We start from the raw sequence: 60,948 nt of genomic DNA on the forward strand, positions 1-60,948 counted from the left end.
GCTGCTCTTCAGTGGGGAATAAAGTGCAAACCCTTCTGTGTGTAAAGATCACATGCAGGCAATCACGTTACTCCTGTCCCAGAGTCCTTGCACTGGCTCCCTATCAGTTTTTGAGTTAACTTCAAAATCCTCATGCTCACCTATTTGGCTCCGCATGGCTTGGCACCTCAGTATCTCTCTGACATCCTAACTGTCTACTCCTCACCTCTCAGCCTTCATTCGTCTGACTCTGGTCTCCTGTCTGTCCCCCAAGGTCATTTACATTTTATGGGCGACAGGGCCTTCTGCACTGCTGGCAAAGCTATGGAATTCTATCCCCATGGATATCAGTCATCTACCCTAAATGCATTTAAATCTCATCTCCAAACTTTTCAGAAAGGCTTTTACTTAATCATTGCCTGTGTCTGCTTCATTTTCTAATGATCATGTCTCTTCTGCTCCACCTCTTTCTGCTTTTGTTTCTCATATGCTTATTCTGTAATTCGCTATTATTACAGCTGTTTCTTTTTTACAATAGCAAAGTATAGTTTTGTTTTTTTAAATAAAGTTTCTTCTTCTTACTACAACCCCCCTTGGGATCCTATTAATAGGAGCACCACATTAACACAAGGAATTCTTTTTATTTCTGCCATCACTGTCTTCGTGTTGAGCTTTAAGCAGTATCGGTTCGCTAACACCTCGACCAGTGAGGGCTCTGTCAGGAGAGCAGGCAGAGTCTGGTGCCCTCCCTGGCAGAGTGCCCCCGAGTCCCGAAGTGTGGACAGCATGCCCCCGAGACCTCATCTCCTCGACTGTGGACGTGCTGGGGGAGAAAGACTGCAAGGACAACAGAAAAAGGTACTGGTTCCAAATTCATAATCAATAAGCACCATGTTTTAAGCAGAGAGGGTGGGGAAGCAGCTGCTGCTGGAATTCAGTTTTTTTTTTTAAATCTGTACAGGCTAACGGGCCTAGACTACTAGACATTTCCATGCATATCTGTACTTCATTTTTCACAGCAATGATGCCAAGAAGCATTAGAAATAAATTAGGAGTAGAATAAATGTGACTCCTCATCTTATTAGCTGTCCGTCCTTGTGGTCTAAAAACTAAGAACTATCGCAATTGAATAAAAATATGTTTTGTCTATATAATTCCAGAGCAATTCATCAAAAATTCTGGCACCTTCTGTAATCTTTTGGCAGGGGTGTTTTGTGTTTTTTTCCTGGTAGAGATGTAACCAGTTCAAGAATATGCAAGGGGAACTGTTTTAAATGTTCTGCTGTGAATCACTACAGACTGTATCCCAGGGTCAATCACTAACCAGTCCTCTCTGATTGCCCCAGCGCATGGGTACGTTACGGGAGCTGAGAAAGATTGTGTTGTACTGGTGAGGAGGTTCAGAAGATCCTTCATTCTACCATGACTTTCATTCCATGAAAATGGAATGCAAAATGTGCACTTTGTTTCCATACTGTATTTGCTTTCATATGTGGAATTGAATTAAATTACAATGTGATTAATGCAGGTGTCAACAAAGTTATCTTTCTTTAGTCAGGTAGTTGGAAGAAAAAGAAATCGTTTGTTTTAAGCGAGTTGAATGAGACTATTAAATAAACAATCCCAAAAAATATTGAACCACTGGGATGGTTGGGGATGCATCTGGCAAGAAAGGAATTCTTCTCTCATTCCCCCTTGTTTTAGGTTCATCATCTCGCCTCCCTGCTGGTTAGACTTTCCTCCCCACAGCACTGGCCCTCCCTTCTTGCTGTGCTCCCAGCTCACTGCCAGTTTTGTCTCCTCTCTCCTGCAGTACTGTCCCACGCCGGAGCTCCCAGCACACGGCCCAACGCTCCGGACTTGTCTGTGAGTCACTGGTGCACGTGCTGCCCTGGTTTCACATCCAAAAGTCCTGAAATTCTGAAAGATCCAAGTTAAATATTAACCTCCGGAGCATGGCCGGGCAATTTATTGCTCTCATTAATGTACTGTACATGTGTACATTACTTTTTTAAGAATAAAAAAGCAAATGGGCAGCACTGTGGCATTGAAACAGCACTGGTGTCTCACAGTTATTGTCAGTTCTGGAGCCAGGGTCTGAACAGGTAAACCTAAAAATTCTCACCTGAACACGCTCCCCAGCAATCATTCTTAACTGCTCTGAATAAAATCTGCTCTTGTAATATATTTGTCTCAGGCATCTCTGCCACAGATGTTTCTGTGCTTATCAACGCTATTTTACAAAGTCCAGGCAGAGCTCAGATTTGGCTTCCTTGCAGACTTTCAGCAAAGAACTACCACTATTGTTGTAATCGAAGCAGGACACCCTTGTAAAGCGTCAACACACCCAACAAAAAGTTGACTCTTATTAATTATTTCAACCAGAACGTGGGTCTCACCCTACAGTTATTACTCACACGAGCGATGTCAACCATTATCAGTTTATTTTCAAGGCAACATTTTTACCTTGCAGTCTGAGCCTGAAAAGTATTGCACAATCAGTACTGTATGGAAAATTGCACATAAAACTTGCTATCTAAAGGTCAAGGATGATTTTTTACCAGTTACCTGATGATATCAAAGAAAAGTTCTTCTGTTCAACCTGCAGCCTGCTGTAACTTGCGACCATCATTCATTCATTCTCTTTTCTTATATCATCACTCAGCAACACTTAGCTTGATCACAGATCTGCTCTAGACAGCTCTCTAGAAGAAAGGCTCTTGAATCCTCAGGGCATCTTAGCAGCTAGGCTTGGATGAGGTGAGGGAGTTAAAACGCTGGGTGTCCTGATCAGAATTCAGAGCAAATAGGCTTTCTGAGTGGACAGCGTGCTTAACTGTGGTTCTCCATCAGTCAAATTCAATTTCAAAGAGCGTTATTGGCTTGACCCATAAGGTCTGGTGTTTGCGAAGCAAGAACAGCTAGTAAAACATTTACAGATGCAGTAATTCATCGGTCACGCCAGTAAAGCTCTTAGAAGCTGAATCAATTACGGACATTTACAGCAAACGTTTTTATTGTTATTATTAGACATTTGCAGATATTGACAGCAAACATTATCATTATTTGAGAGGCTCACTCCCTGCTCCTTTTCTGTGAGAGGAGAAGAGACCACTTCCAGGGCTGCCATGTCTAGGAACAGCCTGTCTTTCTCCATACTCTTCTTCTCTACTTGTCTCATCGGCCCAGTGTCTCCACCCCTCTTCTACATCAAAGCCACCCCCCAGCACGGCCCTATCAGCCCCTGACTGGTCTGGCCAGCTGAGGGTAAAAGGACATCTTGGTGCTTATCTCCCAAAGGGAGACAAACATTCCCATTTGTTTTCGTTTGTAACAGGGAGAGAAGAAGGGAGAAATGTTGGAGAAATGCGTGATGCTCTGGCTTACGAGCGCGCACAAAGAAGGACTGGAGGTGCATAAAAATCAGCTGTAGGCTGTGTCTATGATGACAACAAGGGATGCAGAAAACCTGAAGCAGCTTTGAGTGACACAACTGCTTCCAGCGGCTGCTTTTTTCTGAATGTTTGTAGGAAATGATGGTTTGGGGTGCTACATGCTGTGCAGGCAAGGAGAGGCAAGCAGTTTTGGAAGAAGGTGGCTTGTCTCCTACATCTGTATCAGCACAGATGTAAGAATGGAGTAGTGACCCAGTTGGGTCAGAGACAGAGTGAGGCCTCCACTGGCTCCAGACCCTCAGCAGCTCCCATGGCATGATAAGACTTGTTTACATCAAGGAGCAAACTCAGTGGGGAGCCGAGACATAAAACAGACCAGCATTCACAGGATTCACCAAAAAGGATTCACCAAAAAGTGCAAGAGCAGGCGATGGTTTGCATTCACAATTTTCTGTTGCCCTCTGAAATCAACCAGGAATGGAGATCCATTAGATTCAGTCTTCCACCCAGCTATACAGACCCAGATGGCTAGTACAGTATATTAGGAGATTCACAGTGAAGGAAGAAAAGACTAATTATTTCCTCTTCCTGGTCCTCGCTCAAAAAGAAACATGGGGGACATGCAAACTCCACACACACAGCGCTCAAGGCTGGAATCTTTCTCAAGCGTGACCTCTCATCTTTCAAAAGCACTGCTCCTGCTTCCACAAACATATTGTAACGCAACGGGGGCTCAGGCAGGCGCCCTTGCCGCATCAGGTCGGCCCCACACTGTCCGGGGCTCGAACCCGGGACTCCCGCGTCTCTCTGCAGCGACCTAGCCCTGTGAGCTAAAGAGAGATCTCTTTACAGCCCAGTAGCTGTAGTCCTGCTATCACAGGGAAGGGCGGTGACGTCACCTGCTCTGGTACGCCGGCTCTTACACAGTACCTGTCGGCCGTAAGCGTTACAATATTTATTCTCTTGAAAGAGGCCTTTGTATGATAATGCCGGTCTCAGCAGATCAGATGCTCCCAGTGGCCTTTTGTTGTGTGTCAGCCTTCGCGCACAGTGAAATATCGGAGAGGTTTTTGTCAAGGGATGGGCAGACAAAGATGCCTGAGTGTAATTTACGACCCTCGCCATAAATTCTCCCTCCCCCCCCCCCTTTCCAGCACCCACCCCCTCCCCTCCCCTTGGCTTCCAGCTCTGCACCAACTTCTTACAAACTTAATCACAACCAAAACGTCCCGCCACCATCCTGCTGCGAAGACAGGATCACTGTCTCCGGTCTTAAAGGCCCACAGGCACTATTTGCAAGTAATGTTATACAGCCATAAAAAAAAACAAATAGCTTCCTGTTTATCACTGATGCATATAGATCTGAGGGCCATAGTCACCTGCAAGCACACCCTGATTTCAAATGTGCCAAGAGCCGTGTTAGAGACAGCGCCCCACCCATGCTAACATGCTAAATTGCTAAATTTGAACCTTCTTTAGTATTAAAGCAGCCCACAACCTTCTAAGCAGCATTAGAAACATATGTTAGGACACAGACCTTTTGCCTTAAACTGAGAAAAGTCCTCTAAAAGAACGTTTTAGGAAAACGTCCCACTAAATAGCATTTATCCTTAGCTCCTGTCTGCCTTGAATGAGCAAGTTCTTCAGTTTTTCACATCTGCCTGCAGCTGGCAGTCTTCAAAGCCACTCTGTCTCCGTTATCAAATCACCTCATGTGTAAGTGGACTGGTTAGTGTCATGTTGTCTGGAGTGACTGGGCACGTGTTCTAATCAGTTGCTGATTATGGAAGACAGTGATAGTCAAACTGCCTATCTCAGCTGTACAAGATGTTAACAGGATGGCCTGCAGAGCTCTTCGCTCCCCTGCCCCCTGTTTGTTTTTAGCTTAAAATAAAAGACATGAGAAATTCTAACACTCGAGCAGTGTGAAGAAACGTGAGCTTGCGGAGGGTAACGCTTTAGTCTCGTGGTTCTTGGCTCCTGGGTTCGACTTCAGACTGTGGATCCTTCTGTGTGGACCCTGCATGTTCAAGGCGTGAACACGTGTCTAAAGTGTCCCAGTGTAAGCGTGTGCCCCGCAGCAGAGAGGCATCTCATCCAGGGTGCAGTCTCATTCAATGTGCTCTCAGAATAGTCTCCTGCTTCCTCACCAGTGGAACGGATGAATTAATCTGTGCAACAACTGCAACGACTCTTGCAAAGTTTTCACTTTCTTTGAGACCGTTCTTTAGACAAAGAGGTGAAATGTCATGACTGAACCATGTATATGAACAGGGTTTTCAAATCTTGTTTGCTTACATCTGGCTTAGTCTCTCAAACAAAACTAAATTTAATTACTTGTTTTATGGTAACTACTCTTAACCATGTACAGAGTCCATATGTCATTTAACTTCTGTGGAGAACAATCCTGGAAGAAGAATTTAAAAACAAGCCAATTTATTTCCTTTTAAGTAATTAGTAGGCAATTATTAGGTACTATTCTGTTCAAAGAACCCACCCCCCCCCCAACAGAGTGGTCATAACAGACATCATTCATCATTTTAAGTCTAAAATCTGGGCTGCATTTAAAAAACAAACAAAAAAATAGCCACTGGCTCCCATGACAATTCAAAATCGTCCTATAATTAAGAAATTCCAAGATTTTATAAAGCGGTCCTTGATCTTTTACTGCTTTATCTTCCCAGCTGTGGGATACAGCACTCCATCATCCCACTCCCTGACAAGAGCACAGAAGCAAAAAAACCCAAAACCAACATGCTGAGCAAATGTTATTGCATCTCCTGATCGACCGATAAAAGAAGAAATCTGAAAGCAGTTTTCAGCCCCAGCCCACATCCTCTCTCTCGCTCTGCCTTCACCCCCCTGCACTGACACCACCAATTTTGTTAATTTTAAACTCATTGCCAAACTGGAGCTCTTTGCTCGCCATCCAACAGGGTCTGGGTTTTCCAAACCATCTCCGAGAAAGAGGACCAGCCACAAAGGCAGCTTAAAGGAAACCTTCATTTCCTGACTTATGGAAAACTGAGTAATAGTGTTATAGCGCCGTTATAAAAAAGCACCAGTGAAATGCTGTAGGAGTCCTGTACATCGCCATACAGCGGCAGATAAAAGTATTGGTGCCCTTTACCTCAATCTACTTCATTCACTACATTAGGGTCAAGGAACGAATTGTACACAAAATGGAAGCAGCACAGGAATGCTGGAATTCTCCAGGAATGCATCCTTGTTTGTATACAGCGGCAGCACAAAGAACTGGAAGATCTGCAATGCGTTGTCTGAGTACTGCCGATCCGTCTGCTAATCCATGTGCTCACCACCACGGTCACAGGGGAGCTGGGACCTCTCTCTGCAGGCAACGAGCACAAGGCAGGATCCACAGGGCACACGCAGACACTCACACGCTCTCGTACCGGGGCCAAGCTGACATTCCCAGTTAACCTACCAGTATGTTTTTGTTGTTGCTGTTGTTGTTGTTGTTGTTGTTGTTGTTTTGGACTGTGGGAGGGAACCAGAGCATGAGGAGGAAATCCACACACACACACGAGGGGAAAATACGAACGGCACACCGACAGCACCCCGGCTCAGGAAAAGCGGCAGCCCAGCTCTTACAGGCAGTGGCCCCCGCTCACGCGTCTCCGCCGGCGCTCATGCAAACCATCGGATGTATCTGGCGCTGCCGCCCGCGGCTTCACCGTCCCGTCCTGCTCGGGACCGCTCACCGAGCACTGAGCAACAGGCGGAGAGCAAGGGGCTCCCGCTGCTGGGGGCGGGGGGACGCTGCCGCATGTGGCCAACATTTTTCCGAAGAGCCGAGGTTTAATGGCTCGAGACAGTCAAATCTGGTCACTGCACACATGCTGCCCCCCCCCCCTCACCCCACCGCGGGGGAGGCGCACGGCAGGCCGGCGGTCTCGGCGGTAACCGAGGGAGACAGCCTGACTGCGACCCGTCACATGTGGCTTTTAAAGAGAGATTCTGGGAGACCACGAATTCGCGCTGCAGCGCCCGCCAAAAACTCCTCTGGATAATGAATGTCTCTCTCTTATTTTTCAGCTGTTCCTGGCAACAAGAATCAGTCAGTCAGGCAGTTAAGAGGGTCCACCAGGACAGACAGAGACGCGCACACGAGTAAGTGAAGGCCAGCTACCAGAACTCAGAGTCCTTCTCTCAAAGGCCAATGGCTCCGTCAGCTGCTGCGATCACTTTGTTTGCATTTCTTCTCTTGTCATTTCTGGCTGTATCAGCAAATTTTGCTGTATCAGCAAATTGTGATTTGTTGTTTTGTGAAAGCGCTGTTTGTGATCCTCCTGGGAGCTTGTCACCTGTGAAGCTACCTTCTTACATGCAAGAAACGTTTGTCTTCTTATCCTAAATTTAGAATCGGCGCCTCTTTGGACCTGCTGGCTGCTGATCAGCTCAGCTCGCTGCTGCAGGCTTCCGTTCTGCACAGGAGAGACAGATCCTACAAGCAGTGAAACTTCCTTCCTACCTCCATCACTTTGCATTAATCGATACACTACAACCGCATAACAGTTGGGCAGAGCGCAGGAGTCTCTGTCGCAGGGCAGGCTGCAGCCACCAGGCCAGTTTTGAGAGCTCTCACTTGCATCATTGTCTGACAAGGTGCAGTGCTCTTTCAGAAGAACTGATCTCATAGCATAGAGACAGGGCAGTGACCTCTGGACAGCCGGACCTCACCCACAGTCCAAGCAGGGACTCTGGAGCATTTTATAGCATCAAGTTGTGCCATGTCACTGACTCTGTGTACAGCACCAATTCAAACTGTTAACCTAACCCATGTCTTCTATATAATCTCTTATGTATACACCCAGGGTACTTTTCCATAAATATATTCTGAGGGTAAATTATGATAGTATCTTCGCTGGCCCACTTGACTTCTGCTTAGCTGATAAGGTTTTTTTAAAATAAGGTCTTTGTGAAAGGTGTATAGAGCCATGACTGAGTCCAAAAATGTATGAATTCCACATGGGAGATCTGTTTAAAGTCACCCAATAATAATAATAATAATAATAATAATAATAATAATAAACCTGACAACATGACAACAACAAAAATAGACAATATAGATCATACATAATATATTCTCGACATAAAATGAATTTTGTGGTCTAAACTTAAATACAGAGAAGATACTCCAGCAAGATGAAGCAAATCAAAACGTTGAAATTCCAAAATGCAGAGGACACATTACTTGGCAAGGCCAGGTCTCCGGTGGGTAGGATCATTTTTGGTGTGTTGGCTGACTTTACTAAAGTCTTGCGTAGTGTCCTCCCTGTCTTGGAAACTGTAGTCAGTTGTACTTGTTTCTAACTCTTTAACCAGCACTGCTAAAAATTCCTTCCCTCAACTCCCCTACAGCCTCCTGTCTCGACCAGGAAGAAAGAATTTTACACCACACAGTGAAAAATAACATACACAAGGAAATATTCTTTATTCCTCACATGCCTTCTCCTTGCTTAAGAAGGTTTCAAATTTTCAAACCTATACCTCTCTTCCTTGGATTAGTGATTTTCTGTCCAGTAACATGCCAATAATCAGTCAGGATTAAGGACAAAGTCCTTGTTACAGAAGAGAAGTTGTGCTAACACATTAACATCATATCAGCTCTGCACACTGTGTGTGTTTACAGCCCAAATACACATCCTGTTTGTGACAATTTATCACTGCACTTGGAAAAAACTTGGAGCTGTCACTGCTGCACAGTCAAAGCAATAATCCAAAGTCCAGCTTCAGAGGACAATTACATTTGCTGCACCACAGTCTTTAAAACAATAGCTGTGACATCATAAAAACACTAAAAAGGAAAAAGAAACTATAGCTTTTGCCTTTTTCAGCTGTGGAAATAGGAATGTTAACCTGGTCTCTATGTAGCGATAATAATCAAGATCTGGAAGGGGACTGTGTGTTTACACGTCCCCATCAGGCAGACAGCGCGAACCCCAGTGCCTCTCCTGTCTGAGCGCCTTTCTAACGATCGTAACCCTCAGGCACCCACGGCACACTCCAGCTCGTGTGCTCTCATCTCCACACAGGAAGGGCCGAAAACACGAAATGTTGCTCAAGAGGGCACAGCAGAGTGACACAAGTGTAGCTCCTCCGCCTGATGCCTCGGAGCAAAGTGGGAGAATCCGAGAGCGCCTTTTCTCCTGTCGGAGAATCAGCCACTTCATCACGCTTTTCTGTCAGGCTGCTTTGTTGGGACACTTTGTAGCGCTGCTGGATTAGCGAGCAGAAATCCCCTCCGGCCTCCCCTCGTCCTGCCTTCCAGCCTGTCTGTCCCTTGTCTCCTTTACTGCTCTGGCCCCTCCAGGCTCTCGTATCCTGACAGCTCATCCAGCACAAGCTGTCCACCTTCCCGGCTTTCCAGGCTGCCGGCCGCAATCCTGGGGGCAACGCGGAGCCTGGACTCTACTTGCTCACCGTCTGGAAGTTTGAAGTGAGTTTTATTACACGGGTCTCTGCTTTTCGTGCTCTGAGACGTGTGACATGAAAGTCTCCATATAAAACAAAGGCTGCTGTCAGCCTGGAGAATGTAGTACACTATGTGTCTACTACTACTGTTTCTGCTACAGCTACTTCTATGAATAATAATAACACCTCATTTATCAATTGAAATAAGAGTGCAAGTTCACAGCTGAATTGAATTTATTTTACTTTGCTAAATGAAGCCCCTCTGTTACTGCACAGCTCATTGAAGATCTTAAAACATCCAGTCTCAAGGCCCAACTGCACAAATGTACAAACAAATAACAAAGAGGCTTTGACAGCCTTTTCCACAAAATGAAATCTGTACAGCTTTTTGGAGATCCTGCAGTTCAACGGCTAAGACAAAATCCATATTCATTTACCTTGCATTTTAGACAGAAATGTAAAAGAGAGGAATTAATAGCTTCTTGTTCTTTTTACTCAGATTCTCAGTACCTACCTACATTGTGTCTAGATAGACTTGCAGTTTTAAGCATTTTTCCAGTGAGTTTTTAAAGAACAAGGAGCAAATTTGTCTCTTTGGAAAATTTCCCAACTTTTAATGTTTTAATGACAGAAGTACTGTAAATGGTCTTATTTAGAAAAGAACTTTCAGAGCCCTGTTCCCTCTGAGGTGTTTCTTTTGCTCCAGAAGACTTTGTTTTTGTGAGATAGCCGAGAGTAAGCAGGAGCTTTTCCTTTCAGAAATTCCCCAGAAGTAATATTAGTGGAATAATCCTCCTTCTCTTTCTGTGGAGGCCTAAGAAAAACAGAACGAAGTAAAAAAGACGCTGACAGAAACGCCAGCGAGGTGGTGGTCCTTGCTCTGGTGTAGGAAGCACGGAAAGGAAGCTGGAATTCAATGGTCTGACTTCAAGGTCGGTTGGATGTGAAAGGAGCTCCACCTGGCTCACTCGTCGAGGCAAATTTCCCTCTGCGTGTCTTGGAGTCAGGTCACGCTGGGATCCGAACGGTCTGTTAGCTCCTTTATCACAGAGGCCCAGCACCTCAGCCGCTGAGCCGTTCCAAAACAACACCTTTACTGTGCCGAGCTCCACACACTCTTTCAGGGATCTACTAGAAGAGCCCCCGGCCCAGTGGGGGGGCCACACCTATTTATTACAGTCAACCACTGCTGCAGAGCCGTTCATTAAAGAAGGAGAAGAACTTCGTCTGTCCCTTGGTCACTCTGACCATGATCCCATTTCCTGGAGTTCACATGCCCGCATCTGGGTTTTTTTAAACCCTGGACAAGTATGAATGTCTCATGGTACAAGCTGCCCTTTAAACCGCCATTTGGAGTCATTTCACAGATCATTAATTCAGATAATGACTCATAACTTCAGGAGAAAAACATACACTTTGTATAACTCGCTAGGCGCATTTCTAAAACCCGCTTCCTGTAGCGTGCACTCTGGTGACAGGCTGTAGCTCGTCCTGCTCCCTGGGGCTCGTGTTGCTGTGTCACATCGGACCCCTGCCTCACGTAGGGTGGGCGAATCGCACTATGTGAATTTCCACATCGTGCAAATGACATCTGCTTAAACTGTGTCCACCTACAGGCACCAGATCCTCCTGAGGAGAAACAGGCCAGCATTTCCACATCCAACACAGTGTGAGGAAATGGACACAGGAAAGAGAATAAATTCTGAGTTAGCACACTGTCTGGAAGATTTATCTCATTATTCCCAGTGTAGATAAAGAAGCGTGGTGAGGAGCCTCGAAAAACAGTTACGTTTATGTGACTCTTCCTGCACCATAGTTGGGTTTCCTACTAAATCTGTGCACAAAGGCAAATTTGCTGCCCTTCTGTACCCCACTGCTTTCCTTTTGAGGCACATTCACCAAAGAATTGATATTAATACGCATGAACTATACGCACCCTGCTGTTATTTTAGATACTTGATGGAGTAACGACGCATGCTTTTCAAGGCCACATTTTACATTTTGTAAAATGTACTTTGCAATATTTAAAAAAAATACAAGATACCAATGAAAACAGCCCCAGCGGATCAAACAGACAGGCAGATTACAAAACATCTCATGCTCCAGTTGGCCTTCAGGGGCTCAGAAGTAACCATATCCCATCAACAGAGGATAAGAACCACTCTCACCTCCTCTCAGTCAGGGCACATACCACTGGGCCGTAAAACAGATAGTAATTAAGTCCTGAGGAATGCCCAGGAATGCCCTTCTCACCTGGAGCACCAGATGGACAGGAGAGCAAACAGGGCCCTTGCTTGATAGCAAATCCCTGTTTAATTATTACCACTTGTGCTTACTTGAAAGTTGTTTAATTTATTCAGTAGTTTTGTGGTTTTTCCACACTTATACCTTGCACTCATTTACCTTGGTCACAGTTTCCTGCAGGCCGACCGTATCTCTACATGGTTTACCATCATTGTCCGCTCTGCCTCACAGCACATATCACAGCACGCCTCAGTAAGCAACTGCACATCAGCCAACTATGCAACATCTTTCATATGGCTATACACTATCACACTATCTTACAGACGGGTGTCAGAATGATTCCATTATTATTATCATCTCAATTATGCAGAGCAAACAAATGGGGCAGTGAATACCCGAAACTCCAAAAGAATTGTTTTCAGAATCGTGCGGGCTCTTTATGTTCCAGTGGTCATGAAAGTCAGCACTTTGCTGTCATGAATAAATTCACAATTTAAGTATGTATATCAGCCGTCATATCTCATTTTTTGCTCTGCAGCGCGATAGCGGTTGAAAGTGAGAAGATTTCCTCGACAAGTACTCTTTACTGAATACGAACGGCATCATGAGACAGTGAACCCGAGCAAAGGATGGGTCTCACGGGACAATGCGATTCACCTGAAAGGAGCTGTAACAATCAGGTGAGCTAATGCTCACGTGTGCAGGACTGCAGTGAAGAGCTTTTTTTCGGAGCATGTTTAAAGCCTGAAATAGGAAATGAAAGTAAACAAGCCAGAATGTGGAAAGACAAGGGAACTCAGGGAACATAGCAGAGCCTAATTGTTGAGTTACAAGCCTGAGTGTCATTATAACAGCTCATAAAGTGCAACGTTACCCCTCACAGACCACACAGCAAGGCCTTGCACAGCAACTTCACACACATTTTATTGTTTTCATTTTACAAGTTGCACAAAAAATAATCAAGACACCATGAGGCCTGTGAAAAGCCCCTGGGGGACTGTGTAAACGGGCATACATCAATTAAAACCTCATCTTGAACAATTTTACACATTAAGTTGCCCTTAAAACATTTTTCTGGGTTCAGTAACTTTACCACAGTCACAACCGGGCTCTGGGCTTTCACCTTTCTGAAGATTAAAAATGCTTAATTCAGGTCCACTTGTAGTTTTCACTGTTCATGATTACAAATATTCTGTCTAGAAGATATTCAAAATAAATATGTCAGTCTTTTTGTAATTAGCCTCTTTCATATTGGGGTTTTCCATGTTATTTTAAATATTTATGCATTTCTGCTGAGGAATAAAACAGTCTGCACTACACTGAGTGTCATCTGTCAGGCTTGTCCAGTCTTGAATTTTATCTTAATCTTTCTGAATTTCCTGTATTTGCTATTTCTGCAGTGTTCGGTAATCCCCCTAATTTGGTATCATTTGCAAACTTGCCAAGTTTTCTAGCTATACCAGATCTACACTAACAATATATATTAGTCCAGTTAACTGTGGTACTCCCCAAACTGAGTATTCACTCAGAGTAACGTACAAATAGCTACTTCTCAGTCCTAACACTTGCATTACCTTGAATGTCTACCACCTACAATCTGAGAATTATTTTTCAGGAGAAAGAAACTTCATCAAAAGCATTTGGGAAATTTAATAAACTGTGCTGTGTCTGTATCTTTTACCGCTGTTGCATTTAATCCAAACCTATCTTGTTTGAATCCTGGCTGACTATAAAATCAGTTATGTCTCCTGATTTATAGATGGATGCTACAAGGTTCATCAAGGTTTAGAGAAGAACACAGATTCACTGCTCTGCTTACGTTGGGTTCGTGTTGCTTAGCTGGTCAAGGGTTTTAAGGCTTGTTTCTTAAAGGGTTGAACCCTTAGAGGGTCTGACCTGTGAGATGAGAGCTATTCCTCTCTTATTGTGAAATCAACACAGACAGTAACAGGACCATAAATAGTGCAAAAATAGCTAAAAGACCTTCAATTTGAACTGAGTTCAGGAGATCAAACACAGAGGATCAGAGGATGTGATGCAAGTACTGTAAGTTAACACTTGATACAGATTTTATCTGGCCAGTAAAGAGAAAACACTATTCATCCAAGATCGGTCAACACAGTCACTTGTGTATTCACTGACACTGCTCCAAGGACTTTGTTATCTTAAGGGCTCATACCAATAGACATCATTGTTTCTTGATGTAACAGCTGTAATTACACAGCAGCCTAAATACATATTTAAACCCAACTGGGGTTATACAGTTTCCCATATGAGGCTGGGCAGTTTACGTAGTCTCACTAGGAGAATAATACAAGGGAATATACAGTAGGTGCTGCACGGCAGCCGGGAGGAGAGACAGAGTGGAATCGTGTTGCAAAGAGAACCACAGAAATCGGAAGCCCAGTACTGTGAGGTGGAGGCTTTTTAAACGTAACAGGCCCTTAGGTAAAGAATGCAGATATATTCATTGAGCACAAACTGCACTGCTCTTTCTAGGCACTGATATGCAAATGGATGCATTAGAAATGGGAGCCCCAGCTATCTTGCATCAGTAGGCCGTTCTGCACTTGGCTCTACAAGACTGTGTGGCTGCTCTGGTGAGGTCTGCATTGATTCAGAGCCAGGGGGTCTGATTGTTGTGCTGAGCAGCTCCAGATGGGCCTGTCTGTGGAGCTCCTCTGCACATCAAGGGGGAGCCTTCGGGACAAAGGGACACACAGGACCTCGGCGCTCACCTGGAGCAGCAGCTATTATGACATTTCTTCAAATGCACAGTGCCAGAAGGAAGTCCCTGCCAACAGCCCTGGGATCTTTCCATGAAAACAATCCTGTGTTTGGAGTAAATAAGGGCATGGCATTTGACAAATACAAAAAGATTAGTCTGGGATCTATAGCAGCGCAGATTTCGGTTGCAAAGCTTGCACATTATTTAGCTTAAAAATATACCCCATATTGTCAAATTGCCGTTGAGCCAGCTTCTACACATGAAATAATGCCAGCAAAGGAAACTGCTTTCACAGTCCAACAGCAAGGAGCCACTAATAACAGATCTGACCTCTAATTGCACTGTCCTTGCAGCATGTTGACTTTGGTGGTTTACTGACTTCTCCCTGGATTCGCTGGTTAAGTGGTGCTTTGAGCAAAGGCAGCCCCAAGAATGCCAGACCGCAGCAGAGGAAAAACAAAAGAAGAAGCAGATCTGAAATGCAGTCTAGGATTAAAAGACCTTGAGGTGGAGATGGAGCCACAGATCATTCCCCTGCAGAAGGACAGAAGCATCTGCATGAAACATTGATGAGCCTGTTAGCATCTTTTGAGAAGTGGACCCTGAAGCTCATCCTGTGCTCTGCAATAACAAGCCTCTCACACACAGCAGCTTATTGCAAAGACTGCAGTTCTGAACTCTTGAATTCTGGAACAAGGGAGTAACAGACAATCTACAGCAATCTGAGCATTATTGTCGCTAGTAATAATACTTCTTTGCATTCGAATCCCAAAGGATTCGCTATCTAGAGTCCCATTTGTTACCTCACTGAAGTGCGGCCCCACCTGGGAGACACCCACAGCCCCACTGCACAGTAAGTCAGGTATAGATGTGAGAAATTGTTTCAGCAGTTGAAATAAGGATGTTAGGAAGCCCAGTCTGTGCCAGCCCAAAGCAGCAGCACTAGCAATCGCAATGATCAGATCACTGCCGTCTGCCAATGTTAAGTGCAACTGAGAAAACACACAAAAAAGAAATAAAAACAGCTTCCATTGCTACCCTAAGTGTTTTAAAGTTTGACGATACTATATTTGGGTGCCACGTCATTTTTATTCTTCAAGAGAAGAAAACAGAAACCAGAAAACTGGTTTGGAAAGCTGCAAAGGGGAAACCACTGACCCCAGAAAACTGGGTTTTTGTGTTATTTCATTTCAAACTGAGGCGATTCTTCTGGTGCTGTCTCAGGCTTTGGGCATCGATGTCTGTCAGAGAGCACAGCGATGTGTCCTGTTGAAAAACTGCCAGGGTTTTCAAAGCAATCCTTAAGTGCTGCATCATGGCTTACACACACCTGTAAAAACCTCCACAGCTAAAACACTGTTTGTTCTTCTATCTTTTTACTTTTTGGAGTGGAATCGCCACCTGCCTGCTCCTCTGCAGCCTGCACGCTGACACAGCTCTCCTCTCTAATCACTGCTTATGTCACACACTCCCCAGTTAATTATATAAACCCCTTTCGCTGTGCTCCCATTGTCTAATGCTCGACAGATATGCGGACAGCTCTCTCTGCTCGCCTTTCGGAAGATGCCTTGGAAGTTAAGAGAGATGTGCCACTGTCCTCACTAAATTCCAGTTCAGGCCTGCTCAGACTAACCCTGTTTATTTTTCAAGACAGCTTAACCGGAGAAGTAAACTTCCCTCCTGTCCACCTATCTGCAGTCTAATGAGCTGCAGAAGTTTTACTAGGTTATCAATGGGGCTCGAAATCATTGGACATTCAGAAGAGTTTCCTAGCCGTTCCGTGGCTGCTTCGGAAAGTGGAAAAGCAGTGAGGAAAGGAAAGTGGAGAGGTTTCTTATCACAGCATCTTACTACATCATGCCTCTGCCCCCCAGTTCCCAGATCACTGGGAGCAGAAACAAAGCCGAAAAGAAATTTGTTTGGCACTCTCTCTCTCACCTGCAGGAACAGGTCGCCGAATGTAATGGATACCCCGGTGGCTTGTGAAACCGAGCAGGAAAGACAGATTAAGGACTAGAGTCTGAAAAAAAAAGGGTTCGTTTCCGACCGACGGACCCTTTATGTATCTCACCCCTGTGTTGTCTCGCTATCCATGAATGAAATTCAAAATAAAAATCTACTCCCCGTATTCAAAGATCTATCCAGAACGCAGGGCACCTCCAGGGTCCCTCTCCCTCCCTGCTGTGTTTTGTGGGACGTCACGGTTATGAAACGCAGGTATGGAGCTGTGAACAGCGAGGAGTCACTGCTGTCAGCACCTCGTTGCCCGGGACGTTTTTATCTCTCCGCACTCTGGGCCAGGTGTGGATGTTTTGTTTTAGACAATAAAGTATTGAAGCAGATATGTATATACGGCTGTATATTTTTATTTCTCGGACGCAGACAGCAGACACACACACACCTGTGTGAGATAATAAGAAATAATGGACCCTGGAAAGTTGTAGAAAACACTCCAAGAGACCAGGAAACGAACAAGGACTTTACATTTTTAGGTGCAGGAAGAGTTTGTGCTCGAAGCCGGACGTCGCGGCTTCCCTGGAGAACAAGTCTGAACAAGGGGATCCCTCTCAGGTGTGCAGACCATCACAGGTGCTTTGAGTGAAGATCAGTAAAAAATATCTTTCCCTCCATTTTCTAACCACTTTACCCAATTCAGGGTCACAGGGGAGCTGGAGACTGTCCCAGCTAGCAAAGGGGAGCAGGCAGGACACAGACACAAACACACACTCACTCTCACCAGGCCCAATTTTCCCAGAAGCCAATTAACCAGCTGTTGGAGGAAACGGGAGCACCTGGAGGAAACCCACACGAACACGGGGAGAACATCCCAACCACATGCAGGAAACACTCCAGGTCTGGAATTGAACACAGAGCCCCAGCGTTAGCATTGTGATACACCAATGCCAACCACTGTGCCACCATGCCACCATGTTCATACGGATAAGATTGGAAATCTTCTCCCATTAAATGGACAATTAAGTGGAATTAAGGGTTTTATTATGAATAATGTCTATGTAAAAAGAGCTTGTTTATAAAAAGCACTCCATTCCCCAAAACAGCCACATTACCTCAGTTTTCTCCATGTGAGTCTTATGTTGGGCTTCGCTGTGGAATGGCCATTCTGAGCCATCGTCAGACGCTGGTGAAAGAGGAACAGGTACTTCAGGCATCTTTTAGTGATGAACACGGAGCCACGGCCTTCTTCTGATGCCAAACGTCAGTCTCCCTGTGCATTAAATGAATGATGAATTCATACACTGTCACCAAATGTAAAAGAAAACTGCTAATGTAAACACATTGTATAGGATCTCACTTCAAGTATATGAACGCGGAAACACAACATGGAGGGCACGAGTGGAGCCGGTGTGGAATTTCATTTAAAACCGGGAACAGGAGGCTGTACTTTACCCAGAGGGCTGTGGGAGTCTGGAACAAGGTGCCCAGCCACGGAGCTGAAGGCGGTACCCTGGATTCTGTCAAGAACCACTGGGATGAGATCCTCAGGTGAATTTGCTACTCACACTGCCAAATGAGCTAGATGAGTTGAAAGGCCCCCTCTTCTTTGTAACCTTTCGTAAGTTCTTATGTTTCACATATTCCCACTTCAGCACTCCACCCAAATGTCTAGGAAGATCCCAAAAAAACTACAATAATGTGTCTTTGTAAAGGGAGAAGCTCCTTTGGTTTTTTCGAAAGCTGGTCTGTTTTTAGTCCCTCTTAATCAGCCTTTGATCCCTTTCTTGGCAATACAGTTAATTCTTTCTGCAGGTACATACACAGCAGGGGAACCTGAGCAGAGACAAAAAGTGTGATTAACTCAGGGATTGCAATAATGTTAAGGTGGCTCTTAGGCTCTGAGCCTAGACACATGATCTCTGCGAGGTGCAGCTATTTAATTTGGCTGTCTTTTGTTTGGAGAGACTGGATAGGAGTTTTAAATTGTTGTAGCGTGGTTTGGAAAAATCTGGCATTATGGGGCCCTTGAGTGTTTAGCGAAAGAAGGCACTTGCTCAGAGCATCCGTTGTGCTAGAGTTCACTGATTCAAGCCTGGGCCGTGTCACTGCTTAGCTGGGACTGGGATCTCCCAAGCGGTGAGGCATATGTGGCACAGCATCACCAAGGGGTAAGGCGGACATTAGTTAGCCTGGGCTACTGAGCTTTCAGTAGCGCCTACAACCGCTGGGTGCCACAAACAACCAAGAGAGACGTGCTGCTCCTCCAATCAATGGCAATTCTGCTTTAAGGCATTTTTAAAAAACTTAAAAATTATACTTTATTTGAACATTTGCAAGTGTACTTTTAAGCAGGGCTGGCGCTTGTCTGGAATCACCAGTACTCTATCACCTCTGCAGAGCACTGCAATCCACAGAGGGCTGAGAGAAGCTCCTATTGCAGCATTTTGCCAATTTTCCCCATGCACAGCAGGTCAAGGAAATCCTGGACACCTCATCCCCGTCCAGTCAGGGTGGCACAGTACATGCTCAGAGCAGCTCGAAGTGTCGTACATGCCAAAATCGTTTAGTTTAAAAATGTATCATTGCTTTAATTACAGAATGTGGAACTGGAAATAGATTAGAACAAGACAAGTCATACATATGAGTTAGAAATGGAAATACTAAGAGACTATGCATGACAATAAGATTGTGATAAAGATGTCTATGTCATAAAAGAAAGACTTTAGACTTGAAAAAGTACAAGTGAAGGGGGTTGACTATTAAAAAAGGAGGCAGAATTTGGAAACCTTGTGACAAATCATGGCAACATCTGCGATTGCTCTTTATTTTATTGTTCTAGGAATAGAAAGAGTCTTACACAATGCCCCTACTGCACACTAAGCATGCAAAACTTAAATTGCATCAAGCCGAAAACTCAGAAACCATTCCGTATGTATATAGAGTAACATATAATCATCGACAAACCCTCACATGTAAAGTGTTACCAGACTTCCTTTGAGAAATCCAGCAGTCTTCTCATATTCAGCCCACTTGGTTCAGAGCATTGGACTGTCCAAGCCTTTAGAGTCAGAGATGCATACTTTTTTTCTAAAGCTGATCATAGTATCCTTGTACTTTTACTGGGGTTTTATATTTATTATATTATATTTATATTTGCACTGGTCCCCCAAGGTGCTTTACTGTACTGAACTATTTGTATATGGAAAGCCTGGAAACACTACAGTGACCATTCCTTGCTGACATCTATGATGGGACATCATGGTATCCCTGTGGTCTAGTATAGAGAGCATGGCTAAGCCGTATTAAAGACATGGGAAACTTCAGCAGAACTGAAATGAAACCATAGCAAAAAGACAACAATAAATTAACAAAAAAAAATAAAGAATGGTCTATTCCCATATGACTTTAACTGTGGAATCTATACTTGTTGACAAGAGCTTGCAAACCTGTGTTTCTGGGGCATCTCATCGTCAGACACCACTTTGTTTTTATTCATTTACTGATTCACACGGGATGAAAATGTGACCCTAACCAAATAGTTTGAGTATATTTAGATGTAAAAGAAGAGGCCATTTGGTCATTTACATTACAGGGACATGCTCACATTGTGTGTTTTTCATCTTTGTGGGGAGTGTTGTCTTGAAACTTGACCCCACGTTGATAGTAATCCATGCCCTCACACAAAGCATGCGATGGCAGTCTTTAATGTGATTGTGCTGTCACATGCTTGTCATTACAGCAGGAGAAAATTCTCAGCTCATTACTGCCACAATAATACTAGGACAATAGGGTGTTGTCTTAATGAGCTATTGCCTTCACCTAATTCCCCTCCCCCCCAGCAGCTAGAGCTCCTCAGGGGGGTGTCCCCATAATCATTAACTGCTCAGTCACTGGAAAGATTCCATAATGTTGGGGGCCTGCCATATGGAAATCCTACCCATAACTCTAATGAGATACTGTACCCTTGCATCATGGGTCTATTTGGGAAAGTAAGAGCACTCAAATCAAAACGTCAGGCCAGTGGTCAAACATCAATCAATCACGGTATTCAATGGCAGGAATCGATTGAGTAGAAGGAAGAAAACGCCAAACTAAAATCTGCCCATCATATCCTGAGTTTGTAATTAGCAGCTGGAGGGTGGAGCTGAGGTTTTGACTTAATGAAGGGAATATGAATGTATATCCACAGCTGGCTCTGTGGTTCTGGCAGGAGTCACGACGCACACCTTGTGTTCTGATCTGCGTGGAAGGATTTCTCTTGCTGTAACACGACCACACGTCAAGCACTGAAGAGGAGAACCTGGAAGAGAAGTATTTCTGCTTCACGCCAAGGCTCTGAGACACAGCAGCTATACAGCCGAGGAGACGGATATGCCAAGAAACTCAAAACATCTTCCAATGGGAACAATTGGGAATTCATTCACATAGGCTTCTGTGCCTCCCATGGGAATTTCACCCCATGATAGTGATTAAAAAAATGAAAGATTTTCATTGTTCAGATGTTTAATGGCAACAACATATTAATGTTATTTTATTTAAAATGCATTTACAGTCATTTCACAGTGAAGTCCAATAGCTCTGGGGGTCGGGGCTCAGTGAAGGCAGGGAGAAGCACTGGAGGAAAAGGCTCTCCGGGAGCTTCTCGTCACTTTGAACCAACAGACTCCTGCTGGACAAAAAAAAAATCTAACCCAGAAAAAGAACAACTCACACCAGCAGCTGCAAGTATCCATCTATATGAAAACAGCTCCTCTGAAAGACAAAAAGCCTCTTTTCTTGCCACTGTTTTTGCAGCAGCAACCTCATCTTACACTACAAAGCAAATCTCCTAGACAAAGCACCCCCTTGTCAAAGCAGCTCTAGTAATAATTAACAGCAACTGGGAACAATAGCTCTGAACCAACAAGTCGCAGGGTTAATGAGTCAGCCTTCCCCACCTCACCCTCACCGCCCCATTTTAAGGGTAATTATTCACTAGGGGCTCACCGGCACAGCTCAGATACTTACTACTCTGCAAGATTTCTTTGCAAGATTTAGGAAGAGGGTATTGTGGTGCAAAAGAATAATTTATTTTGAAGTCATGAAATCATGGCAGAAACATTCCCCACAGTGAACAAGCCGATAGATACAGTACGTGCTCTTTTAGAAGTGTGATCAGCAATGTGGATGGGAACTATATCGATGCTGTAGCCAAAGTTCTTCTTTCAGTGCTTGTGAAATGCAAGAGCAATGAGACCTATTAGGAATCGTGTCAAGCCTTCCTTAGCCAGGGTCTTCTGCTGCTGTCCCACCGTCCTGGGTAAGATCATGTCACCCTTGTGTTTACTCCCTGCTCATTGCACATCAGCGGGCAGAAGAATTGGGAACGATAGAGGTATGAAGGGAAGCACTGAGCTGGAAGAAGCTGTCTAAATAAAAGACAGAAATCTCTCTGCAATCAGACACATTCCACACAGACTCAAAGCAGTGAGAAACTGAAAGATTCGAGCCCTGAACAGAGGGGATTACAAGGTGGCCTGAGAAAAGGATTCAAAATCCTCAAAGTCACCGACAAGCCTATGGATGACTTCGGAACCAATGCTGAAATTAAACCAGGGGACACAAGTGGAAACTTGCATCGCAGTGTATTTGACAACAGAACAGGAGATGTTTCTTTTCCAAAAGGGTTGTGGGAGTGTGGAACAAGCTACCCACAGCCATGTTATTGACTCTGATACTCTGGCTTCTTTCAAGAAATGGCTGGATTGAATAGCTTCTTCTCATTTCTGCACATTCGTGTCAATGTGCTTCCCATACTGCATTTTTTGTTGTTGTGCAGTTTACAAGGTTCTGAAACTACACACAATGCATTGTATTTCGATAAAGGTGTCCCTAGCTAGTCCCTTTGCTTACAATAACTAGAATCAAAGGGAATCATTGAAAACTTATGAGGATTCTTAAATATGCCTGAACGGACAAGCAACTTGTCTTTCCAAAAATCTGAAAGTAGAAATGAGCAAAGAAAAGAGATAAAAAGTCTGATTATGTGTGAGAACTTTATCTTCCTCTCCACTAGGATTCCAACATTCTGGAATAAAGAGACAAAAGGTGAGAAAATGATGCATAGTGAAAGATAAGAGCTTTATCTAGTTTGGTAAAGTCAAAGGGAATATTAGGAGAACCTGGCTACATTTTAACACATCACCTTCTCAGACTGTCCTGCTGTTGGCTTCCTGCAGTGATATCTCACATTTCATCTGTTTCCAATAGCCTAGTTAAAATGTTCTCAAATTGAGTTAAAAAGCTTTCTGTCCTTAAGGTGTCAGGGTCACTTTGAGCATTAAATGTAATGATATTAAAGTAGCATTTTATTTCTGCTTTAGCCTTCCTCTGCTGATGAGAAGTCAAACAAATTTGCTGATTACCTCGTTAGACTCAGACACCTCTGTGAAGTAGATCTTAGCCTCTCTGAATAGAGAGTGATGTTTGCTGGGGTTTCTATGAGTAATCTCTTCTATGACCCCTGTTACCCTTAGTGGAAAGGGTCTAACTATGAAAGTCACAGTGGGAAAAACTCTGGTGACTTAAAGTATCTGAAAAGGTAACAAAATATAATTTAGGTGGGTATCTGTGTCAGCATAGTAGGCTGGAAAGGAACAAGTAATACGTTTATCCCATGTTGAAAAAAATAAAAAAAAGACAACAATTCGTCCGTGGAGCCTTCTTCGGGTGTGAATATAATTTATGTTTAAAGATGATGTGAAAGAGGAGGCCCATGGTCCCTTGGACACTGGGCTAACCCTGAAACCCTCTGTGATGGGTGCACCTTTGTAACGTCCTGTCAAAGACAGAAAGCAAGACAGTGCTTCTGAAAATCCTGTAGTTCTGTAGTCACTGTGATTACTGGTGTTTCTTGGAAAAAAATGGGGAACTTCGAGACTGAGGGTGTAAAACCTTGATACAGAGTCCTCACCGAGCAAATACTGCCAGCGTAGAAAAGGATGCTGGACTGCAGGGTGTTCTGCCACTCAGCCATCTGAACCCCCAGTGGGTCTGCATGAACCCCAAGGCCCTCAGACTGATTCCAGTCTTCCATTAAAGAGCACCGTTTCACTGTTATTCAACTCTGAGAGTGTGCGCAGGAATTGCACTGCCCTGATCTGACAACGGATGATCCAGAATCACTGTTGCCCCTGCGTGCCTGTGAATGCCACCTCACTGCTGCTGGCCTCCTGTGTCTCAGGCAGGAAACTCCCAGGTCTCAGATGTTGCCAAGCTACTGGATATTTGCTCAATTTTAGAATCCAGATTATTTCTCGTGAGATACAACTTGAAAGCCACTGGCTGCCATTGGGCTCCAGTCCAGACAGTGTTCTTCAAGTCTTTCACAACAAACGAGTAGTTAAAAGACAATGTGAATAATACACCCAGTTGTCCTATGGCTCTTCTGCTGTACATACCTCACCCTGGACCAGATTCCCGACATTTCTCAAGCCTACTGTTTGCTCCCAAAACAGCCCCCCTGCCCACACTCCCCCCCCAAATGCGGACAAGACAAAAGGGAAAAACAAAACTTCTAAAACTTTCAAGTGGTTATTCAGGCAACATTGGGTTATTACAAAAGAAGACAGTCAACACAAAAGTTCTGGTTTGGGGAGAGGAGGAACAATGGGATGAGTGAGACATGTTTTAAAAGGCTTTGAATCCCCACAGTTCTTAAGTCCCCTCTGTATCTGTTTACAGATCTGTATCACAAGTGCTAAAAAACATACAGGACGTGCAGGAGGTCTAAAAAGAATTTGTGTGCTGTATAGTAGCGCATTGTACACAAAAACACAAGCAAACTTATGAATGAGAGGAGGCCATTCAGCACAATAGCAACACAATCCGGAGATTTCATTCTTGAAAGAAGGGATGGTATCAGTTTTGACATCATGGCTGGGAAGCTTATTCCATACTCCCACAACCCTTTGTGTAAAGAATAGCTGTCTTTTCTCACCTCCAAGTGCACTTTTCCTTAATTCCTGTACATTTTGATCTTGTTTTCAAATTGCTCTTAAACATTCCTAAATAATTACCTTGTGCTTGCTTTGCTTCATAAATTGTAAGAGATTTCTCTTCTTCTATTCATAAAACAAAGAAATCCTAAGTCTCAAGTCCAGTTTGAATTTTAAGGAAATACTGGATGTTGTGTCCCCAGCAAACACACACTTCTGTTTTCCACTCAAACCTCTCTCTCACTATGCATTCTAGTATCTCTACATTTTGAAAGATGGCCCATCTGCAGCTAGTTAACACAACAATTAGGAACAATAACATTGTATCAACACAGCCATCACATAATAGAATGGCAGACTACAATGGCCCAGATGGTAACGAGATACCATGTGCCCCTGATTGCTCTAATTACAAGAAACCTGATCCATGACATACAGCCCAGTTACATTAATATGTTTATTCGGCTGAAATTCCTGACATATTCAGCAGCAACAGCCTGCTTGATTTATCAGGGCACACAATCGTTTGTGTTAAAATGTCACTCCTTTATTGGTTACAGATCTTCTGATTAAGTGCTTAGATTGGAGCACAGGTTTAAAAATATATATTACTAAAGCAGCAAATTTAGTATCCTGCATCCTGCAGGGATTATTTCTGCATTAGTGACTATGTTATAGTGTATATATCATATATAAAGAGACACAACAGCAATTGGGCAAGCAAAATAGATTTTATTGAGAAGTTTGCAGCAGCTTCACTCTGGATACAGTGAAAAAGATCATAACATATCTAGTTGCTTTTTTTTTATTTATTCAATTTACTAACTTTGACTTATACACATGTACCTACTGTATATACTACAGTACTTTACTTTCTACATACATTACAATTCTGGATCTTCATATATAGAGGTGATCTGAAATGATAACGCGAAAATATCATGTTGGGGGACTTCAAAAGAGAATAGACACTCGTGTCCAGATTCTGTGAAACAGATAATGTGAAAAGCTAAGAATTTGATCTGTAAGGCCAGTGACAAAGGATAGGATTGGCGATTCAACTATCATCACTACTGTGGCATCACACATCAGCCTCAGAAAAGCACTCAACTTCAACTCAATCTGTTTTTTAATTTTTAAGGCCGAGTACGTCAGGTTAACCTTGGGTGTGAATCAGAAAACCTGTGAAAGGAAACAAAGGGCAGGCAACACATGCAAAATAAAATTGATTGCATCGCCCGAGTCATTATCAGAACAGCCTGCGCTGATGCCATTCATTTTCAAGCTCAAAGAAAACGGTGGAATAACCACCTAGCCCAGCAATTAAGGTGGCAAAGTGAAGCTTTAAGGAAAGTTCGTCTTTTGAGCCGGGTGAATGCTGGAAGGGTATACACTGGAAAACAGAAGAGCTACAGATAATAGGCTTTAATGAGGCATTCGGACTCAGGCAGCCAGAACAAAGGGCTGGCTTTGGGATTGTGGAGTGTGCAGAATCCGAAGAGCCGGGAGGAGGGGGTTGTTGTGGCTCTGATTGTGTGATTTAATACGAACCGCGTGAACCGAGCCAAAGGGATTTTGTTTTGGGGGATTGTGTGTGTGTTTGGCGGGGGGCAGGTAAAACCTAAATGTCCTCCGCCAAGGGACCCGAGAGTCCTGGCCGAACTCTGGTCAGACTCGGAGCTGCACTCCCACCAGGAGGAGGACAAGGCGAAGATGAGGACGATGAGGAGGAGGATGATGGAGGTTCCAACATTCGCTTTTCCAGGTCTCTTCAGAAGACTCTCCAGTAACGGGGATGCCGTGAGGCAGGGCTGTGCGGATGTGGGTGTGAGTGAAGTGAGTTTGCCGGTGTGTGCTCAGCTGGGAAGGATTTAGCCAGCAGAAAGGAGGCTCAGGGAGGAATACCTGGATTATCCAGAGGGATTTACTGCTCCACTTCAGAGCAGCACTAATCAATTTCAGGCAATCGGCATTATGCATTCCCCCCCCCAGCCCACACGAGCCAGCACAGCCTTCCCAGTATGGCTCCTCCCACACAGTGGTTTGCCCAACACCCCTCATGTGAAACACATCTCTTTCTTAAGGAAAATGCAAGCACTTTCATCATGATGATGTAGTAAATCTGCTTTAGAATCTGACACAATTACTCAAACCAAGATTAAAAAGAAAGCTCCTATCGCTGTAAAACCCTCTACAAGAACAATACCAATTACTCTGCAGCTTGCTGTGTAAAATCACACTACCAAACGGATATCCAACTTGTCGTGAAATGAACACGGTGCGCATTTGCTCTCAATGTTGTGGCGACTGTAGCAACACTTTCATGCGCACTGCTCAGTTATATGTGGTGATCATATTCCTTCCACGAAAAAATGTTGCCTTACACCACTTTCAAGTCTTAAAACAGATCTCTAAGCTTATAAAAAGCATTCCAAATAAAATATCCATTGTATTCGACTACAGTTTTGCGATGTAACGGAAGTCTCAGGAAATTTAAGGGTGGTGTTTATAACTGATGTTTGGCTTCATCTGTGGTATTTCATATGGGTTTGGCAGTACATTGCATTCTACTCTTTGAAATGTAAGAAATAAGGTTATCTTTTCAACACTTTCTCTGCTGTAAAAACATAGGACATATCAATCAAGCAGTTGCGAAAGTCGTTCTCTGCCTTTTCCAAAATCCTCAACTTTTAACTTGTGCATCAAAAGTAAAAGCAGATATGTTATTACAATGATACCAGTTTGCTGTTTGATCTTGGTTTGGGTAACTGTGTCAGATTCTCAACAAGGACATGTTCAGAATATGATAAAAATGCGTCCTGGGCACGATGCAATTGTATTTTAGAGGTGATATGGTACAGAGAGGAATCTGCATATCCTTTTCAGAGCGTTGTTCAAAGCAAGTAGGTACAGCGCAAGCTGGAGAGAGACTGGCAGTCAGCCACACCATGACACCATTGTTTCTGATGAGTGAAAGATAGTCTCCTCTCATGCAGAAAATGATTGGCAAAGGCCTCAGACCGGCTCACCGCATCCAGCTTGCGGAAACTCTGGTGGGTGCTGCTGGTTAGAAGCTTGTATCGCTGCTACCTCTGAGAGACAGTGTGGGCTTCCAGCCCCACACCACCTCGGCTTCGGAAGTCTCAAGCTAGATCGCCCCCCCCCGAGGCTCGGGAAAGGTAGGACCTCATTCTCACTTCACGCCAGTTCAATTATAACCCTGCCTCCACTGATCTAATTAAAGAAATCCTCACCGTTTTCCTTCATTCGTGCGATTTTGAGAGCTGTCTGGGCAGTGCTTTTATACTTTTGCTGTGTTTCTCGCATGAAGTCGCTCTAGCTCTGCTGAGAATTGCTTGGGTTCTGTCTTTACTGCAGTCTATGACTCTGGACCAGGGGAATGGTGTGATGTTCTGAGCCAATGATGACCGTGAATAATGTTTACTACAGTAGCCTACAGCTCCTAAGGCCTCGCCAGCACAGCGAAGGCCTACTATAAATTCAAGACATCCACCGCAATCACAGCACAACTAAGATAATGTCATGGCAAAAGAATGAAAATACTATAATAAATTTACCGAGTTGATTTATTACAGATTGTCTTTGGCATACTGCTGTTAGATAAAATCGTCCATATTCAGCTAAGATCGTTTGAAGAAACTTGCCAAGGAGAAACTCTGAAATCATATTTTTGGTAAGGGGGTGAGCCTTTAAAAGTTCTTTAAAAAGTATGTCTGCTTCCTTCTTCACTAGGTCCTTCTAGCAATCAGCACGCAAAAAAAATCTCGAGACCCCGGAACAACGCTGAAAATAAGCGTGTATGAAAACAAGGTGTGAAAACTTGAAAACTTGTGTGTATGAAAACAAGGACAGCTTGGCTTTCACGTTCAAATCAGCCAACAATAACAAAACCTAACGATTAACAATAACCGTTTTCCGAACAGATTCCACTCACCAACCCCACATCAAAGTGTTTTTGGAGCGATTCACGTCAACGCAAAGGATGTGCCAGCGCTGTTTCAATACCAGTCAGTTTGTTTCCCATAATGTGTGCTTTTCTGCTTTTCTGCTTTTCTGTGTGCTGCTGGCTTCTTCATATTACCGACTTTGAGCAGAGCAAACTTTCAGGACAGAATGGGCTTTTGTGGTAGAAATCAAATCACTTCTTCACTCACTCAGATGTTTAAAAGATTTGATTTCCTATCATTACTTGTGAACTAGGTTTACCAGGCAGTCAAGCAGGACAGCAAGAGAGTCGTTGTGAGTTTGTGTGTGAATGTCTGACAGGATCAAACAGTCGTGTGTATTTGCTCAAGGTAAAGGTTGTGTATTCATTGGTCTGTTAATCTAAAAACAAAGTGACTGAGGGAGAGGTGACAGTCAAAAATAAAGAGTAAAAATGCTCAAGTCTTCTCATAGGCTAACCCTGGAGATCCTAAGAATTTCTTACTTTTATTTTGTATTTCATTTCACTGTCAGTCACATCTTGCTGTGTGCTGTGTATCACATAGGACAGTTCTAGTGTATTTTTGGCTAAAGCAAAAAGTGGATGAGTCCTGCTGTAAGTAAAGTAGTCTTTCAGTATAGCACAGACAACAGGACCTCTCCCTGAATCTGACTTAGAAACAGTTTAATTCCCAAGACAACGTGCAGTATACTGTACTTCCTTAGAGAGCCTGGAAGAATTGCAAGGTTATTGATGTTGTGTACTGCCCAACTGGTTGGAAACTTAATCTGTTATCTAGGGTTTTTGTAATAGGAATGACTTCTACGAGACTGGCAATACAAATATAAATAAATATAAAAAAAATAAACCTATAGTGTTTTTTGTTTCAAATGAAATAAAAAATTGAAATCCATCAGATACAACGATAAAGATACGACATTGAAATAAATTAAACACCACCCATCTAGAATTTGATTTTCTAAAAGAATGGATTGCTCGGAAATGAGCACGAAAGAGATTATCCGTGTAGAATAACATTTTCGACGGTCAATAATGACGTCAGTGCGGCACTTTGTACTGCTGTATGTTGCTTACGAATTTAACTTAAAAGTTAAACAGTGACGAAATACCGAAAACGACGAGCTCTGTGTGTGTGGAATACCGGTAACGGCCTGTAGGCGTGACGCATACACGAAACTTCAGATTCAGCACTTCATCGCTTTATAAGTCTGAAGTTACCGATAAAAGAAGCTTCCGATCGGTTTGACGGACTTCGCTTTGACCTACTCCGGGTTCTGCAAAAATCTGCTAATGGGGATTTTTTTTTGTAAACCCATTCTCCACAATAACGGAGAAATTAACCGATAATATAACGTTTTAAAATAAATACTACATACACTGCATAAAATGCAGGGATGTCCACAATAGTGACGTTTAGGGGTAGGACAATTGCCTATGATGGGTGCTATAAGTGTCAAGCATGCTTTAGTGAATTGTATACAGTATACATACAACACATGAACTGCTTGTACAGGTATGAGAAAAAAAAGGCACAGAACTATTTTAAGACTACAAACGCACACTTAAATGTTTGAAAAAAAACGAATATTAACCATTGTGGTCTCGGGTGCTACCGTCATTTTATAGAATATCCGACACAACGCTGTTTCTCTCCCTTTCAGTTAGAAAATAAATGCATTTTTGCCAACATTTGTGTTTTCTAAATTGCAGCCGGGCTGTTGTTCCGTTCGGCCTTCATTTCCAAAGTTACCGTCGCTCAGAAAAAAAAAAGCAACTATTGTATTCTGGCTTTCATTACAAAAAAAGGGGTAATACATTTCTCAACTACATTCCGAAGATCCGCTTTAAAAACGGACGAGTGAATGGGAGTCGTTGTGCACACAGCACATCTTAGTTTGGATTTGGCGCTTGGATGCTGCGAGGGGGGGTCTGTGAGGGAATTATTTCGGGGGGAGGGTAACAGAGTCATCCCCCCCTCCTCTTTCTCATTCTCCTTTAAGTCTATTGTTGCGAGCCTTGTGCTTACACTGCCCGGAGCTGCTATCAGTAGTAAAATGCTCGGAGCGGCTTTGCGCTGTAACCGGAGAGTCGCTAATTGAGAACCCTGAACCTTCTGGCTTCCTCCCGGACGAGCCATTAGTGAAGAGATACCGAGCAGAGCGGTGCACAGACCCCGCATCTGCTGCGTCGCTGCAGTCGATGTCGTTTTTTTAAATTATTTACGTCCCAAGTCTTGCAGCAGGGGTGAAAAACAGAAAGCCTACACGTTCAACACCTTTCAGCGAAGCCGCGGAAGACAAGCGACGAGACAGCTCGGCGATCAGAATCCCGGAGAAGGGCAGGAGGAAATGTTGTTTGGGGATTTGTTGTTTGTAATGGATTTTGCTATGTTTTTTTGCTGGGGCTTTTGACTCCTGAATTTGCGTGTTTTGTAAGTTGTTGTTCTTTTTTTTTTTGCTTCAACCTACAAGGAGTCAGTTTTTTAAAAATTATTTCGGTCTGGAGAAAACACAGCCAGGACGCTGGACTTGTTTCGGACTTTGCACTCAGTACCAGGGTGTCAGTGCCTCCGAGGACTTGCAATTTCAGAAGCTAAACCGTAGAGTTTGGGGATAAATCTGTGCAGCTATTTGCTCCCGGAGGAGGAACACGGAGTACCCGAAGCTCGGGTGAGGCCGCAGAACTCGGGACCCAAGTCCTAAATGGGGATCCATCTCCCCGATGTCTTGGAATTGTGATTTATCGAATTATTGACTCATCGATTCGCGGATACGCCAACAACCCAAGATACCGAGGCAAGGTAATTACAAATCTTAAACCATCCCCACCTTTCCGTGAAACATGAGCTCTGAAACAAAATTAGGACTTTATTTCGTGATGAGGGATGTTTATTACACGGCTTTGAGCGAGATGCCTCTTCGCTGTGTTTTTAATTCTCGTTTTTGAGAATGACGACTGGGTTTGCGTTCGCAAGTAAGCGTCTCCCCGACCGGTTACGCGGCCCGTGGGGGCTCTAGTTGTGTTGCAGAAGGGCTGGTGTTTAATTATAGGTTTCCTCGGCAGTTTGGAGCGAAGTTTCAAGTGCTCCGGCTAATTTTGGAGTTTCAACCAAATTCCACAGACCGGTGACACCGCAGCTGTAGCCTCTCTAGACTCCGGTGCTTACAGACCTCTCTGGACATCTCTGCCTCTCTGTCTCGTCAGTTGTTTCTAAAAACAGAAGTGAGGTGGGGGGAAAAAAAAGTCATTTTCCTTAGACGGGTGCGTGTCCCGTAGTTGGATGAATCAAGTACTCGAGCTATAGGAAACAAACGTTGCGCCTGTCCCCTTTATGTCCAAGAGTAATTCGCTGTAAAAATGAAAACGAATACCTGAGTTGATTTGAAAAAAATAAATAAATAGGACGAGTTAAATTGAAATAAACACCCAACAGGGTAGTCGGTACGAGGCCAGTTCTAAAATCGCCAGCCGGCGTGACTTAAAAAGGCAGTGGACTCGGTATCCAGTGTTTGCGCGGTAGTTAAAATTTAACCAAAGATACAAGTTGGAAAGGAACACAGCTAAAAGGACCCCTGCCTTTGATTTACGGTGGATGCAGAGTCACCGAGGGGGGGCTGCTAAATTTAGCCTGGGCTATTGGTACAAAACTGTGTGTTACCTTGACCATCGAGTCACGTACTGTAGAGTTGGGCTCCGGTCGCTTGCGTTTTTCTCTCTTGTAGATCCGAGACACGTGAAGTGTGGAATCACCATTTTTTAAATTGGTTTACTTCAGCTGCCTTGGCACGCCTAAAAATTATTTTTTTTAAAAAAAAAAAGAATAAACCTTTGTTGAGGTTATGGTGTTTTTTATTACTGCGAGCTACATGTAGGTCTCGGCTAGTGTAAGGGTGAATGTGAGCGTAAAGCGATGGGTTGAAGTGTTGAAATACAATATCCCGATATCAGGGCCATAGACGATGAGACACCCTTAAAGGCATTGAATGAAATGAGGCGAAAATGACACGAATTCTGATTTTAAACCATTGTTTTTCCCTCCCCAAAAGTCGCATAATTTTATCGAAACACGCGATGGCCAAGTAGCTGGAACAAGTCACACCGCCCGCTTCTGCGCTAATCGCCGGGTCTGCCCCCGCACTTTTAACGCTGTTTACTTGGTACTCCTTGGATTAAAGAAAAAATCCCATCCCCATCTTTCCAAGCCCGGGTCGCCGTGGCAACGGCTCTCGGGCTCCCCTCCGAGCCCTCGGCTGGTGAAAGGGAGCGACAGTCAACTGTACTGGTGGAAACAGCCCCTTTCTGCGCGCTGTGATGGCAGGGCGGGGTGGGACAGACGTGAGACAGATGGCAGTTGCGACAAGTGAACCGAGCCTGGTCGTGTTCCCTTGATAAGATCGGAAAGGCGCTGGCCGTGGCCTTCTCTGGGCTGTCCCGAAGGGTCTGTACGCTGTGAACTGTACAAAGCACACTTGAGGCGAAAGTGTTCTTCGGCGGTGTTTAAGGGCATTTATTTTCCACGCAACACGCGACACGACTTGCAGTTAGCAAAATGCGAGAGAAAGCATAGATTTCGGAATAAATGGGCGTTAATCTGTGTTTTTTCCCCCCCTGTGAATCGTGATTTTAGAGGTGTGTGGTTACATTATTTATATAGTACATAAGTCGTAAGTGCACAGTAACGAGAATATGCTGCCAATGATGATCGGCCGTACGCCACAATGCACGGACTGTCTCTCACAGTGTTTTCTTTCATTAAACATCAACAGTGTGCAGTCTGTTTGGTGTTGGGGTGTGTTTTAGGTGAGAAACTTAGTTTAGAAACTTACAGTTTCTCTGGAGAAATGGCCATTAGGAGCAGCTCTTTCCTGGAGCATGTTTGGAGTGAATTTCTTACACAGGAAAATACTCCAGAAAAGACGTGTTTTCTCCATAGTGGCTGATCGTAAGTGAAACTAAATGTCGGAGAACGTCAGTCAGCTGTCCTGTCTCTGGCTGCCTGCATATAACAGGGCAGTTTTATTCATGAGAACTTTTCAAGAAGCCAAAGCTCTGCTCTGCCACAAGCTCAATTCGGGGGGCTGCCGTAAGCGGAGGCAGAGAGGAGACCAGAAGGGTGCTGGTATCTTTCTCGCGGAAAGGCAGTGATCTCAACCATCACAACTGCGAGACCTACTTCTGTGCTTTCAGAAATACTGCTTGAAAGGAGCCATTGTCTGCTGTTTGCAGGTATGGCCTCATGGTCAGGGAATCACAAGGACAAATTCAGCACAATCAGAAGTGTTTAAGCTGAAGCATTATCCTTGAAGAGCCTGGCATTGCTTAGACTATTCCAGCACATCTTTCCTTACTCATAAACAGCACATTGCAGTTGTTACATCTTGAGTAATTTATGACCTCCTGCAATACAGAAAAATGTGTAATCGTGACCTGGGAGAGTCGGGGTATTTGTGGTCAAATACAACTGTGCGTGAAGTCTTTGTTTATAAATGTCTGCTTTTTTAAAAACAAAATAATAAATCTGTTTTGTGTTAAAGCATGCCTAAAATGTTTCCCTTGCACTCTTGCCAAGACAAACTTGGAAATCGGATGTTCGGATTTTCAAGCCCGTTTATAATTAACGTGATTATTGTTTTTGCTTCAGGTTTCAGGCCGTGGGGGTGCGAACTGAGCCTGCCGATGTCAGGAAACAGCGTCTAAAGCCGGTTGAGGGCTGCAAGACTAACCCCCCCCCCCACCCCGACTTCCTCCCGCCACCTTTATATAGAAGACATTCTGACAACAGCTCAGCAAGATGAGCCCCTTCTCCCGGCTGTGCTTTGTCCTCTTCGGGATGTGTGAAGCCGTGTTGGCTAAGCCGCTGGCTCTGGAAGACAGTCGGATGAACGGTAGGCTGCCCTCGACTGCCGCGGTATCGCGAGGCCGGTGGAGGTGGGCTGTGGTCCGGCGGGGTCTGTCCTCCTGGTCAAGGGCCGGACTGGCTGGATGCTGTACAATTCTGGTCATCACTCTCAGTCAGAGTCGGAGCTGAGCTCTCTGATGACCTAACTGCATCGGTTATTAACTGGATTAGCTGTCTTACTGTTTCCACAGAACTGTTCAGCTTCATAGCTACTGTTGAGTTTTTAGTAAAGGAACAAGTAAAGGTTTATTCCCTGCTGGAAAAGCATAGAAAAGAAACACGAAGGTTCAGCTGTGGAACCTTCTCTGGGTGTGTGAGTCTCTAGTAGCCTGTAGACTGAGGTGTGGGCTGTCTGTCTAACCCAGGAGTAAGGATCACGGCTCTGGGAGATCACTAACAAGATTTTGTGAATAACCATGTCACCAAGATGCCTTGCCAGTCAGTTCTGAAGGGATGAGGGATATATAGTCTGTGCTGGCTGTGAGCATAGGCAGTTCTCTCAGCAGCTGGAGGGACCTGTTCTGGCAGGGTCACCTGTCGAGTATTGCCCCTGCTACACTCTTAATTCCCTCTGACACTTGGGCGGAGCGGTGGCTCTGTGGCTCAGGATCTGTGCCTGTGGCTGGAAGGTTACCGGTTCAAATCCTGTGGCCGGCTGAGGAATCCTACACCATTGGGCCCCTCAGCAAGGCCCTTAACCCCAGCTGCTCCAGGGGCGCTGTACAATGGCTGACCCTGCGCTCTGACCCTCAGCTTCTCTCCCCGTCTGTGTCTCATGGAGAGCAAGCTGGGGTATGTGAAAAGATGAATTCCTAATGCAAGAAATTGTATAGGGCTAATAAAGTGATCTGATCTGATGTAGCTCTCATCCAAAGCGGCGACTGATAGCTCTTTAAAGTACTGTTCACCGAGCTCAGGAAAAAGCACAACAGGAAAAGTAAGGTGTCTTTCTTGCTTTTAGAGAACCAAGTTATGCTAAGTTACAGAACAGATACTGAAGTGAAAAACTACAGCCTGAACACCGCGTGGCGATTTCTCATGTGTGTTCCGTTGTAAAGCGACAGGCTCAGTTAATGGGATTCGAGGTCTCGGGGCCGTTGGCAAACGAAACAGGCTTTTGTTGTCTCGATTCTGGAAGCGGTCCGTGCTGTCTTTCCCTTTCTGAAACAGCGTTTACAGCACATGGTAGTGGGGTGGGCTCTAAACAAAGTAGTGGTGTACGCTTTTTGGAATTAAAAAAAATCTGCCTGTGTTTAGCACTGTTAACGGAGTTTCTCAATCCCCGCCAAAGAGCCCCAGGCACGGAAGTATAAATTTGTCTGGCCTGTTGCCAGTGCTGGATGGGATGAGTGCTGATACTGTACGAGCTGCCTGTTTGAGTATTTCAGCTGTGGCTGGAAGCGAGCGGTCCAGTCTGCAGGATTGTTTCAGTGACACGGAAAGCGCACGTTATCTCTCAGAATGTAAGAAAGTTGACAAAAGACAAGAAGCCCTTTCTAGCCCGTTTGGTAGTTAGTAGCTAATCCGAGGATCTTCGGCCATTTCTTGAAAGAAGTCACCAATCATGACTGCTTGTTCTATGCCTTTGAGCAAAGAAGTGTCTCCTGTTCTTGGTTTTAAGTGCAATTCCACATAGTTTCAACTTTTAACCAAAACACTTGTGCTTAACTCTCCGAGCTTTAGACAGCTGGGCTATCTTTACATTTATTATTTTCTCAATCCGACCTGATGCTCAACTAAGGTGTTCCTCTACTGCGACAATGTAGCTTCAGTTGAAGCATGCACTCAATAGAAGGTGCATTCTTTTTTTTGCTAAAAACACTGTACCTGAGAATGGTGATGTCAAACCGTGAAGGCTCAGCTTCGTGACTTGCATGACCGACATTGAAGCAGAGACTCCACACGGGAGTCGACAGATGCAGCCCAGCGTGGGTCCTGAAACGATCTGTTCCTCCTGAATTTCTGGTCTGGATTCTTCTTCCACCTGAGCCTGCAAGTTGACTCCAGGAACGGGAGCTGAAAGGGAGAACAATGCTCTATTGAGCACCTGCCAGGAGAAATTAAAGCAATTTAATAACGGTCATATTTCTCCAGCAAAGCTACCATGAAAGTTCTGTTCCAGAGGGAGAGGGAGGAGTGTTGGTGCAGTTATGAGAAGAATTGTTTTCCCCTGGGATGACATCCAGGAAACTTACATTTTACATGATTTTCCTTGCCGCACACTTTGAAACATTGCCCAGCAGGGGGGGAAACCCTGTTTTCAATCAATTGAGGAATGGTTAAATTAATGAATAATCTTCAGCTCTTGCTTAACACTCACCAAAAAGTTCAATTATTTTTAGTCTTCCTCTAGGGCTCCCTTTTCTCGCTTCATTAATTACAGTGATGTCTTCAAAAAGTAGTTTGGGTTGTGCTCTTGACTGGTTGATGTTCTTTTGGTGTCTTGTCAGATATAGAACGTGAGAGTTTTATTGAAGAAAAAATCCCGGACGATCTAATCTGTCAACATGATATTTTAAGTCTTCTGGTTTCTTAAGGGGAGGTGGCCTGAAATACAGAAGCAGTCCAACCCTGATAGCATCTGTTTTTTGTAAGATAGGGAAACAGACTTTAAAACTTACTAAAACAAGGCCGCAAAATAATTTCAGAGCCAGTAGTTTTTATTGACATGCTCTTTTAATGAATTCCTCAGCCCTCCAACATCACTTGTGCCTCTTCCAATTGGGCTGATATAGCGTCGAATATGCTGAAATACATCTTTCGCTGTGTTTCAACTTGCCCATTTTCATGAATCCTGAACAAGTCGGGGGTTTTGTTTTTCCTGCAAGAAAGCCCTTTGCCAGTTTGCCCTTCAGGGTCTGTAGTGTGACTGAGCACTTAGTCTCCTCATCACTGGCCACCCCCATCCCCCAGGTCAGAGGCGGGTCAGAGTCCAGTCTGGGGGCTGACAAGTTCATTAGAGCATTTATGTGCAGCAGTCCGGGTTGGGTGGGGGAGGCAGGGAGGGGTGCTTCTTCTGCACTTTGGGTGGCTGACAGAGTTGTCACGCAGGGAGGGGCAGGAGTTCATTTCTAATGTATCACACCTCCCTTCCACAGACCACCCCAGGGAAGCCAGAGAGCTCTATGTTTAATTACTGTTTATACAGCACCTTGAGCAGTTCCTCTCGACACCTTGGAAGATGGTGACACAAGTGGGGAGTTTAGTGTGATATGATGAAGCGTCAGCTGTCAGCTTTAAACACAAAACAAGAAAACAAATGAGGGTGTTCACTTTGTATTCTTCTCTGGCTGCTGTTCTGCTGTCTGTAAATTAACTTGTCCAAGTCAAGACAGAATGGCGAAAAGATAACCCGAACAGTCTACAATTAAACAAAAAAAAAACATAGGAAGTGTTTTTTTATGAAAATGCTCTTTCTTTTTTTCTGGGCGTGAGGTGTAAAAACATTTCTCCATCGACTCTTCGTGATGTCCCAGTTGTTTTTTTTCTTGCTGCCTAAAATAAGACTTTTGCCAAACTTGAAGTCTGTGGGAACAGAAGGTCCAAGCAAGTTTTCGGATCCCTCTTTTTCAGAGCCCAGGCCCTCTCGGTCTGTTCTGCAGCCAGGCTTCCCAGGAAACAGCACGGTTGTGGCCGGGAGCGACGTGGAGCTGCACTGCCGGGTCTCCGGGACTGCCAGGGCACGGGTCCAGTGGTTCAGGCATGTGGAGAAGGATGGGAGTGCCTCTGCCCCTGGCGGCCTCCCCTACCTCAGGGCTCTGACGGTAAATCTCTCCTTCCTGCGCAACAATTTCTGTTAAGTTGTTAAAATTCAAAAAGGTAAAGAGAACAGCCTTCCCGAATGAGCTGAGAATCCACTACGTTTTAGAATGAGGCCTTCCTCGGGAAAAGCACATCTGGCTACCCACCCTATCCAATACAGGGTCATGGATGAAAACGATCCTTGCTTCCCAATTAACCAATTAACCAGCCAGGTTGTGAGTTAATCAGTCGTGCTGTAAATACACAGCAGGTTAGCCAATAAAGATATAAGCATAATAAATATAAAAGTGGGTACGAGTAAACTAATGTGCCCACAACACTCAACGATGTGGGAAAGGAATTCAGTTATCGCGGGATGTTAATGTGTCATGTCATGTGTTGCGACATTAATTCGGGCCCCGCGTGCTCTCGGCCTGTCCTCGGCCCTCGGAGGGGGCTGCTTGCCGCCTGCTCAAGGAGTCGTTGCTTTCCCGCGCAGCCAAACCGCCTGAACGTCTCCAAGGGCAGCAGCCTGCGCCTGGCCAACGTCAGCCTCGCCGACGCCGGGGAGTACGTGTGCGTGGCAGAGAGCTCCGCTGGCCGGGCCCAGCGGTCCGCCTGGCTCACCGTGCTGACAGGTACCACCTCGACCGCGCTCTAGCCGTTCTCCCTGCACAGGCACTAACTGCTGTGGTTTAGCACTGACAGGGAGGTTTGCAGACCTTGTTTTATTTGAATGTGAACAGATGAACAGGCCTGTTTTGTATCTGTGGCCCTACATTCATTTGCATTCCAGATTCAGCTAAATCTTTCCACACATGAAACGCCTTTCTCTTTTTTCTCTAATCTCAAAACTGTTATAGATTAAAATGTGCGACAAAGGGAAAATTAATACAGGACAGGGATGCAGTTATTTTTTCTCTTCTTTCCCAGAACGGCCACCTCAGACGCCTGTTCTCTCTGCAAGTGTGCCCTCAATGTCCAACAGCGTCTCATCAGGTAAGATTCAAACGGTAGACACTGAGCAGCAAAAAAATAAGCTTTTTGTTCGCAGCATATTTTGTAGCTTAAAGTCTGGGAACAAATTCTGTGGCCTTAACAGCTTGAGTTTTACACTCATCGTGCCATCTGGATATTGTCGCTAGGCAACGCAGAATAATTTTCAAATCTTTCTCCCTTTTTGTTATGAAGCCCTCGCTCCTGTCACGCTATGACATGTTCATTACACTCATTGTCAACTTGTCAGGCTAGTTGTGTAGCTCCCTCTCAATCCCACAATACCTTGAGGAGGACAAACAAGGGGGGAGGGAGGGAGGGTCTCCGTTGCCATGGTGACCAATGTTCATGTTCCAGATGAAAAGAACAGAGACAAGAGTTGAAAGGTCATGCTTGGGAAAACACAAGTAGGCCCCCCTTTTCGCGGAGGGACGGAGGTTTGATTACAAGATGACAGTGAGAGAGAGTCTTGGGCTAGTGCTTTAATTTTTTTGTGTGTGTTTTATCCAGGAATTTCCAAAGACGAAACAACAGAGCACTTCTTCCTGGAGCCTGGCGACGTGCTCAAGCTGACCTGCGACGCCAACCACACAGGTGGCATCCACTGGTTCAAGGGGGACGTGCGGATTCACCATGGAGACCGCATCCAGATTCAGGCCAACGCCATGGAGATCTCCGAGGTGACGTACGAAGACTCAGGCCCGTACTTGTGCGTGACGCGCGGCACGAGGGAGATTCTGCGCAACTTCACCATCACCGTCGTGGGTAAGAGAATAATCCCGGGTCCGACTGAGCAGGCTTTCTGTGTCTTCCACTTGCGTACTCTCTTTCAACCGGTAGTTGCTCCTCATGCCCTGCATCTTGAGAATAATGAGACGACTACGCAAATCTTCGAATGTATCTAATTAAATGTTTTGTTTCTGTCATTAATTACAAGTATTTATAGTAACCTAAAATGTTGGGGGGTGGTTTCATGAACTTCAAAAATATTTGAAAAGATGGAAAGAGGGAATATATTCTACACTGAGTGGATGGAATTCTGCATGTAAAAACATGCACACACCGGGTAGGGTTGGTTGCAAGATGAGCAGATGCTGACTAAAGAGATTAATTTTCACAATTCATATTCATTTACTTAACTAATTATCTCTTTCAGACTCACTGGAGTCAGGTGATGATGATGAAGACAATGGCTTGGAAGACACAATGGCAGATGTGGATGAAGAACAGACATATTACACCAGAGGTGGGATGAATGTCTATTATTACAATAGCAGCTTTTTTTATCAATAGGGTGCCTGGCACGTGGTCAGTAAATTGTGGCTCTCTCACATCCCACTAGAGAGGGTCGATAATCGCTTTGCAAAAAAGCTGAAGGTAGGAGAGATGTGGAGACTGGTTGCAATAAGACTGAGGCCACAACTGAGAGCAGTTGTGGATGTTGTTAGCAAGGTCCTTAGCCCCTTCCTAATAACACAAGAGGAGAGAAGGTCATTTATCTTGTTTAGCTACTAGTCGCTCAATGATCCAAGAGTCTGATCCAAGAATCCATCAAGGTTTTTGACATTGGATCCCAGTAGCCTGGTTTTGCACTTCCACATTCCTGTGTGTACAGACATGCCTCCTGTTTTCTGTCCTTGAGTGCTCGTAAACTTAATGTCCACTAGTGTCCTCCAGCACCTTGTCAGCTTTGTTACTGTTTCTCCCTTTCTCGGATGAGGAAAGTAATGCCACAGTCCGACCCATACCCAGTCGTGTGTTCGGTGTTTAAAAATAAAACACTCCTGCCGGCACATGGCATTTTTCTTGAGTCTGCCATCATTTCTTGTGCTTATAATAAGTTATTTCAAGCGATAGAAAAAATATTGAATAGAGTAGCCCACCAGCTTGAACACCTGTGAGGGTGACTTGTTTTGCATGAGTTTTTGTTTTGTTGTTTAAAGGTGCGCAGGATGTGTACTCCCTTAGTACTATAAAGTGTGTCTTAGTGATAATGTGGCTGAATGAAGCAGAACAGCAGAACTGCTGTTGAAGCCTAGTCTGCAGTTCTTTGTGTTGTACTTAACTAGTCATGATAACCTTGCCTCTCCCTGGCAGAGGTGAGGAATGAGAGGAGGGGAAGTGTGACTCTTAGTCAAAAGGAGGGATTCATGTCTTCCGTTCTCAAACACTACCTCCCTTCAAGGGCTGATTGCTGTTTGTACAAGGTCACTGAAGCAGAGCTAGTCCATGAGTGAGGGAGAATTTCTGCTTTGTCTTTGAAGAATATGCAAGTAACAGCCACTTAATATGAGCCACTGGCAGAGGGCAGGGGGAGTAAAGGAATTTAGCATAGTTGACAGAAACTCCTGTGCTTAGTGGCTGCAGCAGTATTGCTGCCCTATTACCTGTGTGGTTTTCAGGAGCTCAATATGTAAATAGTATGTCCTGTAAAGGACATAACAGCAACTGTAACAACAGGGCCTGGATGCTGCCTTTCAGTGCAGCTCTTTGCAGAGTGTCACGTTAATTATACTCCTTGACCATCCCCTTCCAGGACCTTACTGGACCCACACGCAGCGGATGGAGAAGAAGCTGTACGCTGTTCCTGCTGGAAACACCGTCAAGTTCCGCTGCCCAGCCATGGGAAGCCCCCTGCCCACCATCCGCTGGCTGAAGAATGGGCGGGAGTTCAGAGGAGAGCACCGCATCGGGGGCATCAAGGTACAGGGGGTTGTCTCACTTCTGCCTTCGGGGGGGCACGGGAGAGCAGGTTCTTCTCCTGCTCAAGCCCTGCCGCGGGCCCACAGCTGGCCTCGGCAGCCTCCACAGACGGGATCGTCGCCAGTGGCCTGGGGTAGTGCTGGGCCCAAAAAAGCCTTTCCGAAACTGCCTAACTGCCTTGCGACGAACCATATTTGAAAGAGAGAGACAAAGGTTCTTTTGAAGAGTGTTCGTCGAATGAAAACTACCACGGGCAGATTTGTAGAATTATGATGTTGAGGAATACAAATCCTTCATGGTCATCGTAACTCCAGATACCAGATACGAGATGGCGTTGATTCTTTAAAAGCAAGAAGATCTGATTTTATGCCCTGTCTTCCTGTGCTAGCTGCGCCATCAGCACTGGAGTCTGGTGATGGAGAGCGTCGTGCCTTCGGATCGAGGGAACTACACCTGTGTGGTGGAGAACAGCTATGGCTCCATCAGTCATAGCTACCTCCTGGATGTACTGGGTAAGGGCCGCGGTGCTCATTCCTTCTCCTGTCCAGACGGTGAAGAGTCTCTTCTCCAGGCTGTGGTCTGTGTGTAACTAGACCAGTGTGGCAGTTTTGTTCCTGGCTCCAGGTTATTGTTAGTCTCCTCGCCCGTATACCTGTATTCCTAAGGTCTACCCCCTCTTAACCCAATCCCCAGCTTCTTCCACTGATGTCCATCTTCTGTCATCCAGCTCACTCATGCAAACCTAACTATAATCAAACCATGCAAACCAAAACTCATCTTGCCATCTTACAAGAAGTTGTTGTCTTCTTCTTTTAGACGATTTTGACCTTGATCATGGGTAGGTGGCATGGGAGCAGTTCCAGGTTTCTGGATTTGCTTCCAGTCTCAGGGTGTCTGTTTATGCCTCGAGAGTTTGCATGTTATCTCTGTACCTGTGTGGGTTTTAGCTAGGTGCTCCTGTGTCCCCCATATCCCATGGCCCTGCAGGTTAGGCATGATAGTAATCAGCCCTCATAGCTGACCATTTAAAATTGCTCCCTGCTCAGTGGTCCTGTGAGCAAGGGGAAGAAGCTCTTGATTCTGTGCCATCTTCTTCCTAGGCTGAGCAGGATCAGTATTTCCTTGGTCTATAGACAATTTATTCTCATTGTGTTGTCTGTCCAGTTCATTTCTATTTGAGTACACTGTGTACAAAATTAATCTAAAGTTGCATTTGTTAATTGTTGACTTGCTTTTATTCTGAGTCTAACTTGAGCAATTCTATTACCAGTGAATGAGTCTGAAGTGCTTTTGTGACCTGTTTAAACAGTGTCTGTTTTGCTCTTTGCTAAGATCTTGCTTGACAAAACATAAAAACACACAGCAATTTCCTTGTAAAAACAAAGAAAATTGGATAACTTGTTTATCGTTCGTCAGCGGTCTCTAAAAAGGTTGGAGGAAAAACAGTATTACACTCCCAGCTGTGATTAATAGCATTAGCTTAAGAAATCCCATCACCTGAAAATCTGTTTAGAGGCAGGTAAACAGACAATCTAATATCCAAAAACAATGAGCAGGAGACCATTAACAAACAATCTTGCCTCCTGTTAGCCTTTTGATTCAGTGTTTTAAGAAAAATCGTTTGAAAGGGCCAGTACAGTTACCACACTGAGGCAGGGGTGGGAGAGATCTGGAATGCTCCCAGGCTTGAGATGTCTGAAGATATTGTTGCTTGAGCAAGGACAGACAAGGCAAGAAACACTGGTGCAGGGGAGACGTGACCCAGGCAGCAGTGTGTGTCAGCTGTGACCGGATACTGCAAAGCGCCAAACAGACAGTCTGCTACCCTCCCTGACCTGTGACGGACCTGAGTCCGGTATGGGGTCAGCTACTATCCTCCACGCATGTGGGGGGAATAGAGCGTGTTAATACACGTACACACGCTTCCAAAAACTTCAGAGCACTTTAATAGTGGCCTGGCTACACACTCCCCTAATGGAACCAATTAGCAATTGTTTGCCCTGGTTGGGAAGTGGCGCTTATCTTCTGTGCCTTTGCTATCTGATCAGATTAGTCACTGTAATTAACATGGTTCTTTTTATAGTTCCGTGGCAATTACTTAAGGAATGAAACTCTGCTGCCAACTGTGTTGCCTGCTTATTTGTGAAAGGAATAAACAGTCTTAGAAGGCTGGTCATTGGCTGGGTGTCTGTATTGCCTGTGTGCAGGGCTCCACCATAACACAAGCACTAACACAAGAGCGAAGCACAACACAGTGCTGTTCAATTCAGTGAGCCTCATTGGCATGACTGATGAATTACAGTGTTGCCAAAGCACATGCAGTCAGCACAACATTGACGTACAAGAAACATAAGTTTCTTACGCCTGTGCTGCTTATTTTAACACGGCTTTGGCCATGAGATGAATACTGCAGCTGTCTCTCTCTTGCTGCTGTTTCGGTTTTATTTTCTGCAGTGCCGTGCAAACGACACGCTGATAGGTCTAGACCTCTTTGTGCAGCCCTGATGGTTACACTCTCCCCTCTTTTCATTCTCAGAGCGGTCCCCCCACAGACCCATCCTCCAGGCTGGCCTGCCAGCGAACACCACAGCAGTGGTGGGCAGCGACGTGCAGTTCTTCTGCAAGGTGTACAGCGATGCTCAGCCGCACATCCAGTGGCTCAAGCACATCGAGAAGAACGGCAGTCGCTATGGGCTGGACGGAGTTCCCTACGTGCAGGTCTTGAAGGTACGAGGGTACTTTTCTTGGTGGGGGGGGGGCTTGGTTTCATGCACATTTGTGGGCCGAGTTTAACCTCTCATGACTGGATGAAGTACCCATTGTAATGCCAGTGCATGCACACTGCTAACAATGACCTTGATCTGGTGCAGCATGGACAGCATACTGGGGATGCCACAGGCCTGAACACTTTCATATGTGTATTGGGTTTGAGGCAGAAATCAAAGCTGCAATGGGGATGCGATTTCCTTTCGAATTCTAATGCCAGGTGGAAAAACGCATTTCTGATGAAAATGTGCTGCATTATTTTTTTCTGGCTGTTTTCAGTAATGCACAAAGGGTTTGGAATTGTTATTCATTCGGGATTTTTTTTCCCCCCTTGATCCTCGCAGACCGGCAGCCTTAACATGTCTGAGGTGGAGGTCCTGTATCTGCCGAACGTCACTATGGAAGATGCCGGGGAGTACACCTGCCTGGCTGGGAACTCCATCGGCTTCTCCTTCCAGTCTGCCTGGCTCACCGTCCTGCCAGGTAAGCTCCTTCACATCCCACCTGGCGAGGAAGGAGAAGAGGGTTAGCATCCCGCAGCGCTTTCCAAGCTCAGATTCCCTTCCAAAATCCAGTGACAAAGGAAAAGAGAAGGAGGAGCTGAGACTTATTATTTATTATTTATTTATTATTATTTTGCATGCTTGTTCATCAAATGCCTCCTTAAGCCAGAGAAGAATCAACATGAAAATGAAGGTTTGTGATGAGAACAGGCCCATTCCAACAGCTCAGTTTCCATTCAGGGTGAATTAAGAGTTGACTCCAGCCTGAAGCTATTCACCAGGAGGCAGCCCAGCTGCAACAGGCACACCGAACGGTAGTAAGTGGTAAGACCTCATGGAAGGCTTCAACTGAATATGGTTCACTTGGGTTTTTTTTTGCAGAGGAAGAGATCCTGGAGGAAGTGGATTCACTGGAGACCAAGTACACGGACATCATAGTCTACGCCTCGGGCTCCCTGGCTCTAGTGATGGCCGTCGTGATCGTGGTGCTGTGCCGCATGCAGTCCAGCTCCGGGGTGGAGCCCTTCGACGTCCTGCCCGTGCAGAAACTGTCCAAGTTCCCCCTGCGCAGACAGGTAAGGAGTTACGCCTTGCCGGAGAAGTGTACGTGCAGGACCACTGAATACGGAGGTCAGGAAATAAGATGGCTCCCAACTGGTATTGCTCTCTGCCCAGGGAAATATGATCAGCTGTTTGCTGTAGGCATGTACCCAACGTCCTTCACATGTGGAGACTACCTGCGTCTCGTTTCCAGGGAGTCATCTATGAGCAAGGCAGGCTTGGAGCTGAGGAATGGACATTAATCCCTTTGCTCTTCAGCCAGAAAGTCCTAAAACACTTCCAGTCCGAGGCTGTGGCTTTTCTCTCCTGAGCCTTCGCTAGAAGTAGCGCGGTTAAAAGCAGTCTTAACGGGACGAAGAAAAGGAATTGTGAAAACCTGCATGCTGGGAATTCTGTGGGGTCTGGCCGCATACTAACCCCAGTGCCGTGTGTGTGTGTCCGTCCAGTATTCCGTGGAGTCCAACTCGTCGGGCAAATCCAGCGCCTCTCTGATGCGGGTGGCTCGACTCTCCTCTAGCTGCGCTCCAATGCTGGCCGGAGTCATGGAGTTTGAACTGCCCCTCGACCCCCACTGGGAGTTCCCGCGGGAGAAGTGAGTCTGCTTGTTTCTGGTTGTTTTCAGCTCAGTAATACCCTCCTCGCCTCCTAGTTTCCCGCGACTCTGAATCCACGGGTCCCTAATGCTGCTTTCCCCGTCTCCCGTTCTCTTTCTTGCTAGTCTGACCCTGGGAAAGCCGCTGGGGGAGGGCTGCTTTGGGCAGGTGGTGAGAGCTGAGGCTTATGGGATAAGCAAGGAGAGCCCGGACCAGGTCGTCACGGTAGCAGTCAAGATGCTCAAGGGTACGGTTTGCATGTCAATTCAATTCAGTTTATTTTTATATAGCGCCTTTCACAACAAGGTTCACAACAAGGTTGCCCCAAGGCGCTTGTGCCACATTCTGTGTCTTGTAAGAATTGTACTTAAAATTTTGTGCAGTATTTGCAAAATAAGCAAAACATGGTAATTCCATGCTGAATTATCCAAAGGGAAATATACAGGCTGGAGTGCAACACCTCAGTGCCTGGTGTGATTCCCACTCTGGTCCTCAACTGTCCAGAATCCAGGGAGCTTTCCGTGTCTCCTTAAGTTCTAAACAGTTTTATCTCTTGTCCACAACCTGTGGATGTGGAAGCTATGGATGATTTAAAGAGACGTAGAAAACCTGCTCAAATTTGGACCCCAAGCAATGGAAATGGGGAGCTCATGGTGATAAGGGGGTTAGAGGTCAGTTCATTTCTGTTGTTGTTAAACAGATGATGCCACGGACAAAGACCTGGCCGACCTGATCTCGGAAATGGAGATGATGAAAATGATGGACAAGCACAAGAACATCATCAATCTGCTGGGGGTCTGTACGCAGGATGGTGAGTTTTCTTGGTCCCTTTGCCTTGGTTTCAGCTGCTCCAGGTCCTTAGCCCAGTCTCTGGTCCCTGAGGACCACTTTGCCGTCCAGTGTTAGTCCTGGCTGAGCTTTTAATTACTTAGAACAATCAAACTTCTTGGCCAAACTGTTTTCGGTGAGTACATGGTTTCTCACACTCCTATATCATGAGTGGTGAAGTGACAAAAACATTTAGAAAACAGATCTTTGTTCATTCTCTTCTCAGCATCCATAAATAACAGTAATTAAATAGGTCTTCCACACTAGTGGTGACTGATTAATGATGTTCGGACATATAGGTAGTGATACTGTACCGGAAACTCCCAGTCACTGGAGCTCCAGATTGTTAAACAAGGAGAGTCCAAAAGCAAAGACATTGGTGCCGGGTTGATGTTAATTCCTACCCCTCTCCCATCTTTTTGAAAATGTTTTTCTAAAAAAAACAATCAAAGTGGATGTGTGTGATTCAGTGAGAGCAGAAGAAGGGCTACACACCGGCTACACACATTCAGCTTGTTTGGTAGTTAGCGACTTGTGGATCCAATAATCTCATCCAGCCGTTTCTCAGCTCCCAACAGCATAGCTGGGCAGCTTGACCCCCACTGGCCTCTGGACAGCACCCCTTTTAACAACAGCTTTTAAACGCACTTCTGTGTGGTTTTCACTCATGTCTTCTGCTTCGTGCTTCACCGTTCATGCTGAAGTCTGCTGGGTGTGCCCAGTTGATTTTAAATCTTTGCATCAGCTCCCCTCATGTCTTTGTTCAAGACCAAGACACTTCCTTCCAGTCTGTCAGTGGAGGACATGCCCTTTGCTCCTGGAATGTATCTGCTGGCGCTTCTCTGCGCTGATTCCAGAGCAGCAATATTGTTTCTATAACAGAGACCAAAATCGTACAGAATATTCTAAAACGATCAGAAGTGATGTAAAAGGAATGAAAGCTAGCAAGCACAGTGGTCCTCTAGGGCTGGGGCTGAGAGCTGCTTCTCTGTCCTGTGACCCCTGACCCCTGACCCCTGTCCAGTGCAGTAACGCCGGCCTCTCCCCCCGCAGGCCCGCTGTACGTTCTGGTGGAGTACGCCTCAAAGGGCAGCCTGCGCGAGTACCTGCGAGCACGGCGGCCCCCCGGCATGGACTACACCTTTGACGTCACCAAGGTGCCAGAGGAGCAGCTCACCTTCAAAGACCTGCTGTCCTGTGCCTTCCAGGTGGCACGGGGGATGGATTACCTGGCTTCCCAACACGTGAGTCATGGCCATGTTCCTGTGGGCAGCCCTGGAGTGTATCCCACGCCACACCACACCAGCTGTCCCCGGCAGCTCGGCTTTGTGACATCACAGAGGGCCTGACACAGACGCTCATAGGAACACGAGAACAGAGCAAAGGATGGGAGGCCATTTGGCCCATCTAGGCCTTCATTTATGTGGGCTGACGCCATGGCCAACAATGGGGCAACAATCCCACACATGTCAGCACTCGTGATGCTAGGAGGATGATCCTTGTGTGGCGAGAGGTTTTGTCTGTGTCAGCGTGGCCATTAATAGGTGTGGAGCTGAGGCAGGAGGGAGGCCTTCTCTGTGGTTCTCTGCAGCCCACTATGGGCTGAGCTGCCTGAAATGCTTCAGTGCCACAAACCAGTTTAAGTATGAAGTATAAATGAGCTATTATATAGAAGGGGCACCAAAATACACTATATATAATTCATGCAATCTTAACAATTATTCTTCTGTTTTTCTTTCGATTGCCAACCTATATAAAGCCGTCTTGCTAAATATTGCTCAATTTACATACTGCATGTTGACTTAAGTCATATTTCGAACCAGCTTAGTCAACAAAGAGTAATTGTATCATTTGCTACTGTAGCCGTGTACTTTCACAATGACCCAGGCAAAAGCGATTTCATTTTTTTCCCTTTCGAATGTTCATAAATCCTTTCTTTTGTGTGCACCTCAGCTAGAGAGCCATGTATTAGTTCTTGTATTTTAAATGTATCCAGTTACTTGTCTACATGTTTAGTCTTGCAAGCCCACGTGCAAAGGAACTGTGCACCCGTTCTTTAGCCTGCAAGGATAAGCTCACAATATTTCATCACACTGGATTTATCAAGGAGTCCCAGCGCATTCTAAAATCCAGCATGCCCAAAACTGTTGTTAACCCAGAACGTCTCTCGACATGGGAAGGAGCAGGGGAGGCTGGTGTTCATCGCTCTTCTTGTGTCTCTGCAGTGCATCCACAGGGACCTGGCCGCCAGGAACGTTCTGGTGACAGAGGACAAAGTCATGAAGATCGCGGACTTCGGCCTGGCGAGGGGCGTGCACCAGATCGACTACTACAAGAAGACCACAAACGTAAGCCCCCCCCCCAGACAAGCTCTGTTTTTTGGGGTGTAAACACTGTGACAGATCAAGTGCGGCGCTGTCGGTTTGTAGCTTTAATGGTTTTAAAGACAGACGCTTGATGTGTCTGCCGGTGACTGACGGCGCACTTGATGGGAGATAATTGGGGGGCGGGATCTGAGGGACCTGTCGCCTTCCATAACGCTGTGTCTGCTCACCGCGCTGTCTCGTCTGCGTTACAGGGGCGGCTGCCGGTGAAATGGATGGCGCCAGAGGCCCTGTTTGACCGGGTCTACACACACCAGAGCGACGTGTGAGTACAGCCAATCGCATCGGAAAATGTGCCAGACTGTCCTCGGACCAGACCAGGCTCTGAGCGCCTCTTCCACGCACACTCCCAGGGCTCTGTTGTGGAAACCAGGCCTAGTCTGGTCGGGGCAGAGGGGAGAACTCGGGTGACCTCATTTGAGGCAGAATGTGATGCAGTATGAAGGGGAGAAAGGCATGAAATTTATGCATGCAAAAGAGCCCTCATAAATGAAAGTGAACACCGCCCCCAAAAATATTTAAATTGTCCGATTATCCTCCAGGATACTTCTGTGCTTGAGGTGCAAATATCCGCCTTTTATGTGAGCATCTGCATAAGGCCCTACGTGTCTCGAGTTTTCTCAGTTTTGTGCTTGTTGCTGTGATTTCCTTCTCTCATCCCTGCACAAGGGTAGCTCGTTTGAACACTGCAGTGTTTAAAGCAAGCCGTCTTGCCTGGCTCAGGGCTCAGTGGGCGAGTGGGCGGTCCTCATTTCCACTCTCGCGCTGCCTGCAGGTGGTCGTTCGGGGTGCTGATGTGGGAGATCTTCACTCTCGGCGGGTCGCCCTACCCAGGAATCCCCGTGGAGGAGCTGTTTAAGCTGCTGAAAGAGGGTCACCGAATGGATAAGCCGTCCAACTGCACCCACGAACTGTGAGTACGAGAGCACATATCCGGAGAGAAAAGGCATGGCGCTCACTGCAACAGGGCGCCTTGTCAAAGGAAAGAACAAACACCATGAGTCACAGTGACTGGAGACTCAAGAAACCAGAAAAGGTTCTGAACCAGCTGGTTTGCTTTTCTTTTATCTTTATAACACACACACACACACACACACACACACACACACACACACACACACACACACACACACACGCACACACGCATCCCAACATTCTCCAGGTTTACTTCACCCTGAAACAGAGCCGACAGATTCCTAATGTTGCAGAACCAATGAGACACATTCCAACTTGCCAGTAAGGGATTTTTCCAATAGCTTTCTAAAATTGTGTGGAATTTCCTTATTGGGGGGAAAAATAAAATAAATTGCAATACCAGGGTGGCGGGTAGAATTTGTAGCCTGCGGCCTCCCGTGTTTTTGCTGCTGGTTTCCTGTCGGCGTGTACGTGTGCAGATGGTGACGTCCGTTCTGGTTCCAGGTACATGCTGATGAGGGAGTGCTGGCACGCGGTGCCCACGCAGAGACCCACCTTCAAACAGCTGGTGGAGGAGCTGGACCGCATTCTGCTCTCTGTCTCCGATGAGGTGAGTGTTGACCACACAACCCATGAGTGGAAAGAGCCCATTGCGGGGCGGCCTATTCCTAAACTTAGTTTTGCCCTAGCTGCACTGTGTGGCATTGTACACAAGAATAGAGCAAGCAAGCCTCAGCACTGTGGCCGGGGTTGCTGAAGTTGCGAAACCTGGTGCAAAAAAACAACAACATTTTGGTGGTCATTTCCGTGATACTGTACTAAAACAGGATTCCTCTTTCATCTAGTACCTGGACCTGTCGACACCTTTTGAGCAATACTCTCCGTCGTGTGAAGATGCCTCTAGTACTTGTTCGTCGGACAACGACTCCGTTTTTACCCACGATGCCTTGTCCACCGACCCCTGTCTCCTTGGTTACCATGATGTCCACTCCAGGATAAGGACCTGAAAGCTGTCTGTTTTTTTTACTCCAAATGAAATCTGCCATAGCCATTTGGGTATTCTGGGCATTGCGTGAGACGTTTTCTTGAAAAGCGAAACAGAGTGACTTCTGAGTTTGCAGCCTCGAAAGCCTTTCCTATCATCGACACAGAGATGCAGCTGTCGAAGTAGCCGCCTTTCATTTTCAGGTACTTTTCATATTGAAAGGGCTTTGTTGGCCTGTCTGTTGACTCACAGTGATGCCAAAGCAAAAACAATTAGCAAGTACATACACAAGGGATGTTTAACACGAAAACGTGATTATGTGAGAGGCTCACTCTCGTCTGTGATAGAAGAGCATATCCTGGGCTGCTATTCCCAGTTCTGCCATTTCCACCATTCCCACAAGTCCAGTAGGATTTGAAGGTGTTGTGATTCTGACTGGCATAGGGATTTCTGGGATTACGTGTTTTACTGTAGGGAAGAATCTAATCCCAGAGTATTTCCTGCAGTGCGTCTGAAAGTACACCTCTGGAGCGAGAGAGAGCATCTCCCTACGAAACAACACAAACACACACACTTTAAGCCAATATTACAGGCAACACCTGGAAAACCAGTCTTGAAAGATCAAGGCAGCAGTGTCACCAGAAACAGAATCATGTAGAAGATGAAAAAGAGAAAATCTATTTTGATATAATGAACAGAAGATGATAGCATTGTGAAATATAAATATAGAAATATATATAAGATTATTCTACAATCTGGTATTTAAAAAATCTTAAATCTCAGGATATTATTTTATGTCGCTATAGTGGGAACAAAGTGCCTGAATTTCTAACTCCATGTGAATATATTGAATATTAAAATATTTTTTATGTACATATAAAAAAAGAAAACCTTTTTCCACCTTTTTTATAAATTATTTTTTTGTTGATTACAATGAGAAATGAAGTGTTTTAAGGTTCGGAGATTCAAGTGTAATTTTGACTGTGGATTATAGTTCTGGAAGATTTTTTTTCTGTGCATTTAGAAAATGCCATGCATTTACCAGCAGATATTTCAGTAAACTTTTTTTAAGAAACATTTTTAATGTAAGATGTATCAAAAGCAATAAAGAACTCAAACTTTTCAGTGGTACTATATGCAATGCGAGAACAATATGTGTAGGATCTTGGTGCAGTATTGTCTTAAAGTTGCCTTTTAGAAATTCTCAGCTCCACACTGGACATCTTTCAGAGAAAGAAATTAGGTACTTTATGAAAAAAGTTTGAATTGATCTAAAAACCTGCTTGATTCTGTTTTAAAAATGGAATCCTCCCTTTGTTTTCTATAATCTTTTACCCTGTACAGTCAGTATTCTAGAGGCAAAGGCCACTGGGACAATGGGTTCTTTGGAGCTTTAATGGGCGTGACAGCAAAACCCAATGATTTAGGCTCTGCCTGCGCTTGTGTGCAAATGAACTGGCCTTATTATGGAAATGACCCCTGCTGCCTCTCATTATTCAGTCACATTTTTTAATATACAAATGCTAATGCCCTTCTTTTCAGAGCTGTTTAAATTTCTCCAGGGACTGTGGAGTTTCCCCTGCAGGAGATAAGAGTCCTGTGTGTTCCTGCAAAAGGAGTATTTGAAATAATTTGCCCAGGTTGATCCATTACTGCCATTTTTATTCTTGGGGTATAAGCAGTTGCAATGTTGATGGGCAAAACCACATGAATGTTTATGTCCAAACCCAAGAGGTGCATGCAATGCAGTATAATGTCTATCCGCTACACAGAATTTAAATTCTTCTGCACCTTATGCAAGAGCCCTGACATTAAAATGAGCAGTCCTGATATAAAGGCATAATACAGCTCTTACAAAACAACTGGCCAGGACACGTCTTGCTGGTAGCTTGGCCTTGGACAACAAGCAGAGTCTGATGCAAATGGTAGTGCAAACGGCTGTTATCATTCACCAAAGGGAAAGAATGGGAACGGAGTCCCTTTTAACAAGAAATGGATTTATATAATGGTGACATTACAGCATTGCGTGCAGCAACATTACAGTTCAGCCTTATCTTATACTGGTTACACAAAATCCATTGCAAAAGTGTAGTTACCTGAAGCCACTAAACAAAGGCATGGGCTCCAATTAAATGAAATAGACTGAAAAAGAATGCTGGGAAAAACAATTAAATATAATCTGAATTATATACTATAATCTGGATTCTGAATTTGGAATGGTGTCCTACAGAAGTGTAACAATTCACCATGTTCTTATAACTTTGAGGCTTCTAAATAATCTTGTAAACATATCTAATTTATTTGTTTTTGTTTTGTTTTTTTATATAAAATCTATAATTTAAAATCTCTGTGGCTGTCTTCTCTTTCTCATTCTCTGTTCTGAACTGAAATAATGAAATCTAATATCCTTTTCAGTACACCGGAGAGCAGTGAGGTGACAATTCAATTCATTCCTGTATGTTTAACAATATCAGAGGGTTACAGACAAGGGGGGGCCTTTTGTGCCATTTGTTCAGTTGCTAGGTTGCTGCTAGTCCAAGGACTTTATCCAGCTTCACCTTGAAGGACCTTAGGCAGGTATGTATATGACACATGCTGATTACTGAAAATGTTAAATACTGAAGTGACAAGAAGGATAGAAAATCAAATCATTTTGATGATTTAATCACAGGAACTGGATGCTAAGCTGATGGATCCAGACTTTTGATACGTCAGCCTTTAGAGTTTTACTCGGGATTGGCTTCACCACTCTGCTCTCCTCCCCACTGAGAGCTGGTGTGTGGTGAGCGTTCTGGCGCACTATGGCTGCCGTCGCATCATCCAGGTGGGGCTGCACACTGGTGCTGGTGGAGGAGAGTCCCCATTACCTGTTAAGCGCTTTGAGTGGAGTGTCCAGAAAAGCGCTATATAAGTGTAAGCAATTAGTATTATAATTATTATTATTTGTGTCTGTTTGAAGTGGTTCACATTTCTTAAGTTGGTTTTAATTTGGTGTCACCCCTCCCTGTTCCAGTGCAGGTCACTTGCTCATTAGACGGATTTTAAAAGCTTGGTGAAATCCAACTCCGCTTTATTTTGAAATGGCAAGCTATCATATCACTGAACTGAAAAAGCCATTTGAAATTCTGGCTGCTGCGGAGCAGAGCCGAGTGTCCTGAAACGCAATCAGAACCGATCAGAAGCGACAGTCTGATCTCGTCAGGCCTCCCCTCTCACTCCTCTGGGCCACTTTGATCTGGCACAGACAGGAGAGCCAAAGGGCTCTGATTAGATATCAGTGGGTTTTTCTGCCTGTCTCCTGGAGCTCTTGCCTACAAAGCAATGATTGCAAAGACTGCCACATTGCTGTCCCACATACATCTGTGCAAACAGAAGCCTTATCTTTAATCTGGGGGTGTTAAAGTTCCTAGTTAGAAGCACATAGAAGCAATCGGTGCCAACCCATTCACTCTGGCTCACGATCTGACCATAACATTTGATAGCTGACTACTTGGCAACTGTGTCCAGCAGAGAGGATGAGATAAGGAGAGACCTCCCGACCAGGACATTTGTGACTTCACACAAACCCATCTGTTTTAAACAGAGTTGTGATAATGCGAATGTGACCCAACACCAAGCACAGAACAGAGCAGCCACATTCGCAGGAGCAGCTGGTACACGATAGCTTATCTTAAGAGGAAACCAGCAGGGCCTGGGACTGATAGTGTTACATCAGGTCTTCTCTCAATTTTGCAGATACTGAAAAGTTCATTCATGCCTTCATTTCATCTGTTCATCTGTTGTTTCGCTTCAATCTGTTAAAGAGTATGAAGCAGGGCAGAAAGATTAAATTGTTTTTCATTTCATCTTGCCTGGCCTATTAACACTCTCCTGTGTGGTCTGCCTCCAAGCTCATTAATTAAATTACAACTTCTCCAGAATAGTGCTGCCAGGATTCTCGCCAGAGCAAATAAGCCAGACCAAATTACCCCTATTCTAGCACAGCTCCAGTGGCTCCCCATCCACCAGAGAGTGTATTTCAAAGTATTGCTCCTGGTCTTTAAGGCTCTAAAAGGCAAAGGTCCCACCTGTCCATCTTCTTTTTCAAACACCACCCTGGTCTTTAAGATCAGGTCAATTTAATCTGCTGCATGTCCCCAGAACAAAACTACATACTATGGGTGAGTGTGCCTGCTCTGTTTCTGCTCCTCATTGGTGCAATAGCCTCCCTTGTCATCTCAGACAAGCAGTTTAAACTGAGACCTTTAAAAGATTTTAAAACCCTTAAATACCAACAAGCCTATCAACTCCCAGTACTATTAATTGATTGAACTATTAATCTTTTTCCTTCTTAGTAATTTATAAGTTCCTGACTTCTCTTTTAGCTTTTTTAGTGTGAAATGCATTGAGATTTATTGTAATGAAATGTACTACATAAAATAAATGTGTTATTATTATTATCCCATGAGTGTGATGGGATACTAATATGGCTTTGGAGGTCTGTCAGCTGCCTTCATCTGAAAACAAAGCTAAAGTTTAGCTCTGTGACTCGTCCAAGGGCCTGATAGGAATACTTACAAAGAAAGGCAATATTCTTACTCCGGGCTGAGAGTTAAACAGAGTTCTGTGGTTAAAGTGTGAAGCGTCAAGTCAGCAGCTCACTTGCCAGGAGACTCTCAATCATCCGAGGGAGCTGACTCGGGACGCTGTGTGTTTTTGCACAGTGCGAGCTCCACAGTGCCGGACGGGTGAGTTAGCTCTGAGAGGTGAGTCCTCTGCACTGAGGACCATGCAAACCCACAGGAGCTTGGAAAACCTCAGAGTCACCTTGGAGCCTCACGCCAAATCTGTACTGTCCAGAGCAAGATTGTCCAGAGCCAGGAGCCTTCAGCCAACTGTGTGTCACCACCTGGGGAATTCTGGTTACACTTTGTCAATCATGCCAGCCGGGACTGGACAGGCAATGTCCAACTCTCTGAGTGAGAGTCTTTACTGCTTGGGCACACTGGACTCCACAGACTAATGCTGAGAAATGCTGTGTAGTGAGGATAATGGTTCTCTGAAGGCCAACTCAGCCTTTCAACAAACTCTCAGATTTTCATCAGTAATATGAACTTTGATTGCCATTTAAAGTCATTTAGATGCGGTACTGCCCTCTACCATCCTAAAGCTGCTTTCTCATAGGGTATTTATGTGATGTCTTTCTTTATAGGTGAACCCAAAAGCCCATTTCATGTAATGTTCAGGACAGTCCCCTTTCTTGGAGCACTCTTGTCAGCTTTTGGGATGTTTAATCACGTTGGGAGGTTTGGAGGCAATTCATTTTTTGTTTTTGCTCTGACTAATTACATTGAAGAGAGAGTCTGGTCAGGGTGATGTGAGACTTGGAGCAGTCTGTGTTAACACAGCGAACAAGGTCATAGTAAACATTCTGCTCCAATCAGTAACTAATGTAGTTGTAGATCATCCAGGTTATGAATCTGCAACATCTTCCAGAAAACAAAATGTAAAATTCTAAACAAAATTGGGAGGACTCATCTCCTGGACACTTGAGCCCTGGAAGAAGTACTTGCAGACAGTACAGCTATAACCAGCTGCTAGATGTTATTCTTTTCTTTTAAAAGCAAATTGCACATCTGTTTAGTAAGTAAAATGTAAGGCAGAGTATGGGGGTAACTTCAGAAAATGGTTTCCGAAAGAATGATTCCGAATGGCAAACCAGCACTTTGGCTGCAGATGTCACGAGATGTGTGCTCCTCAGCAGAAAAGCTCACTGGACATGAGGGACACATACCTCTCCAGCTGCAGACTCACAGCTCAGTGGACAGGACTGAGATTTTCCTGCCATCCTAAGGTTTCTGGAAGGCAGAGCATACCAAGCAGGGTAGAAAGATTAAATTGCTTTTCATTTCATGTGAGAGGCTTGTTCACACCTGAGCTGAGTAAGGAGGCTGATTTCTGCGACGAAGATTTCCATCAGCCCAGGTGTGAAGTGAGGGGTGAGAATCATGTGGATCTCATCTACTTGGCGTTTGCGTCAAATAACTCGCAGTCAACTAATTCTAAGATTTTATCTGATAAGATACTTATCTGATTTCTCTCAGATAAGTAGAGCGTTTTTACACTTCTGACCCAAGAATCCCAGCAAGAAATAAATATTCAGAATTACAGCAGACCTGTAATTCCTGTCAGGCAAAGGGAATCCATAGAGATTAGTGTTGTTCTGTATGAGGGTAATAGTATGATGAAAGTTTGGGAAAATATGATCTAGCCCCACTGATAAAACTAGCTTTTCTTTCCCTAACAGAAAACATGCATGGAAACAAGAATGACTAGAGACAGAGAGAGATGTGATTGGTTTTAATTTAATTTGGACTTTCTTGAAGATATCAAGGCAGATTGATAATTGCTTTAAATCTGTCAAGAGGCATTCTGTCCATTTCTCAACATGGAACAGTGGTTTGATTTTTACTTCAGCTATAGTCTGTGCAAGCTCAGTGGCAAGCAAGGGGTACTGCATTGTTTAAATCAGATCACATGCTTTTCTGAATGATCTCCAAGAAATAACACTGGACATACAATATAAAGCACTGTCACCTCTAAGAGCTCCAGACATTAATCAGAAACCAGATAGCTAACAGCTCAGAGCAAGCTTGTTTTAGAGGGGGCGGGGGACTATCACTGTATTAATTACTCAGAATCACAGGGAACAGGAAACTCTGCTGTGTACTTTAGAATTTATCATTATTAGCTAATGTTTTACTATATAGTCTTTAAGCCTGCGTGCAGCGAGTGCTGTGAGGGTTATTTGTATTCTCTCTCCCTCCTGATCCCAGCCTGCGCTTGGCTCGCTGTCTGGAATACAATTGCGCAGATATTTTCTTGGTGACACGACGAATTCAAGGTGCCCATCGACAGGCCATGTCAATGGACAGTTCCCTACCCTATCCCAGAGAGGCCACCTAGGTCATTTTTTCACAGCCAAGTTAGAACTGACCTTACAGGTCCTTACAGGTCCTGGTGCCAGTCCAGAAGAAAGCTATTTTCATTTAACCGGGGTCTACAGATAGGAAAGGTCTAGCCATATCTATGACTGACATGCTTCTGGACAGGAAATGCTGGTCATGAAAACAGCAGAAAACAATGTGTGTTCTGTCCTCTTTGTGGGTTTCTGTGCTAAAAGCAGCACACAGGGAGGCATGAGGGGTTAGTTATGCTCTTGAAAGGTTCGGCCAGTGGTAGTCTTTCCGTTTTGTAGATCTGGGGCCACAGGTACAAGAGTGGGGCCTTTTAAAATCCTGTGGCCGGAAGGCTCACTGTAATCAATCTCTTCTGAGACAGTTTCATCCAAAGGGACTAATGGTAACGAGAGGGTGGCTACACACGAGTAGGGGGCATTCGCTTCTGATCATATCTCATCAGAAAACAGAGCTCAGGAAAGTTATGTGCTTTGCTTACTCAGTAGTGAGACACACTGTGAGTCACCGACAGAGCAGGGGTCCAAACAGGCAATCTTCTCGTAACAACCACAGAGCCACCTCTGTCTCTGCATCAGCACTAACTGGAAATGTCTAAGGCAAAAGCAACACCCACACAGCAAGGCTAAGCATAGGAGCTATTAAGCTAAGGAGTATTTCACAAATACAGAGGTGCATATAACTATGGAAACCAATGAAAAAAGTGGGTACACAATGCTAATTTTGCATTATGTCTTAATAGCTAGAAATGTTACCTAATACAGTTTTATATTGGTAAGCCACAATGTTCTTGGGTTGTGCAGCAGAAGGCACAAAGTGCTGAACTGAGGCTGAAGCCAAGGAAATGGCACACAAGAGCACAGGCATTGAAGGTTTAGTTAAAGAAGGCAGCTCCTGTCTGCAGACTGCAGTCCAGCTTTCCAACCTTGCCTGGGAGAGGAAACAACACCAAAATGATAAAGCCTTTATTTCTGAGCAGCTACTCACAAGTTTGTGCTGATGTGTGTCTTATTGCCCTGGAAGAAGAATGGGCTCCTGGAGTTGCAGCAGGGCTCTTCACGAGACTTCTGCTGGCTATGCGCCTGGCACACAGAGAGCTCGACAGCCGTTCAGAGTCTGTGTGTTCATCCTCAACCTTGTCCAAGTCCAACATACAGCAGAATTGGGAAGTTGGACTGTAATCTATAATGTAATGTAATTGGAGTTGTCGTCATTAGCTCAAACCTGCATTTCTACGCTCAGAGCCAGGGCCACATTTTCACTGGCCCTGGGATACATTGTCAATTCGCTTGTGTACTGCTTTGATAGTGAGGAGTAGGGGTCCCCCTCTTATATTTTACACTTTTCTGGGGAAAGCAGGTCTAGTGAAGAGCCCCCCCAGCTCATCACTGAGCCCCCACCAAACAGCAGTGACTCCAGCATCCCCCCTGCTGGTAGGTAGAGTTGGGCTTTACGAAATAATGAGATATCATTGCATCTCCACCATGGGCTGTCTTTGTCGTCTCTGCTTGACTAGTAATGACATAGTAGTAGCGTGTCAGGACAATGCTGTATTAGGCAGCATTTCATTTTCACACTAAAGCTCTCATTTTACACTGTGTAATTTGCATTTTATGCCCACGTTTTCTCTATTTCATAATTATTTCCAGTGCTGCAGGGAATCAATAAAAACATGTGCTACCTGAAGGCATTCCGAGGGAGACTTCAGTCCTGCTACAAGCTGGATTGGATAACCAGCAGCGCAGCAGGGGTCACACACACCAGAACCTGAGAAACTAGAGGCACCCTCACCTTCAGGGGAGACCAGCGCGTATCAACTTCTCATCTTACACGCAGAGAGGTGTGAAATGCACTGGGTCACATAGCCCGAGAGCCAGATAGCATACGTATCGAAGCTTGGGGCCCCACGATTCTCTCGCGGTTATTTATTGCTCTGCAGTTCGTTAAGCTGTTGGGGGAGCAGAATGGATTTTGTCTTGGATTACAAAGGGGAAGTGTGCATGCTCAGATCCCAACGCGATCTCAACCTCTCCCAAACGCCGCAGGCTCTCAGGCCCTCAGCCCCACCTGCACAAGGCTACGGGGGAGGAAAGCAGAAAATCAGACCTTACAAAACACGGACCAGCACGATATGTTTAAAGTTGTTATTCTTACTAGGCCAAGAAAACACGGTGCAAGTTTACAGAATCACATAAACCTTCAGGAGAAAAATTACAGAGTTTTCTTTTGATTCTTTCTCCTGTGTCGTGTGTTTCTGCACAGTTGCTTGGGGGAATATATTTTATGAATGAAGCCTACAAATTCCAGTGCTGCCACCACACTGATGAAGACAACTGCCCAAATACCAAATGATCAAGTACAAAATGCTCTGATATTTTTCTTCTAGGGTATTTGCACCCCTGGAGAGAATCCCCTGCCCGTGGTTATTTTATAGTACC

General features: G+C 44.9%; 1 protein-coding gene across 1 annotated transcript; it reads left to right on the forward strand.

Annotated features, from left to right (window-relative positions):
* Nucleotides 1-30,705: 30,705 nt before the first annotated feature.
* fgfr4 (fibroblast growth factor receptor 4) lies at nt 30,706-53,898 on the forward strand. Its single transcript, XM_088932599.1, has 21 exons — nt 30,706-31,480; nt 34,322-34,565; nt 38,153-38,343; nt 38,820-38,958; nt 39,254-39,319; nt 39,827-40,081; nt 40,473-40,562; nt 41,853-42,019; nt 42,408-42,531; nt 44,556-44,746; nt 45,130-45,268; nt 45,670-45,863; nt 46,296-46,441; nt 46,568-46,689; nt 47,143-47,253; nt 48,324-48,514; nt 49,496-49,618; nt 49,849-49,919; nt 50,430-50,567; nt 51,074-51,179; nt 51,415-53,898. Exons 2-21 carry the CDS (start codon nt 34,472-34,474, stop codon nt 51,574-51,576), a joined length of 2,820 nt encoding a protein of 939 aa, XP_088788725.1. The 5' UTR covers nt 30,706-31,480; nt 34,322-34,471; the 3' UTR covers nt 51,577-53,898.
* The last annotated feature ends 7,050 nt before the right edge of the window (nt 53,899-60,948 follow it).

The sequence above is a fragment of the Atractosteus spatula genome, chromosome 14 (genome assembly GCF_055471065.1).
Source record: "Atractosteus spatula isolate fAtrSpa1 chromosome 14, fAtrSpa1.hap1, whole genome shotgun sequence".
Lineage (NCBI taxonomy): Eukaryota > Metazoa > Chordata > Actinopteri > Semionotiformes > Lepisosteidae > Atractosteus > Atractosteus spatula.

Coding starts and splice junctions, on each gene's coding strand:
- fgfr4 (XM_088932599.1), top strand. CDS start 34,472: ATGAGCCCCTTCTCCCGGCTGTGCTTTGTCCTCTTCGGGATGTGTGAA. Junction 42,532..44,555: donor CTACCTCCTGGATGTACTGG/GTAAGGGCCGCG, acceptor TTTCATTCTCAG/AGCGGTCCCCCCACAGACCC. Junction 46,690..47,142: donor AGCAGTCAAGATGCTCAAGG/GTACGGTTTGCA, acceptor GTTGTTAAACAG/ATGATGCCACGGACAAAGAC.